At 37.6% G+C, this 72,089-nt stretch overlaps 2 protein-coding genes across 4 annotated transcripts; both read left to right on the top strand.

The window, feature by feature from the left end:
• Window positions 1–32,038: 32,038 nt before the first annotated feature.
• On the top strand, window positions 32,039–40,535 carry LOC104089802 (ATP-dependent Clp protease ATP-binding subunit CLPT1, chloroplastic-like). The gene is made up of 6 exons (XM_009594782.4): window positions 32,039–32,490; window positions 32,580–32,615; window positions 32,797–32,906; window positions 33,065–33,244; window positions 40,080–40,207; window positions 40,279–40,535. The coding sequence occupies exons 1-6, from the start codon at window positions 32,270–32,272 to the stop codon at window positions 40,309–40,311; spliced, it is 708 nt and encodes a 235-aa protein (XP_009593077.1). The 5' UTR covers window positions 32,039–32,269; the 3' UTR covers window positions 40,312–40,535.
• A 3,548-nt stretch (window positions 40,536–44,083) lies between these two features.
• LOC104089804 (cleavage and polyadenylation specificity factor subunit 1) lies at window positions 44,084–70,199 on the top strand. 3 transcript variants are annotated; one of them, XM_009594784.4, is made up of 26 exons: window positions 44,084–44,641; window positions 44,728–44,874; window positions 45,450–45,603; window positions 46,841–46,973; window positions 47,716–47,861; window positions 49,050–49,145; window positions 49,255–49,307; window positions 50,167–50,298; window positions 50,633–50,684; window positions 51,222–51,341; window positions 51,855–51,989; window positions 53,352–53,477; window positions 55,856–55,933; window positions 57,811–57,951; window positions 58,071–58,165; window positions 59,508–59,704; window positions 60,336–61,117; window positions 61,417–61,497; window positions 61,578–61,643; window positions 62,405–62,482; window positions 62,822–63,043; window positions 63,778–63,909; window positions 64,000–64,176; window positions 64,944–65,123; window positions 66,631–67,016; window positions 69,448–70,199. In XM_009594784.4, exons 1-26 carry the CDS (start codon window positions 44,337–44,339, stop codon window positions 69,560–69,562), a joined length of 4,329 nt encoding a protein of 1,442 aa, XP_009593079.1. In that variant the 5' UTR covers window positions 44,084–44,336; the 3' UTR covers window positions 69,563–70,199. The 3 variants fall into 3 exon arrangements, with proteins under 3 accessions (XP_009593079.1, XP_009593078.1, XP_070053250.1); XM_009594783.4 differs by having other exon boundaries at window positions 53,349–53,477; XM_070197149.1 differs by lacking the exon at window positions 53,352–53,477.
• Window positions 70,200–72,089: the final 1,890 nt, after the last annotated feature.

Genomic DNA, 72,089 nt, shown 5'->3' with positions numbered 1-72,089 from the left:
GGTTTAGCATGAGATCAGGTTAGCTGCTTCTGAGGCAAAGCAACTCAGACTTGAGAGGTACAAGAAGTACAACCCACCTACTTTCAGCAGACTAGCTTCAAATGATGCTCTGGGTTTTTTTGAGGACCGTCATTGTATTCTCCGCACTATGGGCATTTTGGAGATGAGTGGGGTTTCGTTCACCGCTTTCCAGGTGAGGGGAGCAGCATATCAGTGGTGGCGTGCCTATGAGCTGAGTAGTCCGGACGAGGTAGCCTCACTCACTTGGACTCAATTTTCAGAGATGTTCTTACGTGAGTATGTTCCTCAGAGCCTCAGGGATGCTTGGCGTGCAGAGTTTGAGCAGTTGTATCAGGGTGCTATGACTGTGTCGGAGTATGCAGTCCATTTCAGTGAGTTAGCTCGCCATGCACCGGCTCTGGTTGCTACAGTCAGAGAGACGATTCGTCGCTTCATTGAGGGACTCCACCCGAGTATTCGGACCAGTATGGCCAGGGAGTTGGAGATGGACATCACTTATCAGCAGGCAGTGAGCATTGCCAGGAGAGTGGAGGGCATGTTTGCCCGGGATAGAGAGGAGAGAGAGGCCAAGAGGTCTCGAGAGACTGGTCATTATTCAGGAGCTCGTGCACCAGCATCATGCTATGGTAGGGGTTTTGTGAGTCGCCTTGTTCATTCAGCTCTTCCAGCAGCCAGCGGTGTTCCAGCTCCTCCTAGACCTCAGGAGCCCTATTTTGCACCGCCAGTATCCAGTATGCCTCCTACTCGAGGTGCTATTACCGACCAGTCCAGTAGGCCAGGTCCGAGTCAGTCTCAGTTGTCGCGTCCTCCGAGAGGTTATTTTGAGTGTGGTGACACTCGTCACATGGTTAGAGATTGCCCCAGAGCCAGGAGGGGTACACCTTCACAGACTCATCAGCCTCCACATGCTCCAACGGGTCCTCCGGCCATTCTTCCAGCACCAGCTGCCACCCCACCTCCTCAGCCAGCTCGAGGTAAAGGTCGGGGAGGTCGAGGTCGCCCTAGAGGGGGAGGCCAGGCCAGGTACTATGCCCTTACAGCCCGTTCAGAGGCCGTTTCTTTAGATTCAGTCATCACAGGTATCGTCCATGTCTGTCATAGGGATGCATCAGTATTATTTGACCCAGGCTCTACGTATTCATATGTGTCTTCTTATTTTGCTCCATATTTGGGGATATCTCGGGATTCTTTGAGTTCCCATATTTATGTATCTACTCCCGTGAGAGATTCTCTCGTTGTGGACCGTGTATATCGGTCGTGTTTGATTGCTCTTAGTGGTTTTGAGACCAGAGCCGATTTGTTATTACTCAGTATGGTAGATTTTGATGTTATCTTGGGCATGGACTGGTTGTCGCCCCATTATGCTATTCTTGATTGTCACGCTAAGACCGTGACGCTGGCTATGCCAGGCTTGCCGAGATTAGAGTGGAGAGGTACCTTAGAGTATACTCCCCGCATGGTCATTTCATTTCTTAAGGCTTAGCGAATGGTTAAGAAGGGGTGTGATGCGTATTTGGCCTATGTGGGAGATGTCAGTATTGATACCCCTACAGTTGAGTCGATTCCAGTAGTGAGGGACTTTCCAGATGTGTTTCCAGTTGATCTTCCGAGCATGCCGCCCGACAGAGATATTGATTTTGGCATTGAATTGTTGTCTTTATTCCTCCATATCATATGGCTCCTCCTGAATTAAAAGAGTTGAAGGAGCAGTTATAGGAGTTGCTTAATAAGGGCTTCATTCGGCCCAGTGTGTCGCCTTGGGGTGCTCCTGTCTTATTTGTGAAGAAGAAGGATGGTTCTATGCGGATATGTATTGATTACTGCTAGTTGAAAAAAATCACAGTGAAGAACAGGTATCCATTGCCTCGTATTGATGACTTATTTGATCAGTTACAGGGTGCCAGAGTATTTTCCAAGATTGACTTATGTTCAGGTTATCATCAATTGAAGATTCGAGAGTCGGATATCCCGAAGACTGCTTTCAGGACCAGATATAGTCACTATGAGTTTCTTGTCATGTCATTTGGACTGACTAATGCCCCAGCAACCTTTATGCATTTGATGCATAGTGTGTTCCGGCCTTATCTTGATTCCTTCGTCATTGTGTTTATTGACGACATCCTGGTATATTCCCGGTCTCAGGAAGGTCATGAGCAGCACCTGAGGACCGTGCTTCAGACTTTGAGGGAGAAGAAATTGTATGCAAAATTTTCTAAGTGTGGATTCTAGCTTGATTCAGTGGCATTCTTGGGCCACATAGTGTCTTGTGATGGGATCAAGGTAGATCTGAAGAAGGTGGAGGCAGTGCAGAGTTGGCCCAGACCGTCATCAGTTACGGAGATTCGTAGTTTCCTTGGTTTGGCGGGGTATTACCGTCGCTTTGTGGGGGGATTTTCATCCATTGCAGCACCTATGACTAGGCTGACCCAGAAGAGTGCTCCGTTAAGGTAGACCGAGGAGTGTGAGGAAAGATTTTAGAAGCTCAAAATAGCTTTGACTATAGCCCCAGTATTAGTATTGCCTACAGGTTCGGGGTCCTATACTGTCTATTGTGACGCCTCAAGGATTAGCCTTGGAGCGGTACTGATGCAGGACGGTAGGGTGATTGCCTACGCGTCTAGACAGTTGAAGGTGCATGAGAAGAATTATCCGGTTCATAATCTCGAGTTAGCAGCTATTGTTCATGCCCTGAAGATCCGACGACATTATTTGTACGGTGTTCCCTGTGAGATTTACACTGATCACCGGAGTTTGTAGCACTTGTTCAGGCAGAAGGACCTTAATTTGCGTCAGCGGAGGTGGTTGGAGCTACTTAAAGACTATGATATCACTATATTATACCACCCGGGGAAGGCCAATGTAATGGTCGATGCCTTGAGTTGCCGGGCAGAGAGTTTGGGGAGTTTGGCATATCTTCCAGCAGCTGAGAGGCCCTTAGCCTTGGATGTTCAGGCCTTAGCCAGTCAGTTCGTGAGATTGGATATTTCAGAGCCTCGCCGGGTATTAGCTTGTGTGGTTGCTAGGTCTTCTCTTTATGACCATATCAGGGAGCGCCAGTATGATGATCCTCATCTTCTAATTCTTTAGGACAGGGTTCGGTGAGGTGATACCAGAGATGTGACTATTGGTGATGATGGTGTGATGAGGATTCAGGGTCGGATCCGTGTGCCTAATATAGATGGGCTTTGAGAGTTGATTCTCGAGGAGGCCCACAGCTCGCGGTACTCTATTCATCCCGGTGTCGCGAAGATGTACCAGGATTTGAGACAGCACTACTGGTGGAGGAGGATGAACAAGGATATAGTTGGGTTTGTGGCCAAGTGTCTCAACTGTAAGCAGGTCAAATATGAGCACCAGAGGTCGGGTGGATTACTTCAGAGGGTAGAGATCCCAGAGTGGAAGTGGGAGCGGATTACCATGGACTTTGTAGTTGGACTTCCACGGACTTTGAGAAGGTTCGATGCTATTTGGGTGATCGTGGATCGGCTGACCAAGTCAGCTCATTTTATTCCAGTGTTGACCACTTATTCTTCTAAGAGGTTAGCTGAGATTTATATCAGAGAGATTGTCCGCCTTCATGGTATTCCAGTATCCATCATTTCAGACAGAGGTACATAGTTCACATCACGGTTTTGGAGAGTCGTACAGCAGGAGTTGGGTACTAGGGTGGAGTTGAGCACAACCTTTTACCCTCAGACGGACGGGCAGCACGAGCGTACGATTCAGATTCTTGAGGATATGCTCTGTGCCTGTGTGATGGAGTTCGAAGGGTCATGGGACCAATACATGCCACTTGCAGAGTTCGCTTACAATAACATTTACCAGTCCAGCATTCAGATAGCACCGTATGAGGCTTTGTATGGTAGGCGGTGCCGGTCCCCAGTGGGATGGTTTGAGCCGGGCGAGGCCCGATTGTTGGGTACAAATTTGGTCCAGGATGCCCTGGATAAGGTAAAGGTGATTCAGGAGAGACTTCGCACAGCCCAGTCCAGGCATAAGAGTTATGCGGACCAGAAGGTTCGTGACTTGGCATTTATGGTTGGTGAGCGGGTCTTGCTTTGGGTATCTCCTATGAAGGGCGTCATGAGGTTCGGGAAGAAGGACAAGCTGAGCCCAAGGTTCATTGGTCCTTTTGAGATATTGCGGCGAGATGGGGAGGTTGCTTATAATCTTTCCTTGCCTCCCAGCCTAGTAGGAGTTCACTCGGTATTCCACGTGTCTATGCACCGGAAGTATCACGGTGATCTGACTCATGTATTGGATTTCAGCTCAGTCCAGTTGGACAAAGATCTATCTTATATTGAGGAGCCAGTAGCCATTTTGGACAGACGGGTCAAAAAGCTCAGGTCAAAGAATATTGCTTCAGTAAAGGTCCAGTGGAGGGGTCAGCCGGTCGAGGAGGCGACATGGGAGACCGAGGAGGATATGCACAGCCAATACCCTCATCTTTACACAGTTTCAGGTATGTCTTTATACTCGTTCAAGAATGAACGATTGTTTTAAGAGGGGGAGGATGTAACGACCCGGCCGGTCATCTTGAGAATTAGAGCTCCGATCCCCTAATATCTACTTTCCCCATATTTGTTTCTGCTTTTCAGACTTGCCAGAGTGATTGGTTATGGAATTCAGAGAGTTTTGGGATACTTAGTCCCTAGTTGTGAGTTTAAGCCTTAGAGTTTGGACTGTAGTCGGAACTGTGTGAAGACGGATCCGAAATGGAATTCTGCCGACTCTATTAGCTCCGTTTGAGTGATTTTGGGGTTAGGAGCGCGTCCGGAATGTGTTTTGGAGGTCTGTAGTAGATTTAGGCTTGAATTGGCGAAAGTTAGTTTTTCGACGATTTAAGCCGATAGTGAAAATTTTGATATCGAGCTCGAAATGGAATTCCGAAAGTGGTTGTAGGTTTGTAATGTTATTTGTGACATGTGTGTAAAATTTGAGGTCATTTGGACTAGATTTGATGTGGTTCGGCATCATTTGTAGAGTTTGGAAAATTTTAAATTCTTAGGCTTGAATCCGTGCCTAATTCATGATTTTGGCCTTGTTTGATGTGGTTTGAAGGCTCGACTAAGTTTGTATGGTATTTTAGGATTGGTTGGTATGTTTGGTTGAGGTCCCGGGGGCCTCGGGTGTGTTTCGGATGCTTAACGGAATTAATTTGGACTTAAGAAAAATCTGGTGCCTTTGCTGGTTCTGGTGTTTCGCACCTGCGGAAGGGAGGACGCAGGTGCGAGAGCCGTAGGTGCAGAGGGAGTGCACAGATGCGGAATAGGTATGGCTGGTGATGGAGGGCAGGTGCACAAGTTTGACCGCACCTGCGAGCCCGCAGGTGCGGAGCCTGACTGCCTTAGTGAAATGCGCAGATGCGCCGATTTGGACCGCAAGTGCGGTATCCGCAGGTGCGAGAAATTGCCCGCAGATGCAGCCCCAGCCCGGATAAGTGACCTTCGCACCTGCGTTGATTTTTCCGCAGGTGCGTGACCGCAGATGCGGCCCCATGAGCGCAGGTGCGGAAATCGCTGGATTGAAAAGGCAGCTTCGAGGGTTCATCCCTCATTTTTCACCAATTCGATTTAGAGCTCGGTGGGAGACGATTTCTCGAGGGATTTTGAAGGAGAACTATTGGGTAACTAATTCTAACTCTATTTTGATCATAATACATTAATCTATTATTATTTTCCTCATCTAATTAAGGAAATTGAGGGTAGAAGTTTGGAAATGGGGGAAAAGGTTCCCCAATTGAAAATTTGAGATTTGAATGGGAATTTGACGTCGGATTTAGATGATTTTGTTCGAGTGAACTCGTGAGTGAATGGGTGTTCATAATTTATAAATTTTACCCAATTCTGAGACGTGGGGCCGGGGAGATGTTTTGGGCGTTTTTCCTAACTTCACACTTTAGCTTCGAATTAATTAGCTAAATTAGTTACTTGTAGTTATATTTACATTATGCAATTAATTTGAATAGATTCAGGCCATTTGGAGTCTGATACTCGTGGCAAGAACGTGATATCGAGTTGATTTGAGCGGTTCGAGGTAAGTGACTTGTCTAACCTTGTGTTGGGGACTTTTTCCTTAAGATGTTTGATATTAATTGATGTGTGGGCGCCGTGTACGTGAGGTGACGAGTACGTACATGGGCTATTATTGCAAAAATCTCGTTTTTCCTTTCTAAATCATAAATTGTTTTCCCTTATTAAATTGCACTAATACATTTAATTGTTTAGCTTAGATTATAGGAGCATGCTTACGTGTTTTAACTGCCTATTTGACATTCTGTACGCCATGCTTAGTTAAGTCCCTATTTTCCTTATCTGTGTTCAGTATAAACCGTATAACTCGATGCAATACTTGCCATTTCATCCTGTATTGCATATTTAAATTGGGACTACGGACGTATTCCGGGAGATCCCCATGTCTTGCATATTTATTTTGGGACTACGGAGGTATTTCGGGAGATCCCCCAGCACTGCATATTTACTTTGGGACTACGGACATATTTCAGGAGATCCCCCAGCACTGCATATTTACTTTGGGACTACGGACGTATTCCGGGAGATCCCCATGTACTGCATATTTATTTGGAACTGCGGGACGGTATCCCGGGAGATTTTCCACTGTGTTTACCTTGTTCTGAGCCGAGGGCTCCCTTAACTGTTAAATTTTTGAGAATTTCTTTAACTGTGTTACCGTAAATTTTACTTATATCTTTTACTGTTTAATTTATTATATTTACTCCGGTAGGGCCTTGACCTGACCTCGTCACTACTCGACCGAGATTAGGCTTGGCACTTACTGGGTAACATTGTGGTGTACTCATGCCCTTCCCTGCACAGTCTTTCGTGTGCAGATCCAGGTGCGAGCTATCAGCCTCGGGGTTAGTGTGTGCTGCTGATTTTAGAAGACTTCAAGGTACTACTGCTTGCGTCCGCAGATCTTCGGAGTCCCCTTCTACTCCCTCGCCTAGAGACTTTCTTTATTATCTTCAGACTTTTGTATAGAGCTACATAGATTATCGCAGCTTGTGACTTAGTGATATTTCGGGTCTTGGAAAATTATTTTGTATATGTCAAGTGGTACTACTCTTGGCTATTCACAATATGTTGTTGATCTTTAAAAATATTGTGTTTTCTTTATATTTTTTTGTAATATTAGGCTTACCTAGTCGTAAAGACTAGGTGCCATCACGACACCTTACAGAGGGTTAATTTGGTTCGTGACAACATCATTCATGATTTCTCACACATGTTGACAGATGGGCATAGTGATGCATTTATTTTACACGGGTTATCTGGGAAGAAAATGAAACATCTCATTTATTATTGAAAGAATTTTTGGGGAAAATTATTGCCTTCAAACTTATTCATTTTTTTTTTTGAAATTTCGGTAAACGATTTGGGTTTTTCACTAATGTACTTCAAAGAAAGAACTATTTCTAGAAATCATGATTTTGCTAAGTATTTTATTTCTGAGTTACTTCTTATATTATTGGCTTTACGTTGTTATGGATGTGGTGAATTATTGGTTTTGGACCCGATCTTGGTAAAAGCTCGTCACTGCTTTCAACCTAAGGTTAGGTTTGTTACTTACTCAGTACATGGGGTCGGTTGTACTGACACTACACTTCTGCACATTGCGTGCAGATGTTGGCTGTTGTTTTTGCTGTGTTCGATGGTTGCTGGATTTGAAGATGTACCTGCGCTCCGGTTGTAAGCTGCCTCTTATTCATGGCAGTCGTAGATTTATAAAACTCCGTTTATGTACTTTTCAAACAGAAGATGTATTTACTTCATATCAGTTTTGTAAATTCTATTCTTAGAAGCTCATGATTTGTACTAGCAGTCCTTGGAAAAGGTATAAGATTCAGATAATTCTTTGTTTAATCGTCTTTTTAATATTATTGAAATTGGACAGTTATTAGTTGGCTTACCTAGCGGGTTGGGTTAGGTGCCATCACGACTAGTGGATTTTGGATCGTGACAGATTAGAATCAGAGCCCTAGGTTCATAGGTTCTACAAGTCATGAGCAAATGTCTAGTAGAGTCTTGCGGATCGGTATGATGATGTCCATACTTATCTTCGAGAGGCTACAGGCATTTGGGATATTTATTTCCCATCTTTCTTCCCTTATAGTGCGGGATTGATTCAGCTTGAGACATAACTCTTTGAATTCCTTCCACGTATTCGTATTCGTATGCGCACATGAGCGCTCGGTATCAGTTGTGCATCACCGGCATGTGATTCTATGAACAAGGTTCAAAATGTATATTATGTGTTTTGGTGATGGGCCAGTCTGGAGGACTTGAGGCCAGGTTTAGACCGTAGCTTAGGCTCGGTAGCTTCAGTGGTAACTTGTACATTTGGACTCGTATGTCCGGTAATGTCCCAACGAGTGGAATTTGTGGCTCAATGAGCAGTGGAATGGCTTTGTGATGAATATGATGTAACTGCAGGATGTGTTAAGATTATTTGAATGTGACGAGAAGTGTTCTGTGAAATGTAAAGGAGAGTCCATTGGGTGCTTGATTTTCATTTTGATGTGACGTACAGTCTCGAGTATGAATGTTTTGAAGGATCTTTCACGATTGTTAAATTTTGGGATAAATTAAATTCTCATGTCTGGTTAATGAGTTTGGACTCAAATAGACTAAGTGATTGCATAGTAATTGTGACTGTGAAAAGATATAACAAGATGCCAATTTGAGGCTAAGCAGGTGGGTTATCCCCTACAGAGTAATATACGTAGGTATGTTTCCTTGTATGTGAGTGGAGAGTTTCTTTTCTACCAAAGAAGCGTATGTGTTGAGATTTGAATTTGAATCTGGCTGAGAAAGTTGACTTGAGTGTCAAGAGAATAAATACGAGCTTAGCGGATGATTGAGGTATTTTATGGTTGGCGTTGTATGAGCTTGAGAAAGATTTTTCATTGAACTGACTGTGGTATTATGACAGTAATAGAGTATGGATATTGTGAGTTATCGAATGTTTAAATTTATAGCTTTGAGCCAAGTGGAGGAGTCTGTTATTGACAATTCAATTCATGGGTATGTGTCAAATTTTTGTTTTGGTCTGAAGTATACTTAGGAATCAGTGATGACTTGCAGAGGGGGAGTTTGAAAATGACTCGAGTAAGGAACTTTTTGGATACGGGTTGTATTGCGCTTTATGAGTATATGAAAATCGTGGGATGAGCGAATTATTATTTGTGAATGATGTAGTGCCCACGGAGTATGAAATTGATCGGTGGTGTTAAAAAGTAGAGTTAATTATTTGGGTGTTGTTGTGCTATTGGGGCACGTGTCTTTTGGCCCATTTGGGCGATGTAATTTGGATTGAGCAAAGTGGGTGACTCTCGAGAAAGTTCCAATAGGTTCGAGGTTTATATATATCAATAGAGAAATTCTCTGGACTTGTGTATGGTTAAATCTGAGATTTGTGTTTGGTGGTGCCTGGACTTGCAGAAATTCTATATGACTATGGATTCTACATTTTAGTATAAGGAAGGTAAGAAGAACAATTTTAAATTCACATAAGGTATTTTCAGAGTGAGTGCTACAGTTGTGGTAATTATGGAGGTGCTTAAGAAGAATACAACTGCTTAAGGGTCATAGGGCATTGTGGTTTTACACTAGGGTCTTTTGTGAGGTGAATTTTGTCTAAGGATCGTGGTGTTCCAGCAAGGAGAAGTATCAATTTGAAGGCAATTTGGAAAGTACTTGGAGAAATAGGACAACTTAGTAGTAGGTTGAGTTGGCACAGTAATGGATATAATCGGTTCTTTGGGTACTTATGATGTGGCTAGTCTCCACAGGTGTTTCATGGCAATGCTCTTGGGTTTTGGCGACCAGCGTGGCTGGGTTGAGTTAGAGAGATTCGGTTCTAATAGCTTGGTTATGTGAAAATGGGTTTCAAAGAGTTCTCAATGGTTTTTACCACGGTTCGAGGAGTATATTTCCTACCGCGCGTGAGGAATATGTTGCATATTAGAATTCTCCTCGGGATGAGATCAAATGGAAGGTTTTTGACTGATCGGGTATGTATTCTGCATATGACTCAGAGTTGATTATAAGATTCTTGTACTCTTCACAAGATGGCATGGTAGACACGGTGTATTGCGTGGGATTGAGATTTGCTTGTGCAAGGTTACAGTTCAGTTTTGAAGGGATGGACACAAATTCGTAGGCAGCATGGACGGTTTCAGATAACTAGGCAAATGATATTACTAATCAGTATGGCCTGATGAGAGTATACATTTCAGGAGGGGCAATGTATTTTGATTTATGAGCACTTCATTGGTGTCACGGCACTCTCCTGGTTGATTGACTGCTGATATTCAAATTCTGACATGTGGCACGGAAGAATTTTAGAAGTATTTCTCATGGGATGATCGTGTATGAGAGATATGTTAGACATTCTGGCAGTGGAGTTGGGATCAGATATGGGATTAGTATGTTCTATGGATTGGGAGACTGGAAATTCTCAAGAGCACGTTATTTTTATGGTTGTGGACTGTGAAGTCATCGCCGAAGCTTGCTAGACGATAGTATGTGTTATGATTCAGTCATTATGGGCTTTCAGAGGGTTATTTATCCATGTGTGGGTGTCTATAGTGATTTGGGGGACCATTGGTAGGCCCAACTAGGATGGGTATTCCACGTCGAGTCGGATTGGTTGGCTCCGTACTGCTATTATTGAGGGATGTGCCATTCGATTGTTGTCGAGCTTATTCGTGTTATAAAATGATCTGTGAGTTACTATTCTATGCTACGAGGGGTTGCGATTCGTGGGTTATGTGCACACACGATGTGGTTCTATTTGGGCTTTATAGAAGAATTTGAGCGAGATGAGTATTTGAGTATTGCGTGATTATTTGCACGTTGGCTATGTTCTTTCCGGATTGTGGTATTGTACTATTTGATCTCCGGGGTTACGGTAATGCACCTTGGGTACTTGATGACGAATTTCGCGTGGTTATTGATTTTGAGCATGGTGGCTGAGGTATTTCATATGGACCAGTGTTTGGACGGGGTCACGTATTGCAGCGGAGTTATGTTGAGATATGATCCCTTGTGTTAGATTCATGTGTTTTGGTTCTACGGTGTGTGATAGGTTCTTAGCATTGCGTTGTGGTGGTACTTGTTGAGCTTGCGGGACAGTTCTCCCGTCTGAATCAGTTTTCTATGATTTGAGAATATTTGGAAGGTTGATTATTGGTGCACGGATTGCACGGGTTATGGCATCAGATTGTACTGATGTGACATGTCACTAGAGTGATCGTGTTGGATGAGATGAGATCATTGGACCTAGAATGGATACTATCAGAATTGATTACAGTATGTTTGGAAGGATAATATCGAAAGTTGGCTTAGAATGTGTTATAGTTCTTATCGAATGAGAGGGAATCCCATGACTGGTTGATCTGATGAATGGTTATGAGTTCTGCGTGTTTCTTTCATCATCGGCAGTGTACGAATATTTTAGAACGAGGTTTTGTTTGATATGAGGTTTATTACTAGTATTGGGTTGTTTTGAGAAGCTGATGTAATTTGAAATTATCGCTATGAGTATTTGAGTCATGTGGTACATCATGTTATTACATCTTGGGTTATGGTGAAGGCTTGTTACAGCTTGTTCAGACTTATACAGTGTGTAGGTGCGAGATTCTCATCTTATAAAAATTTCGGATGTTGGAAATTGGATTCTAAGGTTTCTGGGCCAGGTTGAATTAAGAAACTATAGTTATGTTGTGTTGTCAGGCCTATATGGGATAGGGTGACGTGAGATCACCCCCGGGTATGTGCATGGCAAGGTTACACGGCGATTTGATGGCTTTTGGAACAACTCTGAGCACGTTTGAGGGCAAACGTATGTTTAAGTGAGGGAGGATGTAACGACTCGACCAGTCGTTCTGAGAAATTTCACTTCGCTTGATAGTTTTCGAGCATGAGTAGCTCTATATGATGTATTATAACTTATGTGAATCGTCGGTTTTGTTTTCAGGTTATTCGAAATTGATTTGGAAGAAAGATTCTCAGCTAGAAGCTTTAAATTTGAAAGGTTTGACCAAGTTTAACTTTTTAGTATTTGACCTCGGATTGGATTTCTAATGGTTCTGTTAGCTCCGTTGGGCGATTTTGGACTTAGGAGCGCGTCCAAATTGTGGTTTGGAGGTCCGTAGTATAATTTGGCTTGAAATGGTGAAAGTTGGAATTGGACCGGGAGTGAACTTTTTGATATTGGGGTCAGATTTCGTTTCCGGAAGTTGGAGCAGGTCCGTAATGTCAAATGTGACTTGTGTGCAAAATTTGAGGTCAATCGGACGTGATTTGATAGGTTTCGGCATCGGTTGTGGAAGTTGAAGTTTCAAAGTTCAATGATTTCGAATTGAGGTATGATTCATCGTTTCGATGTTGTTATGCATGTTTTGAGGACTCGAATAGGTCTGTGTTTTATTATGGGACTTGTTGGTATATTTGGACGGGGTCCCGAGTGGCTCGGGTGAGTTTCGGACGAGGTTCGGATCATTTTCACTCCATGTTGCATATCTGAAGATTTTCTGGTTCTGGTGTGATCGCACCTGCGGAGTGTTGGGCACAGGTGCGGAACCGCAAAAGCGGCAGTGCCATCGCAGAAGCGAGAAAGGGAGCTGGGCGTGAGGATCGCAAGTGCGTGTGATTGGATGCACCTGCGCAACTGCAGCTGCGGTTCAAGTGCACAGAAGCGCGATCGCAGAAGCGGCTTAAGGACCACAAGTGCGAGGTTTTACTGAGTGAGGTTGTTACGCATAAGCGAGGAATTCCCGTAGAAGCGGTAGTCGCAGATTGGTGTCGGGGATAGTGTGTTTTTGAGGTGTAAGTTGGGGATTTGAGGCTAGGGATTTGGAGAGTTGGTTGTGAGGATTTGAATGACCAATTGGTGTCGGATTTTGATGAATTTGGTATGGTTGGGATCGTGAGTGAATGAGCTTTCGGATTTTGTGACTTTTGTCAGATTTCGAGACGTGGACCCGGGGGTCGGGTTTGGGCCGATTTCGGATTTTGGCTATAATTTCGTATTTTTCTTGTGGAATTAATTCCTTTAGCCTATATTGATTGTATTGAAATGCTTGTGGCTAGATTCGGGACGTTTGGAGACGAATTTGAGTTGTTTTTGTTTAAGTTTTGAGCCATTCAGAGGTCGGAACGCGCGAGATGGCATCTTTGGAGCATCGCTTGGCTTGCTCAGCATTGGTAATGGCTTGTTCGAAGTAAGTAACTCTTGTAATCTTGAAGCTGAGGGTATTAACCCTGAATATATGTATTATGTGAATTGTTAGGTGGTGACGCACATGATAGGTGACGGGCGTGTGGGCTTGCACTATGGAAATTGTGACATAATTATTTCCGTGGAATTTTGTAGTCAAATAATCTTGGCATTTTCTATATAGTTTTATGTGCTAAAGAAATTGAGCTGAGAATCATATTAAAAATCATGTTGAGGCTATGTACCAGTATTGTTGGAACCCACAAAGGTCATATTGCTGTGAATTATTTGTTTTAAATTTAAAATATATAGTCAGTCATATCCATGTCATTACATATCATATCCCAATCTCTGTTATTATTTATTGATACATCATATCAATATTTTTGGGCTATTTTCATGGCATTGTTAGCCCATGAGAAAGAGACTGGAGAGATTGATGACTGAGTGAGGCCGAGGGCCTGATTGTGAGGATTATTACGTGGATCGGGGTTGCCCGCCTACAGCAGGCCTTATAGACTTTATTATAGCACGTGAGTTGTCTGTGCATCATGTGAGTTGTCCGTGCGGATCCAGATATTATTATAGCACGTGAGTTGTCCGTGCAGATTATAGCGTTTGGGCTATAGGAGAATCTCATGAGTCTAAACAACCCCAGAGAGCGCAGGTACCTACTGAGTGCGAGTGTCGAGTGCGAGTGCTGAGCGATTGGGAGAACTGAGTGACTGAGAGGACTGAGTGAAATGATACTCTGAGAGTATGCATATAATTTTATCACTGAGTTGCATCGCATTGACATGCACACATGACATACAGGCATAAAGATATATTTTTCTCATGTTGTACAGTATCACATCATTCATGATTTCTCACATATGTTGACAGATGAGCATAGTGATGCATTTGTTTTACACGGATTATCCGGGAAGAAAATGAAACATCTCATTTATTATTGAAAGGATTTTTGGGAAAATTATTGCCTTCAAACTTATTCATATTTTTTTGAAATTTCGGTAAACGATTTGGTTTTTCACTGATGTACTTGAAAGGAAGAACTATTTCTAGAAATTATGATTTAGCTGAGTAATTTATTTCTGAGTTACTTCTTATATTATTGGCTTTACGTTGTTATGGATGTGGTGAACTATTGGTTTTTGACCCGATCTTGGTAAAAGCTCGCCATTGCTTTCAACCTAAGGTTAGGTTTGTTACTTACTCAGTACATGGGGTCGGTTGTACTGATACTACACTTCTGCACATTGCGTGCAGATGTTGGCTATTGTTGTTTTTGTGTTCGATGGTTGTTGGATTTGAAGATGTACCTGCATTCCGGTTGTAGCTGCCTCTTGTTCATGGTAGCCGTAGATTTATAAAACTTTGTTTATGTACTTTTCAAACAGAAGATGTATTTACTTCATATCAGCTTTGTAAATTCTATTCTTAGAAGCTCATGATTTGTACTACCAGTCCTTGGGAAAGGTATAAGATTCAGATAATTCCTTTGTTTAATCGTCTTTTTAATATTATTGAAATTGGATAGTTATTAGTTGGCTTACCTAGCGGGTTGAATTAGGTGCCATCACGACTAGTGGATTTTGGGTCGTGACAAATGAATACATTTAGGGACTTACACTTATTTGCGACCTTTTCTTTTTCTCCTTGCCCAACCACCCAATGAATTCTTCAATAACTTTTCATCATCTTTGGCATAATGAAAAATACATGTACGAGTATATTTTGATTTTATCCCGCCTGTATACTCGGTAGTATTCTCATTGTGCGCCATCGATGTTCCTCTTTTATTTATCTATTCAAATGGAGATTGCTATTGCCAACTAAGCTTCTTATTACTTTTCCCTCAACCAATCTCTTCTTCAATATTTCCTTCAACATCCATGGACAAACCCCCATCAATGCTCGTTTGTGTAGTCGTAGAAGTAGGAGTAAGAATAGCAAATGATGGACCATCAAAACCAATACTATCTCTCTTCCTTTTCCTAGTATATTGATTAATGACTGCATTTTTGTTTTGCTCTGCAAGCAATACTACATATACATTAATTTGGCCGCAAGACCTCAATTCCAGGACAAATTGTCAAATGAAGAAACGAAAAATCAAGACATAATTTTTGAAATGTCCTGATAATTTGAAGTATGAATCTAATATTAAGAACATAATTTTCCAAAATATCCTTAACTTCTGGAATTTGACCGGAAGAAAAGAACTTAATACCTATGTTGACCACCATGTCTTCTTCTATTTCTTTAATAGGCAATGGAGCTGAGATATTGCTTATGCTTGTTCCATCCATTGCATTTTCTTTACCTTGCAACTACGCTCCATGTTCTTTGCTTGCAAGTTCACAAGATTCTGCAAAAATTTACAAGAGCTAACTGTCACGACCCAATTCCCTTATAGGCCGTGATGGTGCCCAGCGCCACCGCCAAGCAAGCCAATAGTGAACCAACCACATGATTTCTCTTTTTATTAAATTTCCAAGTAATAAAATTTTTCCTTAATTAAAATATTTATGAAGTAGAGAATTTAAATAAATAAAACGAAAGCAACTGAGTGCAGTCATAGCCATATTAATAATCCAACACCACAAAGGCCGCTAGTGTGTGCCAAAACCTGGTGTCACAAGTGTATGAGCACTAATAGATTATACAAAACTCTAGCTACTGTCTGAAATAAAAATAGACAGAAATAAATGCAAAGGAGAGACTTTAGGTGCTACAAAACGGTTCAGGAAGCAACTCACCACTAGGCCTTCGGGTAACGGGGATGCGCGCCGGTGTGATAGCTAGATGCACCTGCCTCAGATCCTGCACGGTTAGTGCACAAGTGTAGCGTGAGTACATAAACAACATGTACCCAGTAAGTATCAAGTCTAACCTTGAAGAAGTAGTGACAAGGGGTCGATATCGACACTTACTATGGGCTAACAATAAAAATACAGAAGTTCTAAATAAGCATGGGCTACGTATATAACTACAGCAATTCAATAACAACCAGGAAATAAATAATTCCTTTACACATGCTAAATCTCAATAACTTTTTGTCTGATATTATTTTAACCTCTCAAGTCATGAAATGATATCAATAAATAATTAAAATCAAAGTATTATCTCGCACGATTATGCCGAGGACGTACGGCCCGATCCAAAATAACGTGTACACTGCCGAGAGTCGTGCAACACGAACCATAGATGCATCTATCTACTGCCGAGGCGTTCAGCCCGCCCCACAAGAAGAGAGGATGCTTTATAACCATTTGACTTAAACGTTATTACAAGGCTAATACAGAATGTAGTACAATTTCCATTAACAATCAAGTAGTTCGCTCAAAATTCAAGCAAGTGAAATTCGGTCCTTTACAATTTCTCTAATAAATCCTAATATAATTTAGGCACTTTAGTTAACAAGTAGGGTGCAAACATTACAAGTAATTCATGATTTGGGTCCTAAACTACCCGGACATAAGCATAAATAGTAGCTACGCATGGACTCTCATCACCTCGTGCGTACGTAGCCTCCACAACTAGAGGAAAATAGCAATTTAAATAACTTATGGGGTAAATTCCCTCTTACAAGGTTAGGCAGGAGACTTACCTTGTCTCAAAGATCACTTTCCGATCTCAAATTCGCTCTAAAGCCTTAATTCGGTGCCGAAAATCTGAAACTAGTCAAATATTGTACTGTATAAATAAATCAATATATGTTTCAAAGTTCATAATTTAACTATTAGAGTAATTACCCAACCCAAATTGAAAGATTCTTAAAGTTTACCCTCGGGCCCACGTGCTCAGATTCCGGAAATTTTCAAAAAAATTTGTTACCCATAACCTCACGAACTCAAGTATATAATCTTCACTCAATCCCATAACCATTTCGTGGGTAAGTCTCATTTTTATCAAAACCTTGGGTTACTCATCTAAACCCATAATATATAGAAATCACTTACCTCAAAGTGCTAGGTGAAAATCCCTCTCCAAAAGCTCCAAAATCGCCCAATGAATGAAAGAAATGAGTCGGAAATGGTTTAACTCCCAACTTAAATGAACCCTTCTGCCCAGCGGTATTTCCGCACCTGCAGGAGGACCTCCGCTTCTGTGGTTAACCTTTCGCTTCTGCAGAACACGCTTGACCACTGGCCCATTGCATCTGCGGCCAAGTCCCGCATCTACAAGTCCTCTTTTGTGGCTCGACTCGCCCATCTGCGATCATGGCCAAGCTGCCTCCCTTCGCATCTGCAGACCCCTCCACCGCAAAAGCGAGTTCGCTTCTGCGAAGCTCGCTGACCCCTCTTCTTTCTCCTTCTGCGAGCAAGGTGACACATCTGCGGTACCACTTCTGCGGTCATTCCACCGCATGTGCGAACGCACCAGATGATAGGCACCAGCAGCTCCTCTCCAAAGAGCTAACAAGCCCCGTCGACACTCTGAATCCTGTACGGGGCCCCCAGGCTTCGACCAAACATACCAACAAGTTCATAAACATAAAACGGACTCGCTCGCACTCTCGAAATGCGGAAAACAACATCAACTCTAAAGATCATAACCCAAAACCAAATAGATTCAACTTATAAATTTCAAATTCTTCCAACTAGCTCTGAACGTGCCGAATCATACTTAAACTACTCGGAATGATTCCAATTTTACGTGCAAGTCTTAAATCATCATACAGAACTATTCTTAGGCTCGGAATCTCAATTGAACCTCGATAATACCAAATCCTACTTCAAACCAAATTTAAAAGACTTTAAAACCTTCAATGTGCCAAATTCCAATATTAAGCGCCGAAACGATCACGGGTCATCCAAAACTCGATTTGAACATACACCCAAGTCCAAAATCATCAAACGAACCTATTGGAAACGTCAAATCCTGGTTCTGAGGTTGTTTACTCAAAACGTTGACTCAAGTCAAACTTAGCCCTCTTTAGCCAATCTTAAGAAACCAAATGTTTCGATTTCAACCCGACCCCTTCCAAATCCCGAACTAACCATCCCCGCAAATCTCAAAATAGTAAAAGCACAATACGGGAAGTCTTATTTAGGAGAACAAAGATCTAGAAAGTAAAATGATCGGTCGGGTTGTTATACTAACACATTTAGTATTTGTTACTAATCTTTGACTAACACTAACATGTATAAGATCAAACAAAACTCTATCTGATCTTTCGCAACTGTCAAGATAAAGCAAGTTAAATCATTATCTTGACTAGCATCATTTTAATTTCCAAAATTGGCTCTAAGAGAGAGAGATATAGAGATATCATATGTTCCTTCTACACATCTGCAAACAATCTCACTTATGCTTGTTCCTTGGGAATTTTCCATGTCTTGAGATTGTCCTCCACTTTTCTCTTTTGAAATTTCCTCATCTTGATGTTCCACTCCATCTTCCTTTATTTTATTTAGCTCTGCAAGCAAAACTACATATACATTAGTTTGGCTGCAAGACATCAAGAAACTAAAATTCAAACAATAATTAAGAAGGGGAAAATTGGCAAATCATGCCACAATGCAGCCTTGTTGAGATACCATAGTAATTTCGATGCACCAAGACAACAATATATAAACACTCCCATAAAATGCAAACCAACATCCAATGCAGCTGAAAGAACATAATTATGCTTTTGCCACTATTTCTTTTTGTATCGTATGTTCAAAATAATCTAGTTATTCAAAAAAAATAACTTAATACCTATGTTGTCCACCCTATCTTCTTCTATTTCTTAAAGAGCTGATGGAGTTGAGATATCGTATGTTCCTTCAACACATTTATGTTGAAATTGTACTCCATCTTCTTTGCTTGCAGCTTCACAAGATTATGTAACATTTACAAGAACAAACACAATTAACACTTGTTACTAATATTTTATCAAAACTAACATGCATCAGATCATCAAAATTCCATCTAACCTTGATTAGCTTCATTTTGATTTCCAAATTTGTCTTTAAGGGAGAGAGGTGTAGATATACCATATGTTCCTTCTACACATTTTCATATAATCTCACTTATACTTGTTCCCAATGGATTTTCTACATCCTGAGATTGCACCCCAGATTTACAAATTATTTCTGTTACATTTCTCTCTTTTGGATTTTTCGGATCTTGACATTCCACTCTATCTTGATATTCCACTCCACAGCAGATTCTACACACATTTGTAAGCGTAAAACAATTAATATTCATTAAGCTAATGAATTTAAATATACAATGACAACAATATCAAAAACTCTATCTAACCTTTCCCAATTCCGATGCCTATATCAGTTTTATCTTCTAGATGCACATCTGTATAAAAGCTTTCATAATGATCTTCATTATTGTCACATTGATCATCAACTACATCTTTGCCAATTGGAATACTAAGTTCTCTCTCTTTGTTCCTTACATCTGGTTTCTCAAGAAGCTTCAATAAAGTATCAACCTTCGACTTTAGGTTTTTCTTTAAAGCCCGTGAGATAGTATTTAAAATAAAAATGTCACGGCCCGAAATTCCTACCTTCGAAACCGTGATGGCACCTAACATTTCACTTGCTAGGCAAGCCAATGTTAGAGAGATCCTTGAGCCAGTTTTTAAAAAACGCAAATAAGTAAAGCCAATTAAACAGAAATGGAGCCAAAATAAAGTACGAAATAGCATAATAATCTATTATCTAGTACAACACAGATATGGAGTCACAATATCACGACCCAAAATCTAACTAGTCGTGATGGCACCTAACCCAACCCGCTAGGTAAGCCAAGTGACAATAAACCAATTCCAATGAAATTTAATGAGACAAATAAATAAAAGAAAATATCTGAATCTTATACATTTCCTAAGGACTGGTAGTACAAATCATGAGCTTCTAAGATTAGAATTTACAAAGCTGGAATGAAATAAATAAATACATCATTTGTTCGAAATGTACATAAACAGATTTTTATAAATCTAAGGCTACCATGAACAAGAGGCAGCTACCACCGAAATGCGGTACGTCTTCAAATCCAACTCCCGTCGATCACAGCAACATCAACATCCAATATCTACACGCAAGGTGCAGAAGTGTAGTATGAGTATAACTAACCCATGTACTCAATAAGAAATAAACCTAACCTTATGTTGAAAGTAGTGATGAGCTGGAACACCGGTCGGGGTCCAATACCAATAGCCAACAACCGTTCATAACAACATGATAGAAGTAATAAAAGAAGTAGCTCAGAGATAAAATGCTCAGTTCGTTCACAGTTTCAGAAAAATAGGCTTGCTTTTCAAGTATATCAATGAAAACCCAAATCCTTTACCGAAATCACCAAATTTATGAGTAAGTTTGAAAACTGTGATTTTTTCCGAAAACTTTTCAACAACAGATAAGATGTTTCATTATCAAATGACATGAGGAAATTACATATCTATGCCTACATGTAAATGTGTGTGTGAAGTCATGAATGATATAATATTAATGTCATACAACACGAGAAAAATACATCTTTATGTCTGTATGTCAAGTGTGCATGTCGAATGCAATGCAACTCAACGATAAAACCATATGCATACTCTCAGAGTATCAATTCACTCAGTCCTCCCAGTCACTCAGTCCTCACAGTCACTCAATCCTTCCAATCGCTAGGCACTCGCACTTGGTAGGTACATGCACTCACTAGGGGGTGTACAGACTCCGGAGGGGCTCCTTCAGCCCAAGCATTATAATAATCCAATCACGACATAAATCAATAAAATATGTTGCGGTATGCAACCCGATCCCATAAACATCCTCACCATCAGGCCCTCGGCCTCACTCAGTCATCAGTCTCTCCAGTCTCTTGGGCTCACAATATCATGAAAATCAGTCCCAAAAAATAATGATGTGATGTATCAATAAATGGTGACAGAGACTGAGATATGATATGCAAATGAATGCGTATGACTGAGTATGTAATTGCAGTGTAAGCAAATAATTCAACAGCAGCAATGAACTCGGTGGGTCCCAACAGAATAAGCATGTGGTCTAGACATGGTTTCTAGCATGAATCACAGCTCAATTACTCTAGCACGTAGAGATTTCATAGATACACATAAGATTAGGCAACTACACAGAACCACAGAAATAATCGAGTCACAATTAACACGATGCACGCCTGTCACCTAGCATGTGCGTCACCTCGATGCCAAACATAACACGTATAATCAGGGTTCATACCCTCAACTCTAAGTTTAGAAGTATTACTTACCTCGAACAAGCAAAATCCAATACTGACAAGCCAAACAATGCTCCAAAATGCCATCACGCGCGTACCGATCTCTGAACGGCTCGAAACTAGCCAAAAACAACTCAAATACATCAAATAATACCAAAGGGAACAAACCCAATCGATAAAGGTCGAATCTTTAATCAAAATCCCGAAATTGACCAAAAAGTCAAACCTAGGCCCGCGCCTCGGAACACGATAAAACTTATAAAATCCAATAACCCATTCAATTACGAGTCCAACCATACTAGTTTCACTCAAGTCATCTAGAGTTTTAAACTTTAATTCTATGTTTCAAAGCCTCAAATAGCTTCTTTAAACCTTCCTCGATTTGTGTGCGCATCCTAGGTATTTTTTAGAAGGCTAAAATGTTAAAAATTGAGAAAATATGAAATTTTGCCTTAAAATTCTATTTGAGTTGATTTCGATCAACATTTTGAGTAAATGGACCCAGATTCATGTTTTGACGGTCCCCGTGGGTCCATGTCGTGATTTAGGACTTGGGCGTATGTCCGGAACCGAATTCGGAAGTCCCTAGCTCGAGTTATCGCTTTTGGTCAAAAATTAGAAGTTTAAAGGTTTAATGAATTTAAAGATTTGACCAATGTTTGACTTTGCCGATCCAGGTCAGTATTTTAGTTCAGGAACTCGGTATAGGTCCAATACTATATCTATGAATTTTTTATAAAATTTGGTGAAAATCGGAGTTGGTTTGACGTGATTCGGACGTCCGATTGTTAAAATGGAAGTTCCAAAGTTTCATTTGATTTGTGTTAGATTCATAGTTCTAGGCATTATTTTGGTGTTTTGATCATGTGAGCGAGTTCGTATGATATTTTTGGACTTGTGTGCATGTTTAGTTTGGAGCTCTGAGGGCTCAGGTGAGTTTTTGATAGGCTACAGAAGGTTTTTGGACTTAGGATCATAGCTGGTGTTCTACTGTTTCTGGTGCAGGCCTCAGATTGCGAGGTCTGGCTTCGCATTTGCGATAGGGCAAACTTCCTGTCAGGGTCGCATTTGCGAGCTAGTTCCTCGCATTTGCGAAAAATAGGTAGACACCAAAGATTCGCAATTGCGAATAATTTCTTCACAATTGTGAAGTGGTTTGCAGTGTTCGCTTTTGCGATCAAAATGATCGCAATTGCGAGGAGTTCAAGTTCAAAAATGTGAACGAACCATCGCAGCAGAGGTATGAGACCTTCGCATTTGTGAATGGTTTTTTGCATTCGCAAGGTTCGCAATTACGAACCCCAGGTCGCAATTGCGACATCTGCGCCTGGACTTAAGCTGAGTTGGACGGGATTTTTCTCATTCTTTCAAATTTTCAAACCTAGAAACCCTAGAGGCGATTTTTCCCAGAGCTTTTCTTCTCCAATTCATTGGTAAGTGATTCTAACCTACTTTCTTTCAATTACCCAATATATTTCATAAGATTTCTACCTAAAATCTAGGATTTTCATGGTAGAAATTGAGGATTTGGGTGGAATTAAGGATTTTTGTAAAATTAGAATTTAGACCTCAAATTGAGGTCGGATTTTGAAACAAATTATATAACCGGGCTCGGGGGTGAATGGGTAATCGGATTTTGGTCCGAAATTCGGGTTTGGACCAAGTGGGCCCGGGAGTTGACTTTTGTTGACTTTTTCAATAATGAACTAAATTGAACCTTTTGCATTCGTGGGTAGTTCCTAAGGCTTATTTTGAATCTTTTGGCTAATAATTTGCTGGATTTGGTTGGCTCGAAGGCTTGTTCAAAAGGCAAAGCCTTGGTTGAGCTTTGAGTTGATTTTTGGAGCGAGGTAAGTGTTGAGTTTAACATTGATTTGAGGGAATTGGGAACCCTCGGACTATGTTCTATGTTAAATTCATGTGTTTCAGCATATATGCGAGGTGACGAGTGCTTATACGCCGCCAAATTACTTGTTTCCCTGATCTTTCGCTTTTCCTTATTTGTTTCATTCAATGTCTTAATTGTTGTGTGCTTTAAATGCCTTCCATGATTTATTTGCTACTTGTTAATCATTGTCCCTCGTGTTAAAATGTGACCTTCCCATACTTTCATGACTCGCTGCTAATTGCCTTAATTGACTTACTAGCACCTTTAATTGCCATTTACTAGACTTGTCTTGTCGTGCAATATTACATATGTGAATTCCCACGTTGGTACAAGGTTTTGTTTCTGATTCCGCTTCATATTCATTAATAGTAGAGATTCATATGATTTGACCTATTGATTGTTTGTGCACATTGAATATTTGGTACTGATATGGTGGGATCGGGTTGCACGCCGCAACATGTAAAATAAGGATAGATTAATATGGTGGAATAAGGGTGAATTTTTACTGACATAGTGGGATCGGGTTACACGTCGCAACATGTGAAATAAGGGTGGATTGATACGGTGAAATAATGGTGAATTGTCATATTGATTTTGTTATATGGTGGGATCGGGTTGCGCGCCACAACATATATTTATTTATAATTATGATATTGTTACGATGGAACAAGGGAGGATTGCATTGCACGGTGGGATCGGGCTGCGCGCCGTAACAATTTATGTGTTTCTATTTCCTTGAGTTGTGTTGGTTTGGGTATGAAATTTCATTCTTCCAAATCGATTCCGAATAACCTGAAAACCATAACCACGATTCACACAAGTTATAATACATCATAAGGAGCTACTCATGCCCCCAAACCTCCGAGCGAAGTGCAAATGCTCGAAACGATCGATCGGGTCATTACACATAAGTACACGAGCTTCTAGAGGTTCTACAAATAGAGTCTAAAATAAATACAATTATCTCGAATGAGATGAACAGTAAATAACGAAATAGGAAGGGGACTTCAAGGTCTGCGGACGCCAGCAGATCTACCTCGAGTCTCCAAATAAGATAATCTGAGCTGATGCGCCTCACGGACAGCTGGGACCAGTACCAAAATCTATACAAGAAGTACAGAGTGTAGTACGAATACAACCGACCCAATGTACTCTGTAAGTGTCGAGCCTAACCTCGACGAGGCAGTTACGAGGCTATGACAAGACACGCACGTGATTAAAACTGTACAAATAAAAATATACGTACGACATAACAACAAATTAGGATTTAACATGTACGATTGGGAGGGAACATGAAAAGGGGTACAAGGTACGGTAACTACAATAGGAAATGACAACATGAAACAATCAATAAACATGCAACTAATGAAAATAGAGAAAACATAATAAATAAAGACTGCACGGCATCACCCATCGTACTTTTACTCTCAACCTCACCATGAAACAATAACAATGGCACGACATCACCCTTCGTGCGTTTACTCTCAATATATCCATAAAATGATAAATACGGCACGACATCACCCTTCGTGCTTTTACTCTCAATTTCATCATGAACTGATAAATACGGCACGACATCACCTTTTGTGCTTTAACTCTCTTCCTTACCATGTATAAATCAATAAATGAAACAATAATTGGCAGGACATCACCCTTCGTGCTTTAACACTCTCCCTTACCATGTAACAATATATATATATATATATATATATATATATATATATATATATATATATATATATATATATATATATAACATTTGTGAGGAAGAATAAGCAAGAATAAACCTTACGTCAACAATAGTTCCACAATACCGAACCTCAACTTCCAATCCACAATACTGAACCTCAAATTCCAATAATTCTCAATTATCACAAATAGTTCATAAATATGGAAAGACGATCAATTAAGTAATAAACTAGTCTAAGCATGGATATCATAATCAAATAAGGAAGTAAATTACAATAAACAAGCCCCTACCCGCATCCTTTAACCCAATAACAACGCATAAATACCCGATACCTCATATATACGTTGTACACGACATTTTAAATATATAGCAAATAGGCAAACAAGTCATAATCCCTCAAGTTAAGGTTAACCACGGTACTTATCTCACTTTGCATTCAATTCAGAGCTCTACCGGAGCATTTCCTCTAGAATCGCCTCCAAACCACTCGTATCTAATCACAATCAACTTGATAATATCAAATAATGCTAAGGGAATCCATTACAATACATAAAGATAGGATTTTTACACTTTTTTCCCAAGGTAAAAAAAATCAACTTCGGGCCCGCTTAGTCAAAACCCAAGGTTCAAACCAAAATTTATTTACCCATTCACCCTCGAGCCCGATTATGTAATTAGTCTTGAAATCCGACCTCGAATTGAGGTCTAAATCCCGAATTTGCAAACAAACCCCAATTCTTCCTAAATCTCTAGTTTTCTACCATGGAAGAACAAATATTAGTGCTAGAAACTAATGGGTGATGTTAGAAATGGAAGAAAATGAGTTAAAGTGTACAAACCAATGAATTGGTGTTGAGTTTTCCCCTCAAAATCGCCTCTAGGACGAGCTCTAATGGAGAGTTTATGAAAAATGGAAGAAATCTCATTTTTGGACTATTTTAAATCACTGGCGTCAGGCCTTCTTCGCGTTCGCGAAGGGTCTGACACGATAGCGAAAGGCAGCAGCCAAAATGGCCTTCGCGTTCACGTGAGGTGCTCCGTGTTCACGATGGTTCTCCCCCCGACCACCGCGTTCGCGTCCCCTGGTATGCATTAGCACGGCACCAACCCAGTACCCTCCCCCCCCAGGCCTAAAGCCTTACGCGTTCGCGAATGGCAGACCCCTCACTGCTCCGCGTTCACGTCCATCCCCTCACGTTCATGTAGAACAAATCCTCCCCAGTCCCAGATTCTCCTTCGCGATTGTGAAGCACAACACACCAGATGACAGTTGAAGCTCAAAACCAGTTTTTTTTTCTAAGTCTGAAACATCCGTAGCCTATCCAAAACTCACTCGAGCCCTTGAGGATCCAAACCAAACATGCACACAAGTCCAAAAACCTTATACAAACTCGCTCGCGCGATCATATCGTCAAAGTAACACCTAGAACTACAAAACGGACACCAAATCAAATAAAATTTTCAATGAAACTTAAGAATTTCTATTTTAACAACCGGACGTTTGAATCACGTAAATTCAACTCCATTTTGCACCAAATTTTTCAGACAAGTCATAAATATTGTAATAGACCTATACCAAGTTCCAGAATCAAAATACGGACCCGGTATCAACAAAATCAAACATCAGTCCAATTTATAAATTCTTTAAACCTTTAAACTTCAATTTTTTAACAAATTGCGATAACTCAAGCTAGGGACTTTCGAATTCGATTTCGGGCATACAACCAAGTCTCAAATCACGATACTGACCCTTTGGGACCGTCAAAATACGTATCTGGGTCTATTTGCTCAAAACGTTGACCGAAGTCAACTCAAATAGATTTTTAAGGCGCGAATTCATATTTTAATCATTTTTTCACATAAAACCTTTTCGGTAAAAAGCGCGGACTGTGCACACAAATTGAGGAAGACTAGAAGAAGCTATTTGAGGTTTCGAAACACAGAATTAAGATTTAAAACTCTAGATGACCTATCGGGTCATCACAAAAATTAGAATATTAGTTGCTTATAAGTTAAGTACAGGTAGTCCTGAACTTAAGGTAACAAGCTCAAAAATTCAGGACACTTAGTCCGAACTTAGAGTTACAAGCACAAAAGTTAAGGACATGTAGTCCTAAACTTTTACAAGTTTAAAATTAAGGACACTTAGTCCTGAACTTAGAGTTACAAGCTCAGAAATTAAGGACACTTAGTCCCGAACTTAGAGTTACATGCTCAAAAATTCAGGACACTTAGTCCTGAACTTAGAGTTACAAGTTCAGAAATTAAGGACACTGTCCTGAACTTAGAGTTACAAGTTCAGAAATTAAGAACACTTAGTTCTAAACTTAGAGTTATAAGCTCAAAAAATAAGGACACTTAGTCCTGAACTTAGAGTTACAAGTTCAAAAATTAAGGACACTTAGTCTTGAACTTAGAGTTACAAGCTCAAAATTAAGGTCACTTAGTTCTGAACTTAGAGTTACAAGTTCAAAAATTAAGGACATTTAGTCCTGAACTTAGAGTTACAAGCTCAAAAATTCAGGACACTTAGCCCTGAACTTAGAGTTACAAGCTCTGAAATTAACGACATGTAGTCCTGAACTTATAGTTACAAGTCCAATAATTAAGGGCACTTAGTCATGAACTTAGAGTTACAAGCTCAAAAATTAAGAACACTTAGTACTGAATTTAGAGTTACAAGTTCAAAAATTAAGGACATTTAGTCCTGAACTTAGAGTTACAAGCTCAAAAATTAAGGACACTTAGTACTGAACTTAGAGTTACAAGTTCAAAAATTAAGGACATTTAGTCCTGAACTTAAAGTTATAAACTAAAAAATTAGGACACTTAATCCTGGAACTTAGAGTTACAAGTTCAGAAATTAAGGACATGTAGTCCTGAAATTAAATTTAGAAGCTCAAAAATTAAACACATGTTAGCTTGATGTTCTTTTGAATCCTTTTTCCTGATAAAGTTATTTTTTGATGAATTCTAACACTTTCTGCCTGCAAATCCTTTTTCAACTTCTCCGATAACCTCTAAATCAAAAACCATCAAAACAGAAAAGTCTTTTAAGCAAAAAATAAAAAACTAATGGTATTCAAAGACAAAAAACGTACATCAATAATTTCTTTATGCAAGCCTTCATCAAATTGTGTTGAATGTATTGAACTTTGATATTGAGATAATCGCACATACATACTAGCAAGCTCCGTAACTTCTTCAGAAGAAACAAATAGTACCATCTCGAGTATCTCAAACACCTATTTTATAATTTAAAAAAAGTAAGTATTTAGAACCAAAACACATAGACAAAAAGATAGTCATTAATACTATTAACTTACCTTTTTTATTATGAAAGTAATGTTTACATAGGCTCTCATAATACAGAGATTTCATATATATCTGAATAACATAGCATTCTAGGGAACCCGCATTGTCTAAAGTTCACAAACTTGTTTTCCTAGAAAACTTAGAATACTTCCATAATCCAAACACAGAAGGCGAAAGGGAAGCCAGGTATAGTATAAGTGTCCTTTTCTTCATCTTTATCTTTCTCTTTCTCATCGTCTAAAGTATTTTGTTTAGGCTTCAAACAACTCTTCAATGAGTTGACTAACTTTTAATAACAAAGAGAGCCCCAGTTGAAAGAAGAGTAGAGTTGATTATCATCGATGTCATTATCTGCTCAGACACATTTCTATTCTTGCACTTACCCATCAATACAAATTCAACAAAATAAATTATTGCCAACTTCACTGCATCATCGTCGTTGCATACAAATGATGTAGTTGTACCAAATGGGTGACTAGTAATAAAATTTTACAAATCCCGTAACTCAATTCTATCTTTACCATGGAAGTAAAATTTAGAAAGCCTATTCTCTCTTTCACTCAAAAAGTTAAAGTCCTCTGAAGAAGAAAATTTCAACCTAGTAATTATCTAGAAGACTTCACGTGTAAACTTAACTTCATGATCAAAAACCTTGAATGTCATTGAATTAGTATCAATGCTTACAAATTTCAAAAAGCAACACATAATGAATTAGTTTGCCACAGAATTAGTTTGCCACAAAATTTAACACCTTATAACCAGAAAAAATTTTCGAAAACACCATCTCTCAACTTCTTTCATTGTGCGTTCGACAAGAAACTTTTTATTATTTTCTTATATTTAAGATCTCCTTTGCAATAACTTATCAAATTACGCCAAACTCGAAAAATCGACCTCCTTCTATTAGCACACTACAAAGAAGGAAATAGAAGGTAAACATTAGGACTATTTTTCTAAAATGTCCTAAATATTTAAACTAAAAAATAATATTCAGGACCTAATTAGGTGCATCTTTCGTAGAAACATAGTTAATAACACAAGTATTTAGCTGCCAAAAGGTTCTCAACAACTTTCTAATATCATAGCAACTAAATTTGACAGAAAGTAAAAGAGCAACAGGCTTTGGAACCCAATTATTTTTACAGACTTAGAAAAGAAAATCCTAACCAAATTATGATAATAAGAATGGCTTATAAAGTTACTTTCATCAGCAGGCAATTGGAACCATATTTCTAAAGCTACAGTCAACTTTGTGCTTACTTCCTGAGGCTACTTTGTTCTTTGGAAACAATTTACTAAGTTGTTGTAAATAATGGTCATGTGAAGTCTTTAGGATATTTAAAATACAATTTCTAATCCTAGGCGAGAATGCACTCTTATTTAGCCAAATAAGTTGTAACTTGGTAATTCATGCAATTTTTAAAAACTTATATTGCATTTGCTAAAGAAATCATGTAGTCCTTAGCTTTAAAGTTCAAACTGCTAAGCTACAACAGATTAGGCTCTTACACTCACAAGTTTTATAATTCCCAAAGACAATGTACCATAGCAAGCATATGTTTACCCAAAAACATCATAAGCAACAAATCCTTGAATTTGTTCCCATAATCACAACTTAATCCCCAGTTTTCAAACATTGTAAAACAACTGATTATATAGTCTAGCTGTCCAACGATGCCTATCGTAAACACCTCTACATAATCGCTTTTGACATTGAACCAGGTGTTACATATTTTGTCAAAGTTTCTTCACTTAAACACATATTTAAGTAAAGAAAATCACAAGGAGCATAAAAGTAAAATAGAAAACATACAATTTGATTGACGAAAAATGTCGAAAAACTTAGAACTACAAATCATGATTTCGATGATGAGAAGAAAAGGCTGGTTGAATTATTGAGATAAGCAGGCAAATCTCGCAACAAAAATGCGAAGTCACTAGAGAACCTTATCAATCCCAATTCCAAAAGAACAAAGAAGAACCATCGAGGAAGTGGCCTGCCTTTGGGTTTAGGAATTGATTATTAATTGGGATGAAGTTGGACGAAGGAACTTACTGCATGTAAGAGAGAAGTAACGAGATGAGTTCTGGAGAGAAGCGAGGGTTTTGAACTTTTGATAAAGGGTTTGGGAAAGAAAAGAGATAGAAGAAAGGGTAAAAACGTCTTTTCGTATTAATTTTAATAGAGTAGTGACTATTTTTTTCCAGCATTAAAAATGCTGGATAAAAACTAAATATCACATTAAAGGGGAATTTTACCTAGCTATACTATAATAGAAATTTATTTATCTATTTTCTCTATGTTTTGTAGTTTTAATAAGTATCTAGGTTTTTTTATAAATTATATACATTGCTCCTTAAAATGCTCTCACTCCATTATTAATGTCTTCAATTAAGGGATTCAATTATATCATTTTCTTTTTTCCCTCTCCTCTTCTCTTTCCTTCATTTTTTACATCAAAATCCCTTAATCTACGCCCAAAATCTCCATTTTCTCAATTTACAAATTATATACATTGCTCCTTAAAAGGCATGTGTTTTCAGCAGGCTTTGATTGTAGTATCAGAAGCCAGCAAAGAATTTTTGAAGGACAACTCAAATTTCTTCCCAATAAAACTAATGGATTACGGGCATTTCCTTGTAATATCAACAGGGACAAGATTTGCATAATGTGAACATAAACATAATGCATCAATGGCAGCCAAATTGGGTATTGTGGATTGGTTATTTCACAAAGGATCAACACTCGAAGTGTTCGCCCAATCAAGTGTTGATTTGGTTGATTACCATAATTCTGTTGTTTTTCAAGCTCCACAATGTGATAATAATTACCTTTGGATCTCCATATTTTCTCTTTCCACCATTGCCAACAACTTTATATTATTGAACAATCGTCAATTGCATCGTTCTTTTGCTGGGAGACTGGACAACACTCAAAATAAAGAAATATTCAGGAATTATATGATAACTATATCATAATTATTTTTGAATTGTATCAGATACATCAATGCCTAAAATATAATTGTATCATACTTGTATCACAATTGTATCTAACTTGTATCTGGTACATCAATACCCAAAATAATACATGATACAATACTAATAAATTAATATACAATTATCATATATTTGTGATGCAAACTGTGAAATTCGTCACGAACTCACAAATGCTCATAATAATATATAATGTATATACATTTATCATACATTTGAAATACAGTTCTTTCAACAATTATGATACATATACAATTATAATACAATCGCGATACATTTCTAAAAAATCGTGATACAACTACGATCGTCATCTTCTTCAAGCTTCAATCACAACTCTACACTAAAAATCTAATATAATTATATTATAATTGTATTAGTATTGTATCAAGTATTGTTTTGGGTATTGATGTATCATATGCAAGTCACATACAATAATGATTTTAGAAAGAAAGAAAACATGATTCAAAACTTACTCACAACTTGATTCTAAAGCAATACTCAAAATTTTGTCTGCATTGTATATAACTTATAAATATGGATGTATAAAGTAATTAATAAGAAACCTAAATAAATATGGTAAATAAATTTCTATTATAGTATAGCTAGGTAAAAATCTCCATTAAAAAGTGGCTACCCCACGCAATTTCTACTGTTGTTGCGCAGCTACATTTAGGCCCATGTATTGATGGGGTATCAGTCTGAGCTCGGCCCAACTATCATTGTCCCTCCGTCCTCTTCAAGTGTATTATCTTTTACAGTTCTATCCACCTCAGTTGAAGCTTGTACGCTACGTACATTGTTAATCAGCACATTTGTAACAGCTACAATTACAAAGTATAAATTCTGTATCGGAAGGAGACGAGAGAATATAGAAGATTCAAATAATTTCTGTTCTTTTTACCTAAATTAGGGTTTTGTTGTGGCCAATGGCGACTCACAGTTTTTCATTACTTTCAATCCCGTCTTCAACTTCGACTTCTTACAATAGACAAAGTGATAATAATACTTTAACCCAGAAGTATTGCAAGATTCTAGCTACTTCTTTTACTGGCGGAATGCTCTCTATTCGACCGCAGAATTTGAACGTTTTTACTCTCAAACGGCGTCGTTCGACCGTAGCAACGGTCTCCTTCAGCCTCCCAACTGCGTAAGCTTTCATGTTGCTCTGTGTTTGCGTTTTCATTTACTTGTAAATTTACAAAATTTTGTTTGTGACGGTTGGTTTTTCCATTGCAGAAAACCAGAGAGAGCTCCTTCTGAGATACAGCCCAAGTATGTCTGCTTAATTTTGATGTCTAATTGTAAGAATTAAGCAGTTTTTTTATATTTTAACTGAAAGAAGTCAATCAATCAACTATGACTCAATCCCAAATCAGTTGGGGTCGGCTTTATGAATCTTTTATATCCATTTGTTTTTGTGATATAAGAGAAGCTTTTTGAATAATTGTTGTAGATGGTCGGCAAGAGCAATAAAGGCATTTGCAATGGCTGAATTAGAAGCAAGGAAGCTCAAGTACCCAAATACTGGCACTGAAGCTCTTTTAATGGGAATCTTGGTTGAAGGTTAGCATTGAACTCAGTGGATGCTGTTGTAAAAGCTGCATTTTTACACCTAGTGTGGGGCATACATGTTTGTGCATGAAATATGAATCGTACTTTGTCTATTAGCTTAGGAAGGTAGTTTATTTTTGAGTTTGAATGAAGAGGATTTGTTTTGCTAGGAACCAGTTTGGCTGCCAAGTTTCTGAGAGCAAACGGTGTAACCCTTCTCAAGGCGAGGGATGAAACTGTAAAGTTGCTTGGAAAATCCGATATGTATTTTTTCAGTCCAGAGCATCCTCCCCTTACTGAACCAGCTCAAAGGGCTCTTGACTGGGCAGTCGATGAGAAATTGAAATCAGGTAATATCATTGCTTTCTATGAGAAGATATATATATATATATATATATATATATATATATATATATATATATATATATATATATATATAGAGGGAGCCTTGGCTTAACTGGTAAAGTTGTTGCCATGTGACCAGGAGGTCACGGGTTCAAGCCGTGGAAACAACCTCTTGCAGAAATGCAGGGCAAGGTTGCGTACAACACACTCTTGTGGTCTGACCCTTCCCCGGACCCGCGCATAGCGGGAGCTTAGTGCACCGGGTTGCCTATATATATACACACACACACACTATATCATTTATGATTTGTCCAGAACAACCCCTGCTAGTATACTATGCACTTAGAAAGCTTAAGATATATCAGACTTACTCGAGTGGTTTTTAACAGTGACATTGGCTCTAGATAGTACACCATTTTCCCAGTATACAGATGTGTATGCATAAGGTCTTATTAATGACAAGTAGTAGAATAGGGATAATACATAAAATCCCCTAAACTATGCACTCAAACTTTGCAAGGGACCTGTTATCCCCTGAACATCTTCAAAGTGGATTTGCAAGGGACCTATTACCGCCTGAACATTTTCAAAGTGGAATTTTTACCACCCTGAGTGGCCACGAGATTTAAGTTGGCAGTGTAATGCACGCGCGTCGCCATGTGTTTTCCATGTCAATTTTTTGCTTTCTTTCTGTGGAGGAGGTGGTGGAAGGGCAGATGATGTGGTGGTGAAGGTGGTCCAGGATGTGAGACTCATTGATGGTGGTGGTGGCGGCAGCAATGGGGTTGTGAGTTGTGGTGGCTGCGACAACAGAAGAGGTGGAAGGCGGTGATTGTGTGGGTTTGAGATTAGTTTCTCCTGTCGGAGCGGGTATCCTGAAGTGAATATAAGTACATAAAGTGAAAAGTAGAGACAACTTGTCTTGCTTTCATTAACTGTTTCATGTACTTCCTTCTTGGAATCATCTTATCAAGAAACAAAGAGATGAGCAAAGAGAGATATTGAAGGCAAAATATGCGCGTGCTTTACATCTGCTCCAGTGGTGACCAATAGATTCATATGTCTACTTGTTTCTGCATGTATTTAACCTAAATTCGAAATTACTCCTACAAGCTTTTCATCATACAACCAAAACTTCTCTCTCTAGTCTTGAGTATCAACAACCCATTTTTAATCTTTCCCTTCTCTTCACACACGTCTTTGGAGTATTATGTACACATCTTACTTTTCAATGTCCATCATACCCTGTTCGTGAAAAAGAGTAGGGGTTGTAAGATCCAAAATTTGAATTTCATTATCTCTCATTACGTTATTTATTGCGCATGCAATCCCTAAACCAATATCCGCCTAATATTAGTTACATTAAAAGAAGAGAGGAAACATAAGTATTCGATTTAGGGTATGGAAGGAACTATAACAAGTGGAAGGTGTATATCGCATGACATATATTGGTATTCGGTTTAGGGTTGGGCAAGTGAAAGAAAGGAATAATGGAGGAGCTACAACTAATAGAAGGTGTAGGGTTTTGACGCAATAGGCGTGCATGGAAAAGTAAAATTTTCCCTCGTATCACATTATTTTATTTCTTCTATGTTCATAATTAATTTTATGAGAGAGAATGAGATCCACATTTGAATCTTACAAAACCCTACTTATTTTCACGAAGGGTATAATGGGCATTGGAAAAGTAGGAAGTGTCCATAATAACCCCAAGACACATGTTAAATTAGAGAAGAGAAAGAGAAAAATGGGTATCCAAATTTCTTCATAAATGTTCCTAAACGGTGTCTGGGAACTTATGCAGAAAGCCAAAATTCCAAGAAAGTTCCAGGAAGCTTGCCTGAACATGATGATCTTGCAAAAAGTGGAATAATACTATGAAACAGGTGTTACATGTGTCTGCTAGAATCAGAAAACATCAACCATTTTCGTCTCTTGTCAAGCTGCCAGAGACATTAGGATTTAGGAGTATGTTTCTTAACCTCTTTGGGATGAGCGGGTAATGCCCTATACCATTAAAGGAGCATATGTTAGCTGGGGTCTCTCATCTCTTGATGGCAGGGTAGGCTACAAAACGGATATGGAAAATGGTGCCAGCATGCACTTTTTGAAGCATTTGGAAAGAAAGAAACGTCAGATGCTTTAAGGGTGTCATTTTCCCTCTACACAAACTTAAGGCTAAATGCCTAATGAGTCATTTTTGTTGATGTAAACTTGAAACTGCAAATAGCCAGATAAATTTATGGATTTTGTTATAAATTTATCTAGACTAGCTAAATTTGTTAGCTCCTTGAATTACACCTATTAGTTGTATATTGGTGCAGTTGAATCCCTTTATGGACCTAATTGAGACAGTAAATGCCATTATAGGCATGGACCGAAGAGGGATACGACAAGAAATTATTGACTCGAGTACAATCTTTTCCCGGTTGGTTATGTCTCAAATGAAGTCCTCGTAATAGATTTGTAGTGGTTGTGGCTTACTTACTTTGGTTGCTTCCTATTAGATTCAGGCCAGTCTTATTGATTGATCACACATGAGCTGAAGTGGCAGTAAAACTGTGGAAGTGGTACCACAAAATAGAACCGATGGCTTCGGTGGCTCCTATAAATTATAATCCTATTATGCACTGTATTTTCTTTGATTGTTCACCAAATCAAGGGAAAGAAAGAAGCATATGTAATTTTTCTGTTGTGTGGGAAGGTCTATATGTAGGTCATCCATTTGTATTCAAATCTATTTCATTAATACTAATGAACTTATCGAAGGGGAGCCTTGGAGCAACGGTAAAGTTGTCTCCGTGTGACCTATAAGTCACTGAGTTTGAGCCATGGAAGCAGCCACTAATGCTTGTGTTAGGGTAGGCTGTCTGCATCACACCCTTGGGGTGCGGCCCTTCCCGGACCTTGCGCGAAGCGGGAAACTTTGTGCATTGGGCTGCCCACTAATTAACTTGTCGTAATAGGCAAATTAGGGGTTATCTAAAACTAGAGATTTTCTAAATTTTGTAATTATCCCTACACTAATATAAAATCTCTAATGACAAACATTAGATCTGATGTAAGTGCAAAAACAACAATTAAGCTCTATTCTCAAGTAGTTGGTATCACCTTTAAGGATTTTTTGCTTCCATTGTGTTCTATTCTTCATTAGGTCTGCTTGGTCCTAAGAGAACGTCTAATTAAAATAACTCCTCTCCATTTGATTTAGGTCTAACTCGTCCGCGTTAAGAACTTTTAAGGTTTACCTGTATGATTTCATTAACTTTATGCCATAAGCCCATAAACTTTAATAAAGTTCTTCATCCAAAAAAAAAAAAGGAAAACTTTGATAAAGTTAAGTTATTTTAGGAATTGATTTACTTACAAATAGCATTTGCTATGCTTGCACACAATGTATCCTGTCCTTATTTCTTTAAACTGTGTCTCATGTATACAAATAGTCACCTTCTATATCACATCCTTACATTTCTAGAAATTTGTTGTGCTTAGCTCAAGGTCAAATGGAGATATATTTTGGCCGCTTGAGGCTCCTCCTTAGTATATTCTCTTTAAGCTGCTCCATATACTAATGTTCTTCTCTTCTTTTCAACCTGATTTTGGAAGACAGATTTTACTAATGGGGTAAGACCATCTGAAATAGTACTTTGAAGATTATACTATTGCCTCAGTTTCATTTCATGTGACACCATTTGACTCATTTGACTGAACATGAAGTTTAAGGGTTAATTTGGCTTCTATCTTATGTAAGTAGTAGTAGAAAAAGAAATTAAATATAACAGTTAAAAGTTTGCATCTTGAAATGTTGAAGCGGTTTAAAATTTATCAGTGGAAGGTAGTAAATTATTTTAGATACTACAAAATGGAAGAAATGTCATTTAAATTAGGACATTCAGAGTGTTTATTTTTATTTTCCCCATAAGTAATAGAACCACATCTATTACCAGAAAAACAACCACATCATCAACGGTCTCATCATCCTTAGATTTTCTGATTGTAACGTGTGCCTCTGGCCCTCGAGAATTTCTCAGTTATAAAAAAAGATTTTCTGACTCTCATTTTTTTTCAGATTTGTTGCGTCAAGTTCCCGAGTCATGTCGAGTCTAAGTTATCGACTCAGTAACTATGCGACCTAAGCCCGTGAATGTCACGACCCAAACCGATGGGCCACGACGGGCACCCTGTACCGTACTCAACCGAGTACCAACGTAATGTATTTTTTGTACCATACTATCATAGGTAAATGAGCCGGAGAGGCTGTCGTGAGATAAGTAGAATAAAACATGATGAAATACTCAATATAGGGTGACCCAACTTGATATACCGACTTATACATATGACGTACTGGCCTATAAGGCTGGCATGATCCTTAATATACTCAAAACATAGGCCGACAAAGCCATACCAGTATCCGTATACATGACATCTGTGTACAAGCCTCTAAGAGTACATAAATATCATAAAGGTCGGGACAGGGCCCCGCCATACCAATCAATACATATTTAAATCATACTGACCAAATAGGCAACTCCGGATCAAGTGGAGTGCACAAACACCTTCTGCTGAGCTGATAGCTTACTAGGAGAACTCTCAACCTGTCTATCGGGACCTGCGGGCATGAAACGCAACGTCCCCAGGCAAAAGGGACGTCAGTACAAATAAAGCACCGAGTATGTAAGGCATGACAGTAGTATATAAAAGACATGAAAGAAACATGGAGTAAATAACTCAACCTGTAATTCTGAATAGCTCTGTGAATCATGAAAATTTATAATGTCATGCATGTGCGTATAAATGCCATACCATGCATAGGTAAATGCGTACATAACATCATCAAGCCTCTGAGGGCATCCCATCGTATCATCTTAGCCGCTATGGGCAAAATCATCAACGTATACCAGCTGATCAAGTGGTGGTGCGTATATAACGCCATAACCTTTTCCCATATCCCATATACATATAATATACGCATATATAACGCCATCTGGTCATGGGTCAATGTACATGTGTACATGAATGAAATGCATAAGAAGTACGTTAATAAGATTTCTCAAAATGTCATAAGATCACTATGCCTTTGATTAATATCATGAAATAAACTTTATCAACTTGCGTATTTTTCTGAGACCCATGAACAGATGATAGAATAATAAGACACATGTGGAATCAAGAATATAGATATCCTAAGTATTTCTATGAATAGAGTCATTTATGAAAGTTGCGTATTTGCTCGTTTCGTTTGTATCGTACGGATCATGCCAAAAGGAAAGGAGGGATAGCCTTAACATACCTTAACTCCGTTGAGTCCTTAATACTTTCCAAGAAATTCTTCAAACAACTCAACCCAATCTACCACATCATAAGGAGATTCAAAATCAGTGCTGAGTAAAGGCTAAGTCTGCAACTTAAACTAGTAGCTCGTTTACGTAAATTTGGGCAGTATCTCCCCTGTAATTAGGCCCTCCTCCAATACCATATACCACCAATACTATATACCAACAACAACAAGAACACAACAATAGCAACATGTAAGCATCATTTTCTAACCTTATCTCCATCACAATATAATACAAAACATCCCAAACACCCTAATCACTTCATACATAAAACGACAACCAAAGTAGTGTCAAACAACCTAAAAAAAAATGTAACGACGAACGACCAGCCCACCATTTCATCATTATGTGGTGTTTCTCCACACCATTTGTCCTCCAAAACTCCATTAAACAGTAGAAAAATATACAGCCCAAAGGTAACACGAAACATCCCACAAAACAGTCCACTACAAGTCAAATAACTCGAACTCACGGCTTCCGATCACCGTCCCGTGAGTTCTAACTATTAGGAAACGAATTTTTCAACATTCCTTGATATTTAAACACTTAAATACAGAAAGTACACGTTTTCTTAACTATGAAGTACCTTCCAAAACTCAAACTACAAGAAAAAGAGAGGCGATATAGCGATACTTATGTCGTAGGGATCGTTTTAATGTTATCGCTTCTTGATTCCGTGCCCGGGATGATAATCTTGTTTGAAACTCTTGCAGAGAGCTTAAGAGTAAAGTAAGGGGTGTTATTTGGGTGTGTTTTTTGGAAAAATGGAGAAAGAGACGAGATGGGATGTAAATATTCCATTTTTTTTAAAAGTCAAAAAGGTGCTACTTGGCACTCTATGATTGACCCTTCTTCCAACGCTTATAATTTTTTATCCGGGTGTCATATGAACGAACAGTTAAGAGCGTTGGAAACTACATTCCAAGACCTTCAATTTGGTATATAATATGTTCCAAATAGACCTCAAATAGTACACGAAATTTATTTCTCAAAAAGCTCTGTTACAAGGCAAATCCTTAGTCGGTTTTTCCGCAACTTTAATCCGATTTTTCCCAAACTTCATATTTTCTATCCAAACATCATATATAGCCATATTATGACTTTAAAATCATTTAAATCATGATTAACAAGTCTCATATTCATTACTTCACCTTGAGACGCACAAGGTGTAACAGTAAAACAAACTTGTTCACCTGTTACCTACATCATAATCATCTAACACATAAACTGAAACAATATCCTTATTCAGTGCTGTGACGCGTTATTATGGTATTGACAAAATTTCTAATAGTGAAGAGGATGAAACACCATAAATTTAGAATGACTACATAGCAATGGAAATGCATGGTGAAACACAACAGAAAAGCTAATGATGCCAACATTGAGCTAAAAATCTTAAGCCAGGCTCATCTATCTGGAGATACATGGCAAGCATCATCAGACATTCAGACTCTTCTTTACATGTATTTTGTAATGAAGTATGATCTCGTGATCATATTTGCAGGTGAAAGTGGGGAGATAACCATAGCACATCTGGCTCTTGGTATTTGGTCAGAAAAGGAATCAGCTGGGCATAAAATAATGGCTACACTTGGTTTTGATGACGAGAAGGCTAAAGAGCTAGCCAGATCTGTAAGTTCACTGGAATTCTATTATTATTATTAGTCCCTCAATGTGACGCTTACATCCTTTCTTGTTTGCAGATGGACAAGGACATTGAGATGAGCTATAAATAAGTATTTTTGGAGGAACAATAAATTTATGCATCCTTGCTCGCAATCTTCAACTAGTTTCTGCTGCAGAAGAGCTTATTAAAAAGTGTGTTTGGCCTTGTAGCAATTTTGCCCCATACTCAATTAGCATTGATTTTTCCTCTCTTTTTTTATTCGGTAGAAGACATTCTGTAATCTAAACGGCAACATTAATACCATCAATTTCAATGCTGTATTATCTCTACAAATTGCAGTCATTTCAACCGTCCCCCTTTTTTGGGGTTTGGGGGAGTGTTTTCTTTTACGTATAGACTGTTCTCTGTTTAAATCTTAACGAATTGATGGCAGAGTAAGATCCGAGTTCTTTTGCCTAGGGGTCAACTATGTTTACTTGATATTCTCATTTTACTGATAAGATTAAATCAATTGAAAATTTGATCTAGTAAAACAAGTTCCTACATGTAGTCTGATGTTCCTTGATCTCAGTTTGGAGTTTGGACTAGTAAATTAGAGCAGGAGTCAGGCTGATGTTTTCCGTAATTCTCACCCACGATAGGTTTATGAAATGGTTACATTTGAATTCGAATTACAATAAAGATTTAAGGAAGTTTCTTCATTTACATTGGATGGCTTACTCTAACATCTTGATTTTTCGTTTCAAATTACGCTTTGATTATGTATATAACTTGATATTATTGTTTATGACCTGTTGGTAGGATTTGAATTGAGACCCGAGGGTTTCGTACAAATTTTGAAACCTTAGAAGTTGGAAACCAATTGTTGGTTTGCTGAGTTGTGGTGTGTTCGCGAAAATGAGAGCGAGATGGCAAATGGAGGTAAATTTGACGACTTTTGCGAACTAATAACGATATCGCAAGTGAGTTGATCCTATATGACCTAATGTCGCGAACGCGAGGAGAGGCTCGCGATAGCGAGCTGACTGTCTGGTCCAATATCGTGAATGCGAGGATAGGCTCGCGATAGCAATGGTCTGGCCAACACATGCTTCACAATTGCTAAAAATGATTGTTATCGCGAATGTAAAGCATAATGATGGGACATGAGTAAGTATTTCACATTTGACATAATCGTTTGATGGCCTCCTAAATTTGCATCGATTTTTCAAGCCGCTACCAATTAATTTTGGGAAAAATCTTATGTTTACATTAGTTCTAGCGAATTTGTTCCGTATAAAAGACCACTTGTGTTAGTTTTGTGAAAGTTTTCGGACACATAACACAAAAATGTATATATATATATATATACAATTTTATTTTACTTCGAACGTTGACGGCTAATGGACACAAAAGGATATAGGATGGAGAAGGATTCCTTATTGAAATTTGATGAACCATTGAATAAACAAAGATTAAGTTTAGCTCAATGTATTTTTTCTTTTTCCCCTGTTGGTATGGTAACGATAATTTCTCATTCTATTATCCCGATCAACGACTTGTTAGGAATAAGGGCATCAATCTAGTAAAGGGGCTTAGGGATAAAGTTTTTTCGCGGAAAGAAAGTTTTTAAGTTGAAATTTTTTAGATCAAATTGTACTTCTTCTTCGTTAGTTATTAATGGCACGCGGGGAGACTCATGCAGATGTAATAGGATTTGAATGAGAATTCATTGTGACTTTAATTTTTTTTTCCACTGACCCCTCTAATTGAGATGAATACTTAAATGAAGAAAAAAATTATTTTGATTCAATCATACATTTCGAAATTAACTTAAGTGTTCTTTTCTTATTTTATTTTTTTCAACTAATTTTATCTAATTTATACCTGTATATTTTAGAATATATTAGACTAATTAATTTGAATTTGCACCGAATAATTGAGTTCATTAAGGAGTAGAAGTTTTCTATAAAAAATTGAATGTTTGAGACTTCTAATTGAATAAATATATAGAATCCAAACCATCTTTTTTCATTTTCTCTTTTCTCCATGTAATTTGCTGCCATAGTATTAATTAAAAGTGAATATGCCTGTATCTATTTGTCCATATATATCGCTTCGAATGTTTGAAATAATAATTGGAGAATAGTGTAAATAAATTTTGGTTTATGAAATTGGTCAATTATTTCAACTACAAACATGTCTAAGAGGTTTTTTTTTTTTTTTTTTTTTACTCACAAAACTTTAATTATGTTTTCATGTTCAAATTTCAAACGCAACTTCAACTTTCGAATATTTTTTCATAACCTAACTTCAAATATCAACCAATTCATGTCTAAATGGTTAAAATAGCACAGACTAGTCAGTTTTCGGACTGGTCAATCAAAAATAGTCGGCGTTTGCCACGTCATTGAAAAATAGCCACTATTTTGCTGTAACAGAAACCGGTCCAGCATAATATACTGGAGTTCGATGTACCTATGTATGAACTTCCAACATATTATGCTGGACCAGTATACTTTGTTGGAATTTCAATATAATATATTAGAGTTCCAATATATTATACTGGAATTTCAGTATATTATGCTGGAGTATTTTCCGGATTTTGAATAGTGTTTTCGTTCATATTTATCTTTACATGAAAAGTGGCTAAAATTCAATGACTTTTGAAACTGTGGCTAATTTTGAATGACCACTTGTAAATCTGGCTATTTTTGAATTTCTCTCTTCTAAATGTTGTTCAACTTTTTTTGTCATTAAGTTTAATTTTATTTTTCAAAAAAATAGAATAAAGAACGGCAAATGGCCAAATATACCCCTCTGCTTTCAAAGATGGTATAAGAATACCCTTCGTTATACTATTGGGTTATCTATACCCATGCAGTCATACTTTGGGTTGAAATATACCCCTCATTTAAATGGAGGGACATGTGTTATCGTCCTGTTGGTCAATTCTAAATATCTCCTAATTAATTAAAAAGACTCATTACCCATATCCGAAAAGTAATTTTTTAAAGATTTTTTTTTTTTGTAAAAACTGAAAAAAACTGAAATTATTTTTACTAAAAATTAAAAAAAAACGAAAATATTTTTTTCCAGTTTTTACAAAAAAACTGCTTTAGAAAAAAATAAAAATATTTTTTAAAATAATATTTTATAAAAACTGGAAAAAATAAACTGAAAAGCAATTTTCTAAAGCATTTTTTTTTTGTAAAAAGTGAAAAAACTGGATTTTTTTTACTAAAAACTGAAAAAAAAAAAATATTTTTTTTTCTAGTTTTTACAAAAAATCTGCTTTAAAAAAAATTGAAAAATATTTTCTAAAACAATATTTTTGTAAAAACTGAAAAAAGTAAAAAGCAATTTTCTAAAGCAATGTTTTTGTAAAAACTGAAAAAACAAATATTTTTTTTTCCAGTTTTTAGTTAAAAATATTTCAATTTTTTTTAAATTTTTAATTGCTTTAGAAAATTATTTTTCAGTTTTACAAAAATATTGTTTTAGAAAATATTTTTCAGTTTTTTTAAAGCAGTTTTTTTGTAAAAACTAGGAAAAAAAATATTTTCGTTTTTTCAGTTTAGTAAAAATAATTTCAGTATTTTCTAATTTTTACAAAATACATATTGCTTTAAAAAATTATTTTTCGGGTATGGGTAATGAATCTTTTTAATTAATTAGAAGATATTTAGAATTGACTAACAAGATGATGATACGTGTCCATCCGTTTAAATAAGGGATATATTTGAACCCAAAATATAGCTACAAGGGTATAAATAATCAAATAGTACAATGAGAGTTATTTTTAGATCATTTTTGAAAACAGAGTATATATTTGGCCGTTTGACGAATAAAGAATGAGGTCGTTTAGAAAAGGTGAATAGTGTCGGTGTTGTTAAAGTTGTAAAATTCAGTGGATAAATTACGATTTCACACACCCCGTTGGAAATTATATCGACAAAGAAGCGGACTTCCCGTCCGGCAAATCAAATTTGTAATTACACACACTTTTCACTGCTCACTGGTCTGTCAGTCCACAGGCCACAGCTCATCCTCCCGCCAAACTCAAATCACGGGTTTAAGCAAAAAACCCTAGCCTTCAATTTCTCCCTCAGTTCTTCAATTGGCCAAAGAAACGTTGCCGTAGAAGCTGCAAAGATGAGTTTCGCGGCGTGCAAGACAATGCATTGCCCCACCGGCATCGAGAACTGTGCCGCTGGATTCATCACTCACTCCGCCGCCGATTTCACCCCGCAAATTCACACAGCCGACGTCGACTCCGATTGGCCAGCCACCAAGCCACTTGGACCTATCCCGAACCTCGTTGTCTCGGCAGGAAACGTGCTTGAAGTTTACTTGGTTAGGGTTGAACAAGCATCCTCCAGAGAAGCCGCCGAAGTGAAACGTGGTGGCCTCATGGCCGGTATTTCTGCTGCTTCACTTGAGCTCGTTTGCAATTACAGGTATTTCAGTTTGGAAAAAATATCATAAGACCGTTTTTAGATATTTTTATTATTAAAGTTTTTTTTTTTGTGTGTAATATGTGTAGGCTGCATGGAAATATATATTCAATGGGAGTGTTAACAGCGGGAGGAGTTGATGGTGGGAGAAGGAGAGATTCCATTATTTTAACTTTTGAAGATGCTAAAATGTCTGTTCTTGAGTTCGACGACACCACACATGGACTACTTACTAGGTAAACTGCTACTAATGCATTTGTGAGCCCAAAAACATCTGGGGAAAATGAGATGTTGAGCCAAAAGAACCAAAAAAGAGAGAGGCTGTAGGTACCTAGTGGAAAAATCGAGGTGCCACAAAGCTGGCCCGGCACCACATCTAAAAACACGAACAAGGAAAATAAAATTATTGTTGACGTTCTAGTCAAGGTGGTGAATTTTGTTAGATTTAAGCACCTCCCTTGTTATTATGTTTTTAAACAACTCTGGGTGCTCCACGATTTCCATATTGATGTGTAATCTTATTGGACCTTTTAATGAAGATTCCCAGCTTCTGCAAATTTATTTATATTGCTACCTATAACTTGAGTTCACTGTTATACTTGCTCTTAAAGTCTCTGCTCTTTTTAATTGGAAAACTTATAACCTTATAAAATTCATCAAAATTGTAACTCAATACGTTCTACCCTATGAATTTTCAAATCTTTCACACTTAACATTAAGTATGTTGCCCACTATTTCCTGTTTCTTTATCATTTAAGCATGATAACTGACAAACTACATTGGAAATTTCCTTTTTTTTCTCTCCTTCCAGCTCAATGCACTGTTTTGAAGGTCCAGACTGGTTTCATTTAAAAAGAGGACGAGAATCATTTGATAAAGGGCCGATTATCAAGGTTGATCCGCAGGGAAGATGCGCTGGAGTCTTTGCTTTCGAACAACAGATGATAATACTCAAGGCTGCTGAGGTTTTCTTTTGCTGCCTTTTTTACTTTCTTAGCTAACCTGAACGTTGGTTGCTTAATATTTTGGAAGATGCATCTATCCCAACTAATCCTTCTGTATCCCTAATTGTTTTGGACTAATCATGCCAAAACCATTTACGGTCAGACATTGCTGGCCAGCCTTCTTCCTGTTATCCTATTCATAACTTACCAGTATAGGCTAGAATGCAGAACCCACTGCTGAAACTTGAATAAAAGTTGTTATACTATGTACTTTGATATTATTTTATCTGATTTCACAAAGGGACAGTTCACCTAATATTATTTTTTATTTGAGAGAAAGGTAATATAAGCTACCACTAAGGAGGTGCTGTAATATTTATTAGTGAGCAGAAGACCAAAACAAGAAATCCTTCCCAATCTTATAGGATATTAAGAGGCATAAGTATTGCTCCTGCTTTATTTACAAATTCCTCTATACAGAAAAAAGAAAGCAAACATGTGCGGTTAAAGTTGATCTCTTGAGTTGAGTTAGCTTCGTCTTCAAAACATCTGATGTTCCTTATCTTCCAAGGAGTCCACCATATGCGTGCTGGGATTGTGTTCCACCAAAGTGTCCTCTTGCTCCTCTTTCTACCTCTGTTCCAACAGTTATACAATTCTGTGGTAGTTCTTGGCATTACCCATTTTAAGCCTGTTGAAAAGGGTGATTTATTGAATGAAAAGCTTTTGCTTTCATATTATTTATGAGCTTAGCTGATTAATTTTCACAGGCAGTACTAACAGAGAACAGTATCAAGTCAAAAAGAAATATATCTGGTGATAGTTGCTTTTCTTTGGTCAATGATATGTATATCCTTGAGATTTGGGAGTGACTGAATCTATAGTATTGTGTCTACAGTAGTCACCAAGGGAATGACATAGTGGTTGAGGAATAGGAGTGGCAACTTGGAGATCCCAGGTTCAAATACAATCTGCCACACTACGTGTGAGCCAATCTGCTCTAGCATTGGTGTGCAAGATTACTTGGCAACCTGTGCTAGGGGATCAGATAGGCTGCTCGGTGGTCCAGACACCACCGATATAAAAAAAAGAAAAAATATTGTGAATAGCATGCTAAAGTGTCGTAATCTGTTGGTGTGGTTCTCTTTGTGTAATTGAAAGGATTAAGTCAATATGCCTGAACTACTACTCTTTCCATCTATGTGGTTTGGATTATCATGATTTGCTTATAATTTCAAGTGATTTATCCTTATTTTAGATCAATTCTAGCTTAGTTGGTGAGGACAGTGCTTTTAGTTCTGGAGGTGCCTCAGCTCGCATCGAATCATCATATATCATCACCTTACGGGATCTTGATGTGAGGCATGTCAAAGATTTCATATTTCTTCATGGTAGGTATACCCCAGCTGTTCCTCCTGTATCATTTTAAACTTTTTCCCCCTTCCCCATTGATTTTTAATAACGTGGAGAGAGCACTATCACACAGTCATTATTCCGCTGGTATTGCAAGAATAAAACTGAGGTTGAACATTAGAGAGTCTTGGATTTCTGTTTTTCCCCCATGTAAATGGTGATGGTCAATGTACATGGGTAAACTTTGTTATAACATATTGTAACTTCTTAACAGATATCAGAACTGGAGCATTTTTGTTATCTTCTGTAATAGATTTATATTTCTTGGCTGTGAAAATGTACTCTAATGGTGCCCCAGGGCTTTGTTCAGTGGTAGAGCGCAGCTCATGATGTGTGGATCAGACGCACATCACGAGTGCCAACCCTACCGCGAACAAAAAGCTAAGTATTTAATTGGAGGAGGGTAGAGGGGTGGGACCCGAATTTCGATCAATGCAACAACTGGCCCTTGGAGATTTCTCGGTTGTCCCAAAAAAAGGGAAAAAAAAGAAGACTTTGATGAGCGTCTTCACAATGACGACTGATTCAGTTGACGTCTATTTGGCGACAAGTAGATTGGTTGACTTCTATTTCTTTCATAATCTTATATTTTTCCTATCTAATTAATTTATTGATAATGGTGATTCACGTTGTCCTTCAAGTCTAAAGCTCTTCTTTTGTTTCCACCACCTGCAGTTACTCATGTTGCCAGTTTGAACTTTGTAATGCGCCTTTATGCAGGTTATATTGAGCCGGTCATGGTTATCCTTCATGAAAGGGAACTTACTTGGGCTGGCCGCGTCTCTTGGAAACATCATACTTGTATGGCCTCTGCTTTTAGTATTAGTACAACATTGAAGCAGCATCCACTGATATGGTCAGCTGTTGTAAGTTACAGTGATCTATTTTACCAGCATTTTTTATAGATGTTCTTATTAGCTTGAAGCAAAGTGAAAAGAGAAAACTGGGAAAGGATAATACTCTATATGAGCTATTTACTGATGATAACTGCATCAGATTTTAAAGCTTGGTATTTAAGAGGAGAAGGTAGACAGGTGGGTCCATTATCCACTGAGTTTCAAACCGTACTCCACTAGCCCTTGGGGATTTTTCGGTTATTACAAAAAAAACTGTATCAGATTTCTTTCTTTTTCGGTTTTGGGTTTGCTGGTGTAAATTAGGTAAGGAAGGCAGCTAAAAGTTAAAAAGGGTCTACTTCCGCTATTTTTAAGAAGTACCACTATACATACACTTGATGATGGCCTTCAGCTCCATAGTACTTCTTTTGACCTTGTTTGTATTCTTCCTCCTTTTTTTTTTTTTTTTTTTTTTTTGTTTTGTTCTCAGTCTCTTTACATTTCCTTCCCTCAAAATATCTTCCTCTACCAACAATCTGAACCTGAGAGTTACGATGTTGTTGCCACCGATTAGTCGTTTCCTGTGGTGCAAGATTTATTACTTTTGTTTCCTGCAGTACAAAAGTAAAAACCATGTTGCTTAACAAAAGGTAATTTTGAGATAAAGGTGCTACAGTGTGGAAAACAAGATGTTGCATACTAGGACTTGGTAATGGAAAGGTGATTTGAACTTATCAAAGAGAGTTGATTTGGTAGACACTTGGGTACTCAAAGGATGATGATTCAAATAAATGTCATGATATTTCACAAAAATATTTAAAGAGCATAGTGCAAAATTACTTCCCTCTTTAACAGAACGTTTTATTCTGGAACTTTATAAAATGTAGAACAATGAACCTGCTTTTTCATTTCGGTAAGAAGCTTCAGCCCGCTGTTAGTTTTCTTAACATCTTAGGCTGAGAGTTAAATGTCATGTTATCTCTTAGTTTTTTTTAATCCTTTTCGTTTTTCATTTTCCTTTTATTTTTCCTCTCGTGTTCTTCTCGTCTCTTCAACCAGTGCTGAACTGTGTCACTAAGATGGACATTCATCGTAACTTATCATTTCATGAATTTGGGATGCTTATTATGGATATTACAGTGTCAAAATCTGCTTGAACCTTACTCCATTTAATTATATATTTCCTACATTAGACTTCACTTACTCTTTTTTCTGCAGGATCTCCCTCATGATGCATATAAACTTCTTGCTGTGCCATCTCCTATTGGTGGAGTACTTGTTATTGGTGCGAACTCAATCCATTATCACAGCCAGGTCTGTTATCTTCATGAGATTTACAATCTGCTTATTCCTTCAACATATTCTTACAGCTTTCCTGCATACTATATTTTCATGTGCTGACTTTGATCTGCGTATTTTGCAGTCATCTTCTTGTTCGTTGGCGTTGAACAATTTTGCCTTCTTTGGTGATAGCAGGTTTTTCCCTTAGTTTTTACTGTCCTTGCACTCTCCCTCACCCATTCCTGCAGCTTCACTCTATTCTAAAATTATAAATACTTCCAGGCTTCAGCTTCACTTTCATTTATTAGGATCATAAATATGGCCAATAACATAACATGGCATGTTTTGTTTCTACTTGAATATTGAAAAAGAAAAAGTTCTCTTTCTATCCGCTGGAAGTACATTTAACATTTGAGATTGTTAAGAAAATGGACCTTAGGAAAACTCAACCAGGTTGCACAAGACTATATAAAGAAACAACAACCTATACTGTCAACTATTGTGAGACTCTTAAGTCTGTAACATCTTCGTACGGTGCACACTCAAAGTTAAACATCTGGAGCGTGGACAACATAACATAGTGGTAAACTCTGATAACATGTAAAGAAATGAACCTAGGGCCTAACTCAACCTCAAAAGCTAGCTCATGTACAATAGTCTTGAAAATGGTGGTTGTTTGCTTTTATTTGCTGCATACGGCTAGTTCTCAGTGTTAGTCTGTATCAGAATTGATTTAAATCTTTGGATTCTTAAATGAATTAGACTTATTTTCTTTGTGCTGGCTGTCGTGAATACCACCCTTTTGTTTTATTTTATGAGCTTGCTTTTTTCTGATTTACAACTTTCCTTTACACTTAATATGGTTTTATTTGTACTCTATCCTAAGTGTATGCCATTTTTCATGCTCCTTTACCTTTTCTTTAGTCATTGTGCACTGATCCACCCCCTTGATTGCTCATTTCAAGGCACTTTGTTGATTTGATCAGTTTTTACAATGAGAATGGGTCCTAGGTTTTTATCTAATTTTGTGATACGTCCTTATGGTTACTTCTAGTCAAGAAATGCCAAGATCATCTTTTACTGTGGAGTTAGATGCAGCTAATGCAACTTGGTTAGCAAATGATGTGGCAATGCTGTCCACTAAAACAGGGGAGCTACTTCTTCTGACAATTATGTATGATGGGAGGTAATGCCTTTTTGCCCACTAATTTATGAAGGAAAAATTTAGGAATTCGTTGCTTAGTATTTTCTTTTTTGTTTTTTGAGAATATATTCTTATGTTGACTTGAGAGTTGAGAAAATTTACTCTCTTGTCCTGATACATTGAATCTTTTTTTTCCTCATGTCCTGATGCATTGAATCAAAGTGGTAATTTAGTTGAACATATACAGTTTGTTTTTACCTATCACCAGGAGTCTAGAAATTTCCTGCTATGCGACATTTTACAGCCTTTGATTGGCTATTACCTAGAGTTTGAAGTGATGTGCTGCGATTTTAATTTTATTTTAATGTTTCTGCAGAATCGTTCAAAAGCTCGACCTTTCAAAATCAAGAGCTTCAGTACTTACATCGGTTGGCTACCTCTTGAATTCTGGATCGTTTTAATTTATGGATCTACTCTCTCTCTCTCTCTCTCTATATATATATATATATATATATATATATATATATATATATATATATATATATATACACATACATATATATATACATACATATAAGAGACTTAGTGAAAATATCTGCTAGTTGATCATTCGACTTTACAAACTTTGTAACAATTTCTCCTGAAAGTATTTTTTCTCTGACAAAGTGACAGTCGATCTCAATGTGTTTAGTCCTCTCATGGAACACCGGATTTGACGTAACATGAAGAGCAGCTTGGTTATCACACACTAGTTCCATCTTGCTTATTTCTCCGAACTTTAACTCCTTGAGCAACTCCTTGACCCAAACTAACTTATATGTATGTGTGTGTGTGTGTATATATATATATATATATATATATATATATGTATATGTATGTATGTATATATATATGTATGTATGTACGTATGTATGTCTCGCTTTGTGTGTGTTTGTGCAATTCAAACGGTTTTCTCTTATTTCCAGGGAATTACAACAATTGGAGACTCATTATTCTTTTTGGGCAGTCGCCTAGGAGATAGTTTGCTCGTGCAGTTTACTTGTGGTCTGGGAGGGTCAATTTTGCCTCCTGGGGTGCAGGAAGAGGTTTGTGTCATGATTTTAGCTGAAGTAGCTTGATCTTTTTGCTAGTATTTTACAGTTTATTTTTTTCTTCTGCATATTCCTTATTTATATGTACTGTTTTTCTCTGTAATCTATAACCTTATAAATATATACCCCTTTGAGTAACTGCCTCCATTGATTTTTTTTTCTTTCCTGAATGCCTGTACCCTAGATTGCACCCACGATCCCTCTGCCATCATAAAAATTATAGGCTCATCAATATACTGCAGTCCCTAGTTTTTTGCACAGTCTTTCCTGTTTTTTTATTTTTCCTTCAAACTTACTACTTAAAATTTTTTACTTTAAAATTAATTTGTACTTGATATGAATAGATTAAAAATTACTTTTGAAATGATGCACATTGGGTATTTCACAATTTCTAGTCGTTTAATAATGCTTAGTGGTTCTATGTGTTACTTTCCTTTCTGCCTCTCTTTCTAAGGGTACTGGCTTTGCTTTCTCTAAAATCCTATTGCTATTTGCTTACATGTGCAGGTTGGAGATATTGAAAGTGACACTCCTTCTGCAAAGAGGCTAAGAAGGTCATCCTCGGATGCATTGCAAGATATGATTAATGGCGAAGAGCTTTCCTTATATGGTACAGCTCCAAATAATGCACAATCAGCACAGGTGAATTGTGTTCTGTGAAGACTATATTCTGTTATGATATATGATTTTAAAAAGATGGGCTGTCCGGTGTACTAAGTTCCCGCTATGCGGGGATCTGGTTGGAGAACCAGACCACATTGGGTCTATTGTACGCAGCCTCACTTTGCTTTTCTGCAAGAGGTTATTTCCACTATGCTATATGAGTTTAATTGGGAATAATTAGTAAAATGACAAGGACATCTGCTGTTTATATCAAATATATATTTGCACTTAGGTGTAGCATTTAGTATTCTGGTAAGGATAGATAAGTTAAAAAATAAAAGAAACGAGAGACGTGTTCCGAAGCAAGTTATGAGTTGATGGCAGAGTAGTCAAAGCAAGAAGCGCAAAAAAGTGCTAGAGTCTGGAGCTTTTAGCGCAAAGTGTGATTAAAGTAGTGTGGGTTTTAGCGAAGGAAACCCCAATGGCTCCAGACTCTAGCACTTTTTTGAAACAAACAAACTTTAAGCATATATATATATATATATATATATATATATATATATATATATATATATAGGTAAAATCATGTCAATTAAGTCCAAAGACCATTTAAAATTTTGATTTAGATGAAAAGATGTAGTTTTAGAGTTTTACTGGCTAGTTTTCTTATACTAAATTTCTAATTTATTATTCTTAATCGCTAAAATACAAGTCATGACGTTTTCTTGACCACAAATGTATCACTTTGTCAACTGTGTTTTTTATCTAGTGTTGTGATCTAAAGACAAAACCCATTGGCGAAGATGCACACACCTTAGGACTTGGATGCCTACACTAAAGTACCAAATAGGCAAGGCGAAGCGCACAACCTGGGTTTTACTGAGCTTCAGGGCGCGCTTTAATCGAGTCCTTAACAACATTGGTTGATGGAACTTTGTAATGTTTCAATATATCATTATGTAAATATTTTGTTTTGAGGATATAGCACACTGAAGTTTCATAAAGCTGTTGTCTCGTCATGTTTGTGTACCCAGTGTTTCATAGTTTCGGGATGACTTGTTCCTTTTCCACCTTGCAGAATTTGCTTAATGCTTGCACTTATTTTTTATTTCTTACTTTTTTTATTTATACAATCATGTCTATTAATCATACGACACCCTACTACTTATTATAAAAAGATCATGACACCCTAGACTCACGGAATATTGAAGCACGCATGTAAAATTGGGAGAACAATAAGTTGTCTATAAAACTATATAATTCTTTACTTGGAACTTTTGCTATTTATCACGATTTATGATTACAGAATGGCTTCTTGGCTATTTTTTTTCCGCCTCTTTATCATTAATATCATCCTTTGTCATTCCTCATCATTTACATGATTTTCGGTGATTGCAGAAGGCATTCTCATTTGCAGTGAGGGATTCCCTGATCAATGTTGGCCCTCTAAAAGACTTTGCTTATGGTCTGAGAATTAATGCCGACCTAAATGCCACTGGAATTGCTAAGCAAAGTAATTATGAACTGGTTAGTTCTCTTGTTGACAACAAGCCTATCTTGGATGCAGTTAATGATAGAGGTTTAACTTGCTTTCTCTTTGTTTGGAGAGCAACAACAACAACAACCCAGTGAAATCCCATAAGTGGGTCTGGCGAGGGTAGAGTGTACGCAGACCTTAGCCCTACCCTGTGAAAGTAGAGAGGTTGTTTCTGATAGATCGTCGGCTCAATGAACGATGAAAAGAAGCAATAACAACAAATAGTAACAACAACAAGATACTAAGAAAACCGAAGCGAAAGATAATAATAAAACAAAAGGTAGTAGTAGTAATAGCAATCTAGGGATAAGAAAAATACCAGACTAACACTAATACTCCTAGTATGGAAAAGAGAAAATCACTCAACTATCTACTAACCTTCTACCTTAATCTTCGACCTCCACACCCTCCTATCAAGGGTCATGTCCTCGTTAAGCTGAAGCAGCGCCATGTCCTGTCTAATCACTTGTCCCAAATATTTCTTTGGCCTACCTCTACCTCTATCTCTCCTTATGTCCACCAAGGTTAACCTCTCACACCTCGTTACTGGGGCGTCTCTTGTTCTCCTCTTTACATGCCCGAACCATCTTAGCATAGCTCCCCGCATCTTGTCCTCCACGGGGGCTACTCCCACCTTTCCTCGAATATCTTCATTCCTTATCTTATCTAACCTGGTATACCCGCATACCCATTTCAACATCCTCATTTCTAAAATACCCTACCGGCTTGTCTTCTCTCTACCATTTATCTACCATCGTTGTATCGGGGACCAACTTCTCAATACATTTATGGTATCCAACCCGCACCTCTGAATCTAAAATGCCATCTCTATTATTCTTGTAAAACAATCTCGGGTCCACAATATGGCCTGCTGCATGCAAAGGTCGATGGAGTTGATCCGACCACCTTTTATCAATGACCTCAAAAACTTTCTCATATTTCTTCAGATCTCCCTCAAATGACGCTTCGATAGTTTCTTTGGCTCTATCCACAGCTTCATAAAGATAGCCCATTGGTGGTTTTCTATACCCCATCCACCATACGAAGTACCCTAATCAAAGGACCACCAACTTTAAGAGCCCGAACAACGTCATTCCAACTTATGAAGAGCATATTTGTTTCACGTTATAAAGGATCCGTGCCAAAGGAACTTTCACCCAAGCTTTCCTTCTCTTTCTCCTACTCCATTTGATGCCTTGCTGGTCAGTACATTCTTCACCGTTTCTGGTGTAAGGTTCGAAGCTGTCTACCATTAGATGGTTTGCCGCCTGATAATGGATAGTCGATTCACGTTCTCTCCCAATGTTTTACACATGTACCATCAACTAGTATGCAAACTTTGTCCTCTTCCTGAGATACCCATCACGTGGATAGTATACCTAGTTGCCAGCCACATGAAGAACGCACCTTCGCTGGAGCTCTGGTTATCCAAATGGTGATATGCAGCAGTTCCGCGTCATTCGCTAGTAGTCTGCAATAAAAAGATTTCATCGAAATCGCTCCTTTGATATGCCATTCGACCTCCAAGTGTCCTTTTTGAGGATCGATATCTATGTCATCCATCAAAATTAATCAGTATCTCTACTCTCAATATATATTTGATAATTGGAGGTAATGATATTTTGGAGAAGATTATGATGAGATTAATGTTTTTTCGTTCCTTTTAGAGCCCTTTGATAACAATTGATTGATCCTCTTTTATTTTGATCAACTAAACAACTGATTTGTGTTTGCCTGTTACCTTTCTTCATGCAGAAGACTTTCACATATTTGTTTTCAAGTTGTAACATCAAAGAAAAAGGATATTAACAGTTCTATGTATAATATTCAAATAGAACCATAGAATCATGTGGTGGTCGTTAAATACAACACACCTCTCTGGGCTATATTTTTGTAATTTCATTCTTCCACAAATCATGTTTGGTCGTAATTCTAGTAAAAATGTGAGAAATAAGCCCCTAGGATCAAATGCTAAGAGTGCATGATGTGTGGATTAGCCGATTAGGTGCACGTCTTGGGTTCAAATCGCTACTAACAAAAGCCTGGTATTTAAGTGGACAAGGGTAGAGGGGCCATTACCAATCGAGTTTTCAACTGTGGAGCACTGCCTTCGGGGGGTTTTTCGGTTATAAAAAGAGAAATAAAAAACGATAATCATCTTCTGGTCATAGATTTTAGGGCTTGAAACTCATAAGTGGGTTGATAGTTGTTATTTTTGATGAAGTTTATGAAACATTCTAATGGCTGAACTACAAAAACCTACAATGAGAATAGTAAGTTATTATTGAATTTCTATCACCTTTGGATGCTCTATTACTTGTTTTTTGGGCCAGTATGATATCTTCATAATCTCTTTGGGATATGTCAGGTATGCTGTTCAGGCCATGGAAAAAATGGTTCTCTGTCTGTTCTTCAACAATCTATCCGCCCAGAAATGATAACCCAAGTATGTTCGCTCTCTTTCAGTTTCTAATTATAGTGTTCTGTGAAACTGTGCTGATACTCACATCACATCATCGTGGAAAATGATTTAAATCCTGTCATTGCAAGTTATTTGCTCAACTTCAGAGCTTGTATTGTAACTTTATGGTTTCTTCCTGCTTCTTTGTCATACTCGTTTTATGGGAGCTTCAGAAGTTTCTTGTGCATATAGCTATACAGTAAGAATAGCTATTTGGATGTTTGTTTCTATTTGGTTGTGTGTTTTATTTTTGGCAACACATCCTCTATTTCATTCACGCACACACACTCATTTACATGAGTTAATTGTCCTTTGAAGAGTTAGTGTTTTTAATCTTGTATTATACTTTGTGAAATACGTTTTTGAAAGTTGGATTTGCTGATTAATGGTGTATATTAACTTGAAGTGGTGAGAGGTTCATATCTTCTGTATTTATGCATGTATAAATGGTTTGCTTATCTAAATGGTAGCTTTTGGAAAAATTGTTTGCTTGAGAAGTCATTAAAAAATGGTCGGATAGCTCTTGGAGGTGACGATGTCATTGGAATGATCAACGATAATAGGCAATTGCATCAGAACGAGCAACAGAAGTAATAGCAATGCCGCTAGAATGGCCTCCAAATTTTTTTCCCGAACAGCCACCAAACTGAGACAAGAATATTATGAAAAGAGAAAATTGAAGGAGAAATAACTCCTTAATGACTTGATTCTACAACAATGTGTAAGAGAGGCTCCTTATATAGAAGATTTGGGTTGCATATAATAAGTTAAGTAGTTATAGTCTTCTCTTAACTGGTAAGCAGATATTCAATTATACTTTATCCAAAAAATTGTAAATGCTCTACTATAAATGCAGAATATTCTATGCTATCTAAGAAAATTTTCTGAATCAGTGAATCAAGAAGTATTCTGAATCTGGGCACATGTAGTATCGTTAATTCTCTTGACCTTCAACAGGTGGAATATGTGGAGCTGTGTCCCTTTTTTTTATAATTGGGGTTGCTGTGTTGTTGAGAACCTGATTAATTCTTTGCCATCTTGCTGACATTTTCTTTGCCTATTTTCTCTTCCTTTTTTTTTTTTTTTTGGGGGGGGGGGGTGGGGAGGGGGGGAAGGAGGTAATGTTATTTTTCTTCCTGTTTCTTGTTTATTCATTACATTAGTTTTGAAGTGCCTTGGCCTTCCTTTTCCTTTTTACTAGTTTTTGCAGTATGCATATCCTCAAGCTAGCTTTCCTGCATCAGGACTATGTTTCCTCCCAATCTCATTTGGACCCCTCGCTAATCTTGCAATGCATGGCACATGATATTTTTTTTAAAAATGGGCATGGCACATGGTATTTATTGTTAAAATGTTATTCAGATGGTTCTCTATGCGGCGAGACTGAAGAAAATTCCGTGAATTGTCTAGTTTTATGTTTAATGAGCAACATGACTGGTGGTGACTTGAAGGAATAGCTACTATAGTTACTTGATGTACGGGCACCTTACCAGAAAGTTCAATTTTTATTGAAAATTTTGCTGAACAGAATTGCACTGAGTTTTGATGTGTACCATGATACTACCATTTTCATGTTGAATGATGTGATTGTTCTCTTTGTTTTTCTTTGTTCGTATCTTGATGTCAAGGAGACGACTTTGATTTTCTCTAAGTGCTAAGCATTTAGGAATTTCTATGTTTCTCTGCATTCTTAGTTACACAACCTTGACTAGGATCAAACTTGGACTAATGGGAAATGTTCTATGATGTTTTTTTCAATTAATCTTAGATATTCAGCATATCTTGACACTGCCTGTTAGTGAACAGTATGCATAAATCTAGCCGGAGAAAGTAATTTTGATGCTTAATTTTACTTTGTGAAGGAAGCCTTGCCAGGTTGCAAGGGAATTTGGACTGTTTACCACAAGAGTGCACGTAGCCATCTCAACGAATCCTCAAGGGTGGCAGATGAAGAAGATGAATATCATGCATATTTGATTATTAGTTTGGAGACTCGTACAATGGTATCCTTTTCGCTTCCAAATATATAGTATTTTCTTTATTTTTCAATCTACGCATTATAGCTGGAATTGAAATCTTATGTTGAGGCCCATAACTTTATTTTCTTATCTTCTTATGGCAGGTTCTGCAGACTGCAAATAATTTGGAGGAGGTAACAGAGAATGTCGATTACTATGTTCAAGGAAATACTATTGCTGCTGGAAATCTATTTGGGAGGTGATTTCATTTGCTCAATCATTATGTTCATATCTTCCCTTGCCCTTCCAATATCTTTTTGGCATATAGTATTTGCTGTCTTCCCTAACTTTGTGCTGCTAAACTGGGTATTTAGGAATTAAACAGTGCACAATAGTTCATGGTACTATGGCTCCAGCATGCATATGGACTGTGTGGAAAGAAAAGAATAAGAAATGTTTTGAGAATAAAAGTAGTTACATACAATGTGTAAACTGTGTGCAAAGAAAAGGATAATAGATGTTTTGAGAATAGAAGTTGTTACATACAATGTGCAAAGAGAACTATGTTGTAGATGCAGAATCACTTGTAGATTCTCTTGACTCCTTGTAAGACACAAGGTTCCTGTAATCTGTAAATATTTGATTGCCAGTACCATCTTGGTGTTGATGGATAAACTGTTACCTTACTAAGAAAAGTAAAAAAAAATAGTTCATGGTACAAGACCCAAATGTGCACAAATGTTGTCTAACCTTTCCTTTCCTTGGCCTGTTTAGTTTAGATTATTTTGGTTTGTTTGATTACTACTCCCTCCGTTTTATTCTGTGCGCAAGTATTGTTCATTTGATAACTACTCCCTCCATTTCATTTTGTGTGTTATGGAGTCTGTGATGTTAAGTTGACTTATATATTAGATTTTTGATAGTAGAGTATAATATTAAAGTAGTGGGTGAAAAGCTAGTATGATAGAGAAAATATCACATCAAAAGTCCATAACTGGAATAATTTAATGATTTTTAATTCTTGAAAGTTGCATAGAAATGGAATGGCCTCAAATATTTTTGTAAGTACCAAGGTAGAAAGTGGTCATGTAAACTGAAATGACAAGAGTATAATTTATAAATCATTTTGTTAGTCATAACTGGTTTCTGTTTTTTGTAATAATCACCTTTTAAAAAGAAAAAAGAAAGGGGAAATATGCTTCTCCTGAGTTTATGTTCAAGAAGTTGTGCAATAATTTGGAGGAGATTGTCAAACTCCCCCCCCCCCCCCCCCCAATATGGGCACTTACTACTGATTCAAAAGGAAGAGTTTGATGATGGCCCTGCTTTCTTAAATTAGAATACGTCATACCTTATAAAAAATGAGAACAAGTTATAATCTATTCTTTTATTTATGGCTGTTATGAATGACAATGTAGGAATTTAGTTCCTTTATGTGGAATTTGGTTTCGTCTATGCCATTGGCTGAGTGCTTTTCAAAATTGACCAATTAGATCTGATTCATTTTTTTGATATCCTTCAGTTGCTGGTGATGTTGAGCAGTTGCACGTGTTTTTTAATTTTTTCAAAGTAGCTTAACATTGTAACTTCTGTTTATGTAGACGTCGAGTAATCCAAGTGTTTGCTCATGGCGCTCGAATTCTTGATGGTGCATTTATGACTCAAGAACTGAGCTTTAAGGCTTCAAATGTGGAATCTGGCTCGAGTTCTGATAGTTCTATCGTATCTTCTGTTTCGATAGCTGACCCTTATGTTTTACTAAGAATGACAAATGGAAGTATTCAGCTTCTTGCGGGAGGTATATCTACTAAGATGAAACTTATTTGCTTTTGTAAATTTCTACCCCTCTTCTTGCAGTGCTAACCAACAAGCAAACTCTTTCTTCGTTGCTTAATTTGATAAAATCTTGTTCTAGCTTAACAGATTACAGATTTTATATAGTGTTGCTTATTTGTTCTATGCTATTAGTTGAGAATATAACTTTGTAGAGTATTTGTTTATTTGTTTTTTACATGCTCTTTACATTGTACTTTAACTACTGGCAAGAAAAACTATCAGAACGCCCCTTAGTACCTTTGTTATCAATACTTAAATTGATACTGAAAGCATATTGATCTAGTCCGTATTAATCGTGATAGAAATGAAATATGACTTAACTGACCCTAAGATGAACTTGAAACAAGCTAATACATGTAGCACATTTCCCAAGGGACTTACTACTGGCCTGAATCATATTGAATTAGTGAATAGTACAAGCTGTAGTCTAAGTAGATGCAGTTATTTCTGAAAGGCCTGGGCGAGTTAATATAACTCCATAATTCGCAGTTTAAGTCTTTCCCTTTTTGTCTTGAAACATGTCTCTGTTTACGCTCGACTTTTGCATTTATCCTGTGTTTCTCTTCCACACTGACATTATTGTTCCTCTTCAGATCCATCATCGTGCTCTGTTTCTGTTACTGTTCCATCAATATTTGAAAGCTCAAAAAAGTCAGTATCTGCTTGTACTCTATATCATGATAAAGGCCCCGAACCTTGGCTCAGGAAGACTAGTACTGATGCTTGGCTTTCTTCTGGCATGGGAGAGGCAATTGATGGTGCAGATGGGGTAACCCATGATCAGGGTGATGTGTATTGTGTTGTTTGCTATGAAAATGGTACTCTTGAAATATTTGATGTTCCCAATTTTAGTTGTGTTTTCTCCGTTGATAAATTCGTATCTGGAAGGACCCACCTTGTCGACACCTTTATCCAAGATCCAGTGAATGGTCTGAAGAAAAATACTGAGGATGTTATGGGCCCTGGACAGAACGAGAATGCTAAGGACATGAAGATAAACGTGGCGGAGTTGATGATGCATAGGTGGATAGGGCTATATTCCCGCCCTTTTCTTTTTGGGATATTAGCTGATGGGACGATTCTGTGTTATCATGCATATGTTTTTGAAGGATCAGAGAATTCTTCTAAAGTTGATGGATCTGTTTCGTCACAGAATTCCATTGGTCTTAGCAGTACAAATGCATCTAGGCTCAGAAATTTAAGATTTGTTCGGGTTCCAGTAGAGAATTATGCAAAGGAAGAGATGCCATCTGGAACCCCATCACAGCGAATGAGTGTCTTTAAGAATATTGGTGGTTCTCAAGGATTATTTCTCACCGGGTCCAGGCCATCTTGGTTCATGGTATTTCGTGAACGACTTAGAGTACATCCACAGGTTATTGTTTACTTGCTCCCATATGTATTTGACATATTCTAGTTGTTTTTTTCTGGGTAAAGAGTCAAGGGATCAGTGAATTTAGATTAAAGTGATGCTCGTTTAGGCTGCGTGTTGTGGCGTCTGGCGTGAAGAATGAATCAGGAAATCATGGCCTTGCCTTGAAGCACAACTTTCCTGGCACCACAATACCATTTATTCCACCTATATACTTTGTTATCTAAGCTGCAGACTTTTCACCCTGGGTTGTTTATGCTTTATGTTTGCTCTTCTTGATAAGTGTTGCTTTGTTGCTGCAGCTGTGTGACGGACCTATCGTTGCGGTCACTGTTCTTCATAATGTCAACTGTAATCACGGACTTATCTATGTAACAGCCCAGGTATGGTAATGAAATTGTGCTTGTTCCGACTTTCATCTGTCTCTGCTCATGTATCCATGGATTGCTTGTTGTCATTGCAGGGCACTTTAAAAATTTGCCAGCTTCCATCATTCCTGTCATATGACAACTATTGGCCAGTGCAGAAGGTGGGAATTCATTTTTGCCACCAGCTAACTGATTTTCTTTACTTGTTATATGTTTGCTCAATTTTACACTATGCATGTTACAAATATTGTTTTCAAATGTCATGCTTGTTTCTAATGTTACTTCTGTGTTTTTCTATTTTATATAACTGCAAAGGACATACTTTTCCTCACAAGGTAAGGTCTGCGTACACACTACCCTCCCCAGACCCCACGGTGTGGGATAATACTGGGTATGTTGTTATTGTTGCAAAAGACATACTTTTAAGGAATTCAAAATCTTTTGTTTTTTATTATATCTTTTTAAATTGATCCTTAGATATATTAGGATTGTTTTGCTTTTGATGAATTAAGACGTCACAATAACTGTGCTTGTATGGATATCCTTTTTGTCGATAGGGGTGTAAATTTTTGGCATTTCCCATGAGAGCTTCAACAAAGATAATATGATTGTGTAATGGATAACTAATTGATTGATGAAATTGATTACTAACTGAAGGGAATTTGTCTAGTGGTAAACTAATTGATTGATTAGTGAGACTTATTAGTATAATTTCATAGCTATGAGACAATTACATCTAGTAGTTGTTGAACTACTAGTCTGCACAAATAACTATAGTTATGCATATAAACTGTTGCAAACATTTTCAAATTAATTAGACAATATCATTACTGCAGAAAGTTGATATTTATTTCTCTCATTGGATATCCGAATTTTAAAATTTCCCGTCTTTCTTATCTTTTATTTTGGGACTGAGATGCAGATACCACTGAAGGGAACACCACATCAAGTTACTTATTTTGCTGAGAAGAATCTTTACCCAATTATAGTTTCAGTTCCAGTGAGTATATGTTCCTGCTTCTGTTATCTGTTCTTGGTTTGTTAATAATGTCTTAATATATGTTGTAAGGCTGCTAATTTCAGAGATGAGGCATAAACCTTACACCAACATGAATATTACATAACCTTCCCACGCATGAATGCACAACATATTAGTCGACTGCAGTTATGGTCAGCTTTCTGTGTGACCTCCAGATAATAAAACCCCCCAGCAGTCAAACACATACAAAGGAACAAAAATAAAATAAAAGGAAAATGTGAATCATTGGTGGAAAAGAGGCTAGCATTAATATTTACTGGCTTAATGGTGTTCTCATACAGTTTTACTTATTTCTGACAGGTTCTTAAGCCATTGAATCAAGTCCTATCAACTATAGTTGATCAAGAAGTTGGCCACCAGTTTGATCCTGATAATATAAATTTTGAAGGGAACTACCCTATAGAAGAATTTGAGGTGCGGATTATGGAACCAGACAAATCTGGTGGGCCCTGGCAAACAAGGGCAAGTATTCCTATGCAAAGTTCTGAAAATGCTCTGACTGTGAGGGTGGTTACTTTACTTGTGAGTTCAATTTTATTCCTCATTTTTTTTGTTTCCTTATAGAAAAGAACTACTACTATAGTAAAAGAAGGGAACAATTTAATAACAAGTGCAATCTCTCCTCCTCCTCAGTTACGACCTTCTGGTTGGATTCTTAACCTCCTCCGCAGTTGGTGAAGGTCAATCTTATGGACCACACTTTTACCATTCAATTCTTGAAGGTCAAGTTACAACCTTCTGGTTGGATTCTTATCATTGAGCCTGGTCTATCGAGAATAAAAAATCTGGGGAGAATTGGTTTAAGAGAATCTACAATTTTAAAATCCAATTTGGGAAATACAAGATTCTGTTTCTAGTGGTATATACATTCAACTCCTCTTTGCATTTTCTCCGTTGAATGTTACATTTCCCTAAACTAGAGTTTTTGAAGCTCCAGTTGCCCTTTGAAAGTTTCTCCTTTAAGTGATCTGTTTGAAAATACATAATTATACTTCTCATAGGCAAGGAAGGAGTTTTTTTATTTCCCTAATTGTCACTAGGTCAATTAAAATGCTACCTGGAGTTTTCTCTCCTTCTCTTCCAAACAAACCCCCCCCCCCCCCCCCCACACACACACACACACACACACAGCAAGAAGAGGAAAAAAAAGAAGAAGCAAAAACAGGAGCTCTGCTGGAACACCACTTGAGTAGGAATATGAGGAGTCTTTCTTTCACAAATTGATAGTTTCCTCTATCTTTCAATTTGTACAACAGAATACAACAACAAGAGAGAATGAAACACTATTGGCAGTTGGGACTGCTTATGTGCAAGGGGAGGATGTTGCTGCAAGAGGGCGCGTGCTTTTGTTTTCTATAGACCGAAATGCTGATAATTCTCGAACTTTGGTATCTTCCATCACATGGCTTTTCACTTTCATATTTCTTTTTTTGTTGGCAAAATGAGACCTTTACCTCTGTCCTTCGAAATCATTTCAGGTCTCAGAAGTCTACTCAAAGGAATTAAAGGGTGCTATATCTGCTTTAGCTTCACTTCAAGGTCACTTGTTGATAGCTTCTGGTCCTAAAATTATCTTGCACAAATGGACGGGGTCTGAGTTGAATGGAGTTGCTTTTTGTGATGTTCCTCCACTCCATGTTGTGAGCCTAAATATTGTAAGTACAATTCATAGTGGCTTTTCCTTCACTTCCAAAAAACCATTTTATAATCAGATCAAATACTTCCAGTGAAGATTAAGTACTTGGGTGTTCATTCAGTACTTTTCCCTTTCATCTATGGAAGGTACTTAGATTATGGTGCCTCTGAGAATTAATCATATAGAACTGAATTAATCATATAGAAGCTTCGGGGCGCACCTAGATTGAGGAGTTCCAATCATAATTTGGTAAAAAGTGCATAGATGCTGTCATAATTTGGTGAATCCAAGTGGCGCAGTTCCTATATTTTGTGCAGTATCAGTAACAGTTACAAAATTTGGGGAGATAAATCATTTTGCGACAGCTCCGTCCGTTCTAAAATCGTCCGCCCTGCACCCATCCGCCAAGTATATGCTTCAACAGGGATCAAAGTATAACCAGAACAAAATGTGATGAAGGGAGCAAGCAATCTGCTATTGGTTTATAGGTTCTCCTATCAATAGTACTTGCAGTTGTAATAATCATTTTTGGTCGCTCAAACTAGAAAACGAATTGCATCGCCTGTTGGGAGGAGCACATAACTTGTTTTCATTTCTTATTCTCAAAATCCTTGTCAGTTTTCAAAAATGAAAGATCTAATTGTATAATACTTTTCATTCTTGAACAAAACAATATCGAACCGTGATAGTATTTGGAGTTTCTTCGTTTACTTTCTCTAAGCTTATCACAATTAATATTCTGAACTTTTCTCATGCCTTTTTCGTTCAATATTGTAAATGTTATAGGTGAAGAACTTTATTCTTCTTGGAGACATTCACAAGAGTATATACTTCATCAGTTGGAAAGAGCCTCAGCTTAACTTATTAGCTAAAGATTTTGGTTCCCTTGACTGTTTAGCAACAGAGTTCTTGATTGATGGTAGCACTCTCAGTCTTGTAGTTTCAGATGATCAAAAGAATGTTCAGGTATATTTTATCTTTATATTTTGTCTATTTTGTCGAGGCTATAACTTTCTCATTCTATTTGAAGGCCATCATTATTCTCTGAAAGTTGAAGTTCACACAACAAATTCAGTCTAATAGCTTGTAAGCGCTAAGCTCTGTGGGAGCTTTAAGCGCAAAGTGCAACTAAAGTATGGGATTTAGCAAAAAAAGTGCCAATGAAGAAAACAAAATAAAAAATAGATATATAATGCAAGAAATGTAACTATAAACACAAACAATAATTATTTGTGCAAAGGAATGGGAAAATATAACTAAACTATAGGTATGTTGCGGTGCCTGTAAAGTCTGAACCTATCAGTTAAGTCGCACATGCCTTAGCACCTTGATGCTTACACTAAAGCGCCAATTAAGCGAGGCGAAGTGCACAACCCGGGTTTCACAGAGCTTCAGGGCTTAAGTGCGCCTTAGGCAAGCCTTTAACAACATTGGACACCCCTAAGGTGCCTCTGTGTATGGATGATTGGTTTTCTTTCGTAGAGAATCATATTCTGGTGTAGGTTCTCTACTTTTTGGTATACGTCTTGTATACGAAATTTTCCCATCATTAATAAAATTATTTACTTTATCAAAATGAAAAACAACAACACTGGAGCCTTTCTGATGTAGTTCACTATAACTTTTTTATCTGATGCAAAAGTTTCTGCCTTTTGGATGACCTTCCTGAAAGTCACTTGTTTTTTATGTTTTCTGTTCTGCTCCCCTCCCCTTCCGGCCTCCTGCCCCACTAAACTCCATTATTTAAGAGGTTTTATTTACCAAGGATAAACTGTACAATACAAAGCAAAAAACCCAGTAACTAGAGCTGAAAGTTGGACATATTGCCCCAACCCCAGCAGCTACTAAACCACAAACGACCAGCTATATCATCTAAGGATACAAATTTGCAGATTCTAATCTCCTAGCTAGTCTGCTCTTCAGATCTGCTTCCCTTGAAAGACCCTCAAGTTCCTCTCCTGCCATATGTGATAAACACAGCCAGCAAGCACCATTCTGTATATCTCTGCCCCAGCATTGTACATTACTATTTGCTTTCTTTTCCATCGGCCTGGAGAATGGGGACTCACATTGATTATGAAAAGGTGGATGAGTCTGCAACGGCAGACAATACTAATGCATGAAAAAGATGCAGATTTGCTTTTGCCACTGAGTATGTCGTGAGCAGTGCATTTAAGTCACGAAATTTTATTATTTCTGAGAATGATAATTTCCTAAAGAAGTTTGAGGCCGCCAACGTAGTTATAGTATGTAAATAGCTAGTCGTACATGCAATAGTCATTCTGATATCCGTGGTCAGCATCATTGATGTTGCATAACATTTCTCATGGCGTTCTCTATCAAAGGAACAAATATCTTTTGTTACTTGCTACTGTCGTTGTCTTTAGCAATGTTTGAAAGACTCGTTGTGTTCTTTAAATTTAATGATGGGCCTTGATATCTGATCCTAATTTAATAATATTCTTGAATGTAGATATTCTACTATGCTCCAAAGGTTTCAGAAAGTTGGAAAGGGCAGAAGCTTCTGTCTAGGGCTGAGTTCCATGTTGGTTCTCGCATTACAAAGTTCTTACGCTTGCAGTTGCTTCCCGCTATATCTGACCGAACTGCTACCACTCCAGGGTCTGATAAAACAAATCGATTCGCTTCAGTGTTTGGCACACTAGATGGCAGCCTTGGCTGTATAGCCCCTCTGGATGAACTTACTTTTCGTAGGCTTCAGTCCCTGCAGAAAAAGCTTGTCAGTGCTGTTACCCATGTTGCTGGACTAAATCCAAGATCATTCCGGCAGTTCCGTTCAAATGGAAAAGCTCATCGGCCTGGTCCAGACAACATAGTTGACTATGAGCTGCTATCCCAGTAAGTAGTCTCTGCCCTCTGGAGCTGTTGACCACTTCTTTTTGGTTTACTCAGAATTGTTTTGATCTGTTGCTTACTTCCCTGTTTAGACAATTGAGATATATGTACCATATTTTGTTCGGTGGTAAATGAATAAGAACGTATCTTGCTTTCTGGTTAGATTTAAGAACTCCATGCGTACAGTAGTTTGTCTTTAAGACAAATGGGGTACTCTAGATCTCACACTTGTTGCTATGAAGACATATGAGTCTTGGCTAGATTAAAAGAACTTCTGGAAAATACTTGATCTAATATAAGTGTAATAACAACTAAGCGTTGATCCTAACTGGTTGGTGTAACTTATATAATTCATTTTACTTTTATTGTTTTCTCTTCTTAGCTAAGTCTGCATTGACTTGGGGAGATTGCATGTGTATAATTTTCCTCCATACAATTATAAGTAAGGGATTTTTAATGTCCTAAGGGGCTCACCCATTACCTTAAGGTTTAGGGTTGAACACTTGGTGGGCGTTTGGACATAAGAATTATAAAATTCCAAAAAAAAGTGAAAAAATTTTTCAAGTGAAAATGGTATTTGAAAATTAGAGTTGTGTTTGGACATGAATATAATTTTGGGTTATTTTTGAAGTTTTGTGAGTGATCTGAGTGAAAATTTTGAAAAACTGCTTTTTGGAGTTTTTCAAATTTTAGAAAAATTCCAAAATGCATCTTCAAGTGAAAATTGGAAAATTTATGACCAAACGCTGATTTCGAAAATAAGTGAAAATTTTTCGAAAAAAAGTGAAAAATTTCTTATGTCCAAACGGGCTCTTAGATTCTTTCACGTCGTATCGGTGCCAAACTTTGGTAAGTCCATTTTCACAATCATTCCTCTCTATCTATTCTATCACTTGGGGCTTCTCATATCTCTCTAAATTCAACCTATTGAGCGACTAAATTTGCTCCCAGCCCAGTCCTTAAGCATGTTGAGCCTACGCTCCCTCTTGACTCCATACTCCCTCTTGAGCCTACTCTCTCTCCCTCTCCCCACTTCAAGTCCAATGTTCACTCTTCTAAAGAAAGGACAAAAAAGATTAAGCAAAAAAAGAAAAAAAGAAAAAAAAGAGAAGTCTAAGTCTGTGCGTAAACCTTATAACTGGGTTACTCGTGCGGGGAATGTGTGAGTTAATACTCTTATCTCTTTTTCTTTATATAAGGTTTTCCAAAAGAATTTATAATGTTTTGGGGCACTCCACCCAGCACTTTAAGGTTTTGGATTGGATGCTTATTTTATTTTTTTCACATTATCAAAGGCTAAAAGCACAAAAAAGTGCTCAAGGTCTGCTAGGCCTTCAAACTCCAGGCGCAACCAAAACTTGGGCGTAAAGAAAGTCGCAATGAAGGAAAAATACAAATTATATACGTAATGCTAGAAAAGAAACTATAATCAAAGAAAAATCATTGTTTATGAACATAGTAATTGAAAAAAGATATGATTAAAGAAGTAGATGAAGTATAAATCATGTAGGTTCAAAAACCAATTTATAATTTTGATTTAGATGAAAAAAATGTAGCTTAAGTTTCTTATTCAGTTTAAGCTACTAGTTTTCTTGAAAGGAAATCTCCAAATTCCTCTTCCTAAATAAGTAGCAAATTCATTATTCATAACCTCTTTTTTAACAATTAATATATTTCTTTTCTGATTATATTTATTGTCTAATGCCACCATCTTCTAGATAGCGAGGAAAAGGTTCAACATAACCATTTACAATTTGAATAGAAGAAAATGACCCTGCAAAGATCGCTTGTGTTCAGTTTTCAGATCTTTTAGTGTAAAAAAATAACAGATTTATTAGGAGATTTGACATAAAACTAAAAAAACTGTAATGGGTCACAAAATCAATTGACCTCTTAGAATAGCCTACGGGCAATAAGATGCACACCTTACAACCTTATACTAGCACTTAAGAATCGTAAAACGAGGCAAAGCACACAGCGGCACAACCTGAGCTTCACCTCACTTAAGCATCTTAGTGCCCCTCAAATGAGCCTTTAACAACACCGATTTCTATCTTAAGATCAATATTTCAGCAACTTTTCATCTTATGGGCAAGTTTAAGCCTTAGAGGCCCAACATTCACTTCCACATTTTTGGTTTTACTATTGTCTTATTGAACTTGCTTTCTACTTTGTTAGGTTTCTCCCTATCGCTTGGCAGTCCTGAAGCACTTCTCTTCTATCATTCTGTTTTAATGTTTTATATTACCTTTTCATCTATCATAACATTATCTTATAAGACAGCTCAGACATCTGAATTGTCTGCAATTACGCATCCCAACTATGTTTTAGTGTTTTATATACACCGTCTACTTCTATCTGTTTGACAATGGTGATCAGTATAGTTGCATCTGAATTTATATCATTAACGTATATATCTTTGTTCATTTTGCAGCTATGAGATGCTCCCATTGGAGGAACAGCTTGAGATAGCTCAGCAAATTGGAACCACACGGATGCAAATAATGTCAAACTTGAATGACTTGACCTTAGGCACAAGCTTCTTATAGTGTAGCTCTAGCGAGGACGAATAGATCAGAATCAATGTTTTGCTAATTTGGTGGAAGTGGGGAACTGGAGCGGTTCAGAAGTCGTCGCCGGCCAGTCTTAAGCCTTCAGTAATCATCCTTGTGGAACTAAGACGGCTTTACACCTATGATGCTGTTTCCTCTTTGAATCATGAATCCGATGCTGTTTCCTCTTTGAATCATGAATCCGAAGAACTGTGCAGGGATCACCATTCTCGTCAAGCAGCTGCAGTCTCTTAATGAGATTGCCCAGAATTCTTGGTTCTCTGTTGTTATTGTGGATGTATATTAGTTAGGTGTATCATTCCTAGGACCATTTATAATGTACTGCATAAGTTAAAATTTTAAGCTTGATATGTCAATCATTGTAATCTTGTAAGTTATTTTTTTTTTTTGAGAATGGTATCATTTGTATTTGGAGGTTAATTTTTTTGAGAATGGTAACATTTGTAATCTTGCAGGTTAAGTACAATGTCTAAGTGGTTACACCGCCTACAAGGTTAGTGTTGAGAAGTATATACATTGTAGAGTTAGTTTGACTGTTAGAAGTTAGTTAGTGGGTTAGTGTACAACTGTCAACAACTATTATTTTATTATTAAGGAGTTAGTAGTTAGTGTATGTATGTATGTATGTATGTATGTGTGTATGTGTGTGTGTGTATATATATATATATATATATATATATATATATATATATATGCTGGAAGATGAAATTCGATATTTCCTAAAGGCAGCTCTCTCCATCTCTGCTTCTCCAATGGCTGTGCCTCTTTAATATGGTATCAGAGCTCGGCTCAACTCCGGCAAACGATTGAGGAGAAAGTACGATTGAGCTGTTCGAATCTAGAACTTGCTTCAAGTTACAGCTGAAGATACAACTTCTTCTTCAAGCTAGGGTTTGCTGATTTTGAGCAAATTCAACAACTTTCCTGAATTCCTACAACAATTTGAGTGAGTAATTTTCTTCAATTTACAAATCTACGAAGTTACTATGGCAATTAATGAAAATGAATCTGTTTCGAATACTGCTACATCGCCACCATCAGATACTCAGAATCTTGACTTAGTTCATCACAATCATCCTTTGCATATTCATCATTCTGATACTCAAGGTGCTGTTATCTTGATTTAACTTCGAGGTTCGGAAAACTATTCTCTTTGGAGTAGATCTATGAAAATTGTGTTGCATGGCAAAAACAAATTAGGTTTTGTGCTAGGAACCTATAGGAAGGAGCTATATGATGCAAGTTTTCATGAACTCTGGGATTGATGTAATGCTATTATTTTGGCATGGATAATGAACAGTGTTGCTCCTAATTTACTGAGTACTGTGATTTATGCCTCTAATGCACACAAGGTTTGGGAAGATCTTCGTGAGAGATTTTATAAAGTGAATGCTTCTAGATCATTCTACCTTCACAAGGAAATTGCAAAGCTAACTCGAAACCTGCTAACTGTATCTGAATATGTCACGACCCAAAATCCATTGAAGGTCGTGATGGCGCCGGACACCGCTGTCAGGCAAGCCAAAAATAAATACTTAATTTGGTTCTCATTTTAATTTTCTTGAAATCATATTTCCTTCAATTAAATAGTAAAAGATGATATTTACAGAATAAATAATAATATTTTTAACAATTCCAATACAGTGCAATCCATAATTGCCCCAAAACCCGGCGTCACAAGTGCATGAATATCAACTAGGAATATAAAATAATATACAGCGTCCGTACGGAATACAAATTGGACAGGAAAAATATAAATACTCTGAGGGAGACTTTGTTGGCTGCGGGTCGTACTATGGAATGCAGATCACCTAAGTCTCTGCATGCCTACACGCCTCTGCTCCCACGAGGCCACTAGACATATATGTACCTGCACAAAAGAATGTGCAGCAAAGGTAGCATGAGTACGTAAATCAACGCGTATCCAGTAAGTATCCTGCCTAACCTCGAAGAAGTAGTGACGAGGGGTCGACTTCGACACTTACTATGGGCAATAAATAAAATATCAATGATATAACTAAGCTTGGATTACGTAGAACGGCTGTAAGCTCAATATTATGAAATAAGTGAATAATTCTTTTGTTAATAAGAAATTTCCAAATTTATTTTTCATCGTTTATCAATTTGTATCTCAGGACAATGAAGCAATATCAATTATCATAAATTTCAAAGCAACCGATTCAATCATGCGCAAATCATGCCGAGGTCGTACGGCCTGATCCAACATAATATTTAAACTGTGCACTGCCGAGGGTCAAACGGCACGAACAATAGATGCATCTATCTGCTACCGAGGCGTTCGGCCCGCTCCACAAAAGAGAAAATACATTAAACAACCAATTCAAGATTTATTAAGGGGCAAATATTCCAAAATTTCAAATTCTCATTAAACGGTCAAGTAAATGAAGTTTAACCTTTTTACAATTCCTTTATCGAGTTTCTAATGTCTTAAACAATTAAATTAACAAGTAGTGCGCAAACATCACAAGTACAACATGATATG

The sequence above is a fragment of the Nicotiana tomentosiformis genome, chromosome 3, assembly GCF_000390325.3.
Source record: "Nicotiana tomentosiformis chromosome 3, ASM39032v3, whole genome shotgun sequence".
Classification (NCBI taxonomy): Eukaryota; Viridiplantae; Streptophyta; class Magnoliopsida; order Solanales; family Solanaceae; genus Nicotiana; species Nicotiana tomentosiformis.
This window is presented reverse-complemented; position numbering and strand designations above follow the sequence as displayed.

What these genes read in the sequence shown, in the direction of transcription:
- LOC104089802 (XM_009594782.4), top strand. Translation starts at nt 32,270, where the DNA reads ATGGCGACTCACAGTTTTTCATTACTTTCAATCCCGTCTTCAACTTCG. An exon ending in TCCTTCAGCCTCCCAACTGC is followed by an intron (nt 32,491 to 32,579) that starts GTAAGCTTTCAT and finishes TTTCCATTGCAG; the next exon opens with AAAACCAGAGAGAGCTCCTT. An exon ending in CGATGAGAAATTGAAATCAG is followed by an intron (nt 33,245 to 40,079) that starts GTAATATCATTG and finishes TCATATTTGCAG; the next exon opens with GTGAAAGTGGGGAGATAACC.
- LOC104089804 (XM_009594783.4), top strand. Translation starts at nt 44,337, where the DNA reads ATGAGTTTCGCGGCGTGCAAGACAATGCATTGCCCCACCGGCATCGAG. An exon ending in TTATCTATGTAACAGCCCAG is followed by an intron (nt 61,498 to 61,577) that starts GTATGGTAATGA and finishes TTGTCATTGCAG; the next exon opens with GGCACTTTAAAAATTTGCCA. An exon ending in TGAGGGTGGTTACTTTACTT is followed by an intron (nt 63,044 to 63,777) that starts GTGAGTTCAATT and finishes TTTGTACAACAG; the next exon opens with AATACAACAACAAGAGAGAA.